This window comes from Muscardinus avellanarius, assembly GCF_963383645.1.
Source record: "Muscardinus avellanarius genome assembly, chromosome: 14".
NCBI classification, from domain to species: domain Eukaryota; kingdom Metazoa; phylum Chordata; class Mammalia; order Rodentia; family Gliridae; genus Muscardinus; species Muscardinus avellanarius.
In genome coordinates this window covers 49836840-49908928 of record NC_137800.1, presented here as the reverse complement: position 1 = coordinate 49908928, position 72089 = coordinate 49836840, and the positions used below count along the sequence as shown (strand labels likewise).

Genomic DNA, 72089 nt, shown 5'->3' with positions numbered 1-72089 from the left:
TTGTGTCATCCAATCCCTTGCAAACCACTATACAAAAAAAAAAAAACCACAGGTCCTACAATGCAAAATGTGGCCTTTCATTCATGTGCAGAAGGAAACAGGCTCCTTAGCACAGCCATTCCACTAACCTTTAGAGAAAAGAGGATGAGAGGCACTCTGAGAAAGTGAATGGGCTCACATCCACACTGGTTCCTGAAGCTTGCCTTAGTGCCAGCCAGCTTAGCTCTGGTGTGACTGGCCAGCCAATTACTGCTGCATTTCCCCAGCCCATCACTGATCAGGGCTGGCTTTTCCAAGTCATGGCCTTCCTGCACCTATTTCAAAGCTGCCTTCTGTGAGCCTTCAGATTGAAGCAACAGAATTTTTCCCCCAGGCGCTTAAAATTGCTTCCTCTAGTCAGTCAAATTTTCTAGTAGTAAGGCTTCTAAATTCTTGGAAGTCAAAAACATCAAAATTCTTACTTTGAGTATTTGAGTTATATATTTAATTTGAAAGATATTTATTGACTACTTTATGTCAAGAACTACTCTGCTTTCTAAACAACACAAAATAAATTCTTCTGTCTTATTTCTTTGCTGGGGTCCAGCCTTAGCTAGAGTTGGGGGTCCATGAGGGTGGAATGAGGAGTCAGTGAAGTATGGTGGAGAAACAGTACACAGACTCAATGGAGAGTGAAGCTGCTCTCTTTATTTTACATTTTTGCTCTCTCTACTTTCGGTTTGGGCAAGCATTTTATACTGTCTTTTTTTTTACTACATTCTACTCCTACAATTTTTTTCTGAATTAATATATCAGTGAGTATACAAAGAACTAATACATCAAGGAAAGGTGACAGATGGGCAGTTTTTTTTTTAAGGGAACATTTCCTCTTACAAGAACCATGGAAAAGATCAAAAGTTTATTATTAACTACTAATGTAATATCAAAATAATATTTTATACTAAGCATTATACTTGTGTGTGAGCGTGTGTGTGGGGGGGGGGTGGTACTGGGGTTCCTTGGAAGCCCTTCTACCTCCGGGCTACACTCCCAGCCCTATTTTTATATTTTTATTTGGAAACATGGTCTCTTAAGCCAGTGCAGCTGGCTTCGAACCAGCACGATCCTCCTGTCTCTGCCACCCAAGTGTGGGGATTACAAGCATGCACCACCATGCCTGGCATCATTATACTCTTTTGATTAATATATATCATTGTTTTTTAATCAATAGGCACTACTAAGGAGGGAAAAATTTCATACTTTCCCATGTCCCAAGGCTATGCCTGGGTACCCATCTATTCTGCTGTCCACATACCCAATTATATGACCAAGGGGGTAGGGTTACTGGGGGGTCAGCACCCACTCTACCATAGCTTCCTCTGATGTTGGTCTCCCAGAACTCATGACTGTGGGAACAACTTGTTTTGGCTCTGTTTTAGGTTTATTGTTAATATTTTCTTAGGAAAAAACCTGGGAAGAATCAGTTGCCTTTAAGGTTTGTTCTGATTGTTATTGTCAGAATCTTTATAGAATTCTTGTTAGGTCGGTCATTTGGAAATTTAAGTGCAACCTGAACATAAATGTTAAAGCTTCAGGCAGTAAATCTTGAATTATTTTAAACAAGTTGGGGCCATTAATAACATAATTCTTAAGTACTTTTTTGGTAACAAAGCCAATTTCAAAAAATCCCCAAGTCCCCAGAAGGAGATGCTGCGTGCCCATTCCAGGGAATGTCTGCCATGCAACATTCCTGCTAAAATGAGCCTTGCTCAATTTTAGACTAGGAAGAAGGCACAGCATTTCTGCAATATACATTCAGTCAATTTCACTGTTCTTTAGCAAATAAAACAGAATAGGGGGAAATAGAATCAAAATTTATTTTAAAGCAATTAGATAGCCTTTAAGATAGTTCAAAAATAGATTGCAAATTTTGGCTAAAATTGGCCTCTAAATTATTACATTTTTATTGAACCTATTTCCCATTGCCAATGAAGTAATTGAAAAGAGACTGCTGCACTTTGATGAGAAACTGTTTGTACTAATAATATGAATGGAGTTCATATTTATCACAATGTAGAAATAATTTGAGATCCAGTACTGAAAAAAGGTAATTTTTTTCTTTTCTTTCTTATTTATTTATTTATTTACTTACTTACTTACTTACTTACTTACTTACTTACTGGTACTAGGGGTTTGAAACCAGATGTATTCTACCTCTAAGCTACACTCCTAGCCTTTTTATTTTTTTATTTTGAAACAGGGTCTCCCTAGGTTAATGAGGCTGGCTTTGAACCTTTGAACCTCATGCCTCAGTCTCCCAGTAATGGGATTACAGATATATGTCACTATGCTCAGTATAAATCAATGTCTTGAGGTATCTTTAAAGAAGGTCGGACTTGGAATACATCTGGTTATTATTTGCTCATTGATGCTACTTGTCCTGAGGAATGTAGTTATCCAACTACCTAGATAAATAACTCATATAGTTATTTATAGATTCACTAGTTATGGAAAGTATAACTTAGTGCTAAAATGGATTACTTTATTTGATTTCCTACTTAGTCACAAGCACCAAGGATGTCTCGATTCTTTTAAGCTCTATTGTCTAAATGCCTTTCAATCAAAGATCCATTCAATGGCAGAGATTCACTTGTAAGAGTGTCTGAAGAGGAGGAGCTTGAAAACAGCAAGACTAGATGTCAAATTAAGGTGGCAGATGTCTCACAATTGTTCACTTTTCTAGTCACAAGTTTCCTAATAAGGTTTTTTAAAAGGCACTCAATAACAACAGCATTGTAAACTAAGAATATCAATTATTTACCACACTCTGAGAAAGAGTTCTATTCAGACTTCTACATGGGCATAAAGACTGGCCAAACAAAGACTGGTATCTTTTTACTAAAAATGCAAATAGTTCAAAGTAAAGAAGCCACAAATCTTTCACTCAGTGAATGACTGGATTATTTTACTATAACCAAGCCTAAATACAATGAAGACTAATCACTGGGCCAAGGAAATCTCAATTGAGCCTGTAATCCCAGTACTTGAGAGGCCGAAACTGGAGGATTGAAGATTTGAAACCAGCCTCAGCAACTTAGCAAGGACTTCAGCAACCTAGCAAGACCCTGTTTCCAAATAAAAAATGAAAAGAGCTGGGGTTTTAGCTCAGAAGTTGAATACCCCTGTGTGTGTGTGTGTGTGTGTGTGTGTGTGTGTGTGTGTGTGTGTGTGGAGAGAGAGAGGGAGAGAGAGAGAGAGAGAGAGAGAGAGAGAGAGAGAGAGAGAGAGAGAGAGAGAGAAGAGAGATTGATTTAAATGAGAGTGGGAAAATAGCCAGTTCTCTGACCAATGGAAGTAAGTTGAGAAGCAAAATACATGGCTCACCTGTGCCATGCTACTAGAAACCAAAGAGGATAACTGCAGTATCTGTGGACACCCTCTTTGCGGGGTCAGCAAGAACTGTCCTATGGAACTCCTCAGGCTTGCTCCAGTATTTGGGTGGGCAACTTTTTTAACCTAATGATGTCTAGCACTGTTTTGGTGGCAAATATTTTTATATACCCTCTTCTCCTACAAACAGTTTCTCAGATGGAGCTAAAAGAATAATGTCCTCCTCGAAGTTAATATGGTCCAGACTTTGTCAGTAAATAACAAGTGTCAGCCATCAGATCAGAAACCCTAGCAAGGGACTGGAAGCTATAATGGGAAGTAAGGAAAGAATGGCAGAAGATACATCACCTCTTACTTCTTACCAAGAGGTATGCCCTTAAGACGTACAAAGAGCAAAAGATAGTGATAAGAAGACCTTGAACATTTGCTGGTCTGGAGACATACAGAAATAATTAGACAATTTGTAGTTGGGAAACATAAAGTCACTGTAAACAGAGGGCACTCTGCCACTTACAAGAGATGTAAATCTGTGTCCCTTTAAAGAGCCTACAGTTGTTGAAAATGAGGGTTCAAGAACACAAGGGTTAACAGATTCTGAATAATAAATTGGAGAGTTGAAAATATATTTGTTAATCACAAAAGAAGAGGAACCCACCCTCACAAAAGTCTGTATGCTTGTAGTTCCCCACAATGAACTTTAAGAGAGGAGGCAATTTGCATGGTGGGTTAATGAATGTTTTTCCAAAATATGAAAGTTTCAATATCACAATTATTTTACTTAGAGTTCTCTCTGCAAAATTAAAAGTGGTGTAACCAGAATGACATGCATTGATTGATTATATGCAAGCAAAGCTGAAATCATAAAGCAGTTTTGTTTTTCCCCTTTACAGTTGGCTATTCTCTCTTCCATGCCTTTCTTAGACAATGGTAAGGCTTGGATGTGGACTCTGACTGGTAACTTATAAAGGCTTCACAACAGTGGTACTCACCTTGGTTGTTTTGGTGGCACGTTTCTTGAATGCTATAATATTTGGCAAACAGAACACTAACATTTTCTTATATATTCTACATGTTAGTCATCTATTAGTGAAGTACTGAAAAGACATCCTCACATTCTGAAGGCTCTTTCTTCAGAATCTTGCTTGTTTCCTTTTCTGTGCAAAGCTTTTCAATTTGATACCATCTTATTTATTTTTCTGATATAATAAAATTTAATAAAAATATACGACTTTATTAATTAAAGATATTAAATTCTATGCAGCCTGACCTCTTCTCTGGTGAATGCAGCCATCTCATTTATTCTCAATTTTATTTTCTGAGCTTTAGGGATTGTGTGTGTGTGTGTGTGTGTGTGTGTGTGCATCACACACACACACACACACACACACACACACACACACACACACACACACACACTGGTGATGAACTCCAGGGCATTCTACCTCCAAGCTGCACCCCCAGCCAGATTTTATTTTTTTTATTTTTAAGTAGAATCTCACTAAGTTGAAGATGGCCTCACTAAGTTTTTGAGGATTACCATGAACCTGCGATCTATGTGTCTCAGCCTCCCAAGTACTGGGATTACAAGTGTGAGTCACTATGTCCTGCTTTTAGGGATCTTACTGAGGACATCTTTATCAACAATTGTATATTAGAAAGTGGGTCGTGTTTTATATTTTATTTATTCAGAAACAGGGTCTCTTAAGCCAGCGAGGCTGGCTTCAAAACTGCATGATCCTCCTGTCTCCACCTCCCAAACATGGGGATTACAAGTGTGCACCACCACACCCGGCCTCAGTGTAGTTTTGATTTGCCTCTTCCTGATGACAAATGATGCTGAACATTTTTTCATGTATATATTGGCCATTTGCACCTCTTCTTTTGTGAAGTGTCTAGTCAATTCACTTGCCCATTTCTTGATTGGATTGTTTGTTTTGCTATTGTAGAGACTTTTCAGCTCTTTGTATATTCTGAATATTAGCCCTCCATCAGATATATAACTTGTTAAAGATTTTCTCCCATTCTGTAGGCTTTCTATTTAGTTTCTTGATGGTTTCCTTTGATGAGCACGAACTTTTTAGTTTGATGCCATCCCACTTGTTTTAATTTTTTGTGCTTTTGAGGTCTTGTTGAGGGAGTTACTACCTGTGCCTATTTTGAACTGTTGAACCTATGCCCTCCTCTAATAGTTTCCCAGTCTCTGGTCTGATTTTTAGGTCTCGGATCCATCTCAAGTTTATTTCTGTGCAGAGTGAGAGGTGAGAATTTAGTTCCATCTTTCTACAAATGAATACCCAGTTGTCCCAGCACCATTTAATGAAAAGGCTGTGTTTTCTCCAGTGTATGAGTTTGGCCTCTTTGTCAGTGATCAATTGACTATAAGTGTGTGGGTTTGTTTCTGTATCTTCTATTCTGTTCCATTTATTTATATGCCTGTTGTTGTGCCAGTACCATGCTGTTTTTTGTTTTGTTTTGTTTTGTTTTTGTTTTTGTTTTTTGGGGGGTTTTTTTGCTCTGTAGTATAATTTGAAGTCAGAAAATGTGATGCCTCCTGCATACTTTGGTTGTTTTGGGTCTTTCCTTTCTCCATATAAAATTTATGACTGATTTCCCTAGGTCTATGAAGAATGTCTTTGGTATCTTTTTTTCTTTTTTTTATTGATGCACTGTATTCATACATCATAATGGTATAAAGAAAATACTTTTGTAGAAATACATGCAAACATCGCCCAGTTAGCCCCTACCCGAGCCCCACCCCATTCCCTCCCCATCCCTCTTTCCCATGTTTGGCTTAGTGGTTGACATCTAGTATTATAGCAATTTATCTAATTTTAATGATGATAATCTCACATAACAGTTTCATTTGTCTGATACCAAGCTTTTTATGACTTAAAGATAACATTTCAATTTTTTTTTGCTTTCTTTCTTACCAGCAAATATTTTTTCTCTTTTCTTAGGTGAAACTATCATACATTTATTTATTTATTTTTCATAAAAAAATCTGTCCTGATATGTAATATGGACTCTAGATAACCAAAATGATCTCGAAAAACAACAAAGCTAGAAGATGTATATTTTCTGATTTCAAACCATATGAAGCTACAATAATTGAAACAGTGTAGTACTGTTATAAAGGCAGATATATAAACCATTGGAGTTAAATAAAAGCCTAGAGATACATTCTTTCATATACTGTCAAGTTATTTTTGAGGAGGTTTCCACGAACATTTGGTGGAGGAAATAATTATCTTTTAACTAAATATTGTTGAAAAATAATAATTACATGAAAAAGAATAAAATCGGATCCTTACCTAACACCATATATAAATATTAACTCAAAATAGATAAAAGACCTAAATATAAATCTTAAGACTATAAACTTTTAGAAGAAAATCTGGGTCATAAAACCTCAAAACATTGAAATTGGAAGTAATTTCTTAGATATAATTTCAATGGCACAGGTAACAAAAGGGTAAACAAACTCCCTAAAAAAATAAAAAAATATTGTATATCCAAAGACAATGTAACTAGAGTTAAAAGTTACTGATAGAATGGGATAAAATATTTTCAAATGCTATATCTGAAGGTATATTAATATTCCAACTAGAAATCCTAAAAATTAACAAAAATAAAAGCAAACAATACAATTTAGAGATAGGTAAAAGACTAACATAAATAATGAATCTCCACAGATAACTAATCTGAGTTTTCTGTTGGATGGAAAATCTTGTTTCTCTGGTCTGGTGTGTGTTACCTATTTCGTCTTTGTAGTTAATCTCTTTGAGTATTTTCTCTAGCGCTGGTTTTGAAGACATAAATTCCTTCAGTTTCTGTTTGTCGTGGAAGCTTCTTATTTCCCCATCTAATTTGATAGAAAGTTTTGCTGGGTAGGAAATTTTTGGCTGGAAGTTGTTTTCTTTCAGAGTTTGGAATATGTTACTCCAAGCCCTTCTGGCTCTCATGACTTGGTTTGGGAATTCTGTAGTGATTCTAATTGGTTTGCCTCTGAATGTCACTTGGCCCTTTGTTTTTGTTGCCTTTAAGATTCTCTGCTTGGCTTCCACATTGGTCATTTTGACAATTATGTGGCGTGGGGATCCTCTTCTCCGATCCTGTCTAAAGGGAGTTCTATAAGTTTCCTGGACCTGTGTATCGACCTCTTGCTCTATGTTTGAAAAATTTTTCTGCTATTACTTCCTTGAAGAGATTGTTGATCCCTTTGGTTTCACCTTCTTTTCCCTCCTCTATTCCAATTATTCTTAGGTTAGCTCTCTTAAAATGGGCCCATATTTCTTCAATGTCAGATTCCTGCTGTCGGATATTTTTTTCTAGATTAAAAACTATGCGTTCATTTTTGGATTGATCATCTTCTAAGAGAGATTTTATTCTCCTGCCAAGACATCCTGCTGCCTCGGCATCTATGTGTTGAGACCACACTCCACATAGTAAAAATCGGCAAAAAGCCCCGAGAAGGAGATGTCGTCTCTGGCCAAAGTACCCCCCACTTTTACTATTATTCTTTTAACTCTCTACACGAATTGCTCCGGTGATGTGAGAACAGGACTATGAAAGAAATTGAGTCTGAGGAAATAAATTCTCTAATAATTTGTCTAAACATCCTTGGCTCTGCTCAATAATAATAAAAACTGGCCAGAACTCAGATGCTGTGATAAGCACTCCAGCTGCAGCAATCACAAATGGCCTCCGACCCCCACTATCACTAACTTAGGTTAAGCTATTAACTCCGGTAAGGTAGCTCAGTTTAAGGTAACTCTGTTTACCCTTGAGATCCTGCCTAGAGACAGAGAAGATAAAAACCTTGTGTGTGACCTTAAAGCAATTTAGTTGATAAACAACTTAGTTGCCCAAATACAATAGACTCAAGGAAAAAGATTGGTGACTTTTACGCCCAGTGTAAATATTCCTGAAGATAGAGAGGCTGACCGCATGGTTAATGAATATGACAAAATAAAGGACAGACGTTTTAAGTATATATGTATGAAGGAAAGGAAATACCGTAAGAGTAAGAAAAGCATTTTTGCATGAAGAAGAGCTTATCATAAGAAAGTCCCAACTGGGAAAGAAAGGAATTAGAAAGTTAGAAGCAGGTTGCAGAGGGTTTGTGACAGAGAAATGGATTATTAAAGATGGTTAGACTTTTAATAGGCTTATTGTCTAAAGAAGAGTGTTCAGCAGTTAAGGAAATACATCTGACAATTAAATCCAAGAACTTCATGGTGTTGTTTGTGGTGTCTTATTTGCCAAGCTGTGTTGTGAGTTTTTGTAAGCTTTCAGACTTCAGAAGGCAAAGCGGATGAGATCTGAGAGACTCCCATCGCATCTCCCTGGACCGCCACATCTCCCCATGCTTGTCATATGGATATAGATGGAAACTTCAAAAAAGAAAGCAAAAGAAGATTCCATGAGAAGGCGTATTCTCCAAGCCCTGGGCCTTGGGCGTGCCTGTATTGCCTTTGGAATTTACCTTTGGACCTGCCCTGCTGCAATATCGGAAGAAAGATCCGGAGCTTATCTCCTAAATGCTGGACTAGTCATTTACTTTGTTTATATGTAATTCACTATTGTTTTGCTGTGATTGCCCCCCTTCCCTTTCTTTTTTTTCTCCTATTATTAATCTCACTGGTGAAGGGTATAAATTTTCTCTGGGTCCCTGTAATAAATTGTCATTGGCTCAAGAAGCCTTTGTCCGCCTCAGATTCTTTCCCAAACGTCGTACCTAAAAACTTAGGGAATTCATAGAGGGGAAAGAATCGCTGCAGATAAGTTTCTGCAGGACATCACCTGCCTTTTGCCCCATCTTTCTGAGGATTTGACCGGGAGCTGACAATAACGACCCAACTGAGATTAGTCGGCAACATTCTCCATGTGGTCTAATTGGTTGTTTGTACTTTGAATTGAGGCCTTTACTTCATCAATTGCATTCTTTATATCTTTTTGGCTCTCTATAAATTCTTTTCGAAACACCTCTATTATTTCTACAGTTATTTTCCTGATTTGATCTTCTAGGAATCTCAGAATTTTTGTTTTATCGGGTTCTGAAGGTGTGGGGTTGTGGGCATTCATTGCTCCATTGTTATTCCTCTTTCCCATGATTTCGTAAGTTTGTGCCTTCTCTGGGTTCTTCTCTGGGTCACTATGACTTCACTTAAGGTGCTCTGCATCTCGAATCTGTGTTATCTCAGTCACCACTACTCCTTTACTGGGTTGTATTGCAGAATCTCAGACCCTGGGCATCAATCAAGGCTGCTTTAGACTATGGGGGGTGCCAGGTTGGGCGTTCTCATATGGTGTGATATCTCTGCCACCGCGACTCCCCCACTGGGTCAAGTCCCTGGAAGTACAGTACCAGGATTTCTCCTATAGGGGCCGCAATTTGACTCACTGTTGTTGAGTACATAGATGGAGCTGTAGTGGACTCAGTGAATTCGCTGCTGCTGCCGCTGGTGGCAATATGGCGCCGCTGCCACGCCCTTGGCCGTGAGGCTGGCGTATTTCTTCTCTGGTATTAAGCTTCACTCTGAGTCCATGCAGGGTGTGCTGAGCCCAGCCCCAAAGCTTTAGATGCTCCCTGCACCAAGAAATTTGCCGAATTCCTCCTGGCTGATCTGCAGCGGCTCACCTCGGCTCACTGTCTGCCGCTCCTCTCTGGAGCCTGGTGGGCTGTTGAGTGCTTTGGTCTGGAGCCATCCAGTTAACTTGCCTCTGCCGCCGGCAGTAAGGGACTGCTGCTGCAACCTCGGGCGTGAAGCCGGTATATCTCCTCTGTGGCTCTGAGCTCTGTTCTTAGTCCCCCTCCTCTCTGGAGCCTGGTACTGCAAGAGAAGATGGCACCCACTTCGTTCTATGCTGCGGCTCCGGCCGCATCACTACGGTCTGGTTTCTTTCTGGTGTTTCTCGTTTTTCAGCCATCTTTTTCTCTGTCCCTTGTATTTACATTTTTTGTTTCTCTGCTGATGGTGTTTTCTGGCTATGAAAGGCGCTAATTTTGTGGTAATAGAGATTGGTTGTTAGTGGGTTTCATAAGCCCTGCTTTTCTCTGTCGCCATCTTCCCGGAAGCTCAAGCAATTTTTTTTTTGTATTTGGTATCTTGATGAGAATTGCATTAAATCAGTAGATCACTTTTGGCAGAATGTCCATTTTTATATTTATTCTGCCTAACCATGAGCAAGGGAGACCTTTCCATCTTCCAAGGTTTTCTTCAATTTATTTTTTCCATGTTTTATAGTTTTCATTGTAGAGGTATTTTACATCTTTGGTTAGGTTAATTCCTTGGTACATGTTTAGTTTTGAGGTTATTGTGAATGAAATTATGTTCTTTATTTCTTTCATTGTGGATTCATTTTTGGCATATAGAAAAGCAACTGATTTATTTAGATTGATTTTGTATCCTGTTACTTTGCTGCATTGCTTAATCAGCTCCAGTAGTCTTTTTTGGTTGAGTTCTTTAGGTCTCCTAGATATAGAATCATGTCATCTGCAAACAAAGATAATTTTACTCCCACTTTTCCTATCTGAATTCCTTTGATATCCTTCTCTTGTCTTCTTCTTGTGGTAAGAGTCTCGAGGACTATATTGAAAAGAAGTGTTGATTGTGGGGATCTCTATCTTGTTCCTGATTTAAAGAGAATTCTTTCAGTTTTTTTCCTATTCAATATGGCGTTGGCTTTGGGTTTATTGTATTTGTCTTAATGAAGTTGAGATACATTCCTTCTATTCAGATTTTCTGCTGTGAATGGGTATTAAATATTGTCAAATGGTTCTTCCACATCTATTGATATGATCATATGGTTTTTGTTCTCAATTCTATTTATGTGGTGAATACCATGTATTAATTTGCAAGAACCAGCCTTGCTTTTCAGAGATAAAATCAACTTGGTTGTGATGTAAAATTCTTTTGTTATGGTTTTGAATGCACATAGCTAGTATTTTGTTTAGAATTTTTACATGTACATTCATAAAAGATATTGATTTATAGTTTTAATTTCTTGAGGTATCTTTGTTTTGTTTTGGTATTGATGTGATATTGGTCTTGTTGAAGAAGTTTGAAAAATTCTGTCTCTTTCTATTTCCCAGAACAAGTTGTGAAGTATTGGGATTAGTTCTTCCCTGAGAGTTTTGTAGAATTCAGCTGGAAACCCATCTGAGCCTGGACTTTTCTTTGATGGCAGAATTTTTATTGCTGTTTCTATTTCTTTGCTTCTATTGGTTGGTTTAGGCTTGCTATAGTTCAATTTAAATGGGTTATATGTGCCTAGAAATCTATAAATTTCTTCCATATTATCCAGTCAAAAAATTGGAGTATAAATTTTCAAAATAGATTTTTATTTAATACATTTTTATTGGTGCATTGTAGTCAAACATCACAATGGAATATAAGACTTGTGAGGATATACAAGCACACATCATGCAATTAGCCTTTATCCAATCCCCATTCCATTCCCTCCCCTTCCCTCAATCCCATGCTTGACTTAGTGATTAACTTTGATATATTTGTTTACGTATGTACATCATGTGTTTTAAAGAGATTCCATCTTCCCCATACCATCCCCTCTGATTGGTCACCTTAACTGATCTTCCATAGGACCCTTTCTTCAACTAGATTTCCTCCTCTTACCCATTTCTTCCTAGTTTTTGCATATTAGGAAAAGCATCAGATTTTTTATTTTCTGTGATATTTCTCTGTGTATGCCGCATTGCAAGTTCCAACCCCACTCTTGAAGGCCCGGGCAACGGCCTGGCCACCCGGGAGACTCTGATGCCAGCTCTCTGGCTCCAGCACTTGCCTCATGGTGGGCTCTGATCCCGGCCTCAGAGGCCCCAGAACCGGCCTTGCCTTAAGGCAAGCTCCTAACCGGGCCCCACTGGCTCCAGTTACCGCCTCACCAATAGGCAGGCACCAATCCCGGCCTTGCTGACCCCAGCACAGGCCTCGCCACATGGCAGGCTCCGATCCTGGCCTCTAAGGCCTCAGCACTTGCCTTGCCTTAAGGCAAGCTCCTGTCCCAGCATCACTGGCTCCAGCTATGTCCTCACCACATGGCAGGCTCTGATCCTGGCCTCAGAGGCCCCAGCACCGACTGTGCCTCATGGCAGGCTCTGGTCCCAGCCTCGGAGGCCCTAGCACCAGCCTTGCCTCACAGCAGGCCCTGATCCTATCCTCATTGGCCACGGAACTGGCCTCAACCTTCGGCAGGCTCTAATCCCAGCCTCCAAGGACCCAGCACTGGCGTTGCCTACAGCAGGCTCTGATTCTGGTCTCGCTGGCACCGGCACTGGCCTCACCCCTCAGCAGGCTCCGATCCTGGCCTCTAAGGCCCCAGCACTGACCTTGCCTTAAGGCAAGCTCCTATCCCAGCCTCACTGACTCCAGCTATGGCCTCACCACATGACAGGCTCTAATCCTGGCCTCAGAGGCCCCAGCACCAACCGTGTCTCATGGCAGGCTCTGGTCCCAGCCTCGTTGGCCCAACACCAGCCTCACCCCTTGGCAGATTCTGGTCCCAGCCTTGGAGGCCCTAGCACCAGCCTTGCCTCACAGAAGGCCCTGATTCTAGCCTCATTGTCCCTGGAACTGGCCTCAACCGTTGGCAGGCTCCAATCCCTGCCTCCAAGGACCCAGCACTGGCCTTGCCTACAGCAGGCTCTGATCCTGATCTCGCTGGCACTGGTACTGGCCTCACCCCTTTGGCAGGCTCCAATCCTGGCCTCTAAGGCCCCAGAACTGGCCTTGCCTTAAGGCAAGCTCCTATCCCAGCCTCACTGAATCCAGCTATGGCCTCACCACATAGCAGGCTCTGATCCTGGCCTCAGAGGCCCCAGCACTGACCGTGCCTCATGGAAGGCCCTGATCCTGGCCTCACTGGCCCCGGCACCAGCCCTCCAAGGACCCAATCCCGCCCTCCAAGGACCCAGCACTGGCCGTGCCTCACAGCAAGCTCCAATCCTAGCCTCACTGTCCCTGGCACCAGCCACACCCCTCGGCAGCCTTCAATACCAGCCTCTGGAGGCCCCAGCACTGGCCATGCTTCATGGCAGGCCCTGATCCCTGCCTTGCTGACCCTGGCATTAGCCTTACCCCTCGGCATGCTCTGACCCTGGCCTTGGGGGCCCCAGCACCGGCCTTGCCTTGCAGCAGGCTCTGATCCCCTGGCTGGCCTCAGCACCAGCCTAGCCACCTAGCAGGCTCCTACCCTGGCCTCTGAGGCCCCGGCACTGGCCTTGCTCTGCATCAGGCTCTGATCTCTGTCACTATGAGCAGGTAGTCTACAGATGTTTCTTCTTCTTCTTCTTCTTCTTCTTCTTCTTCTTCTTCTTCTTCTTCTTCTTCGGTGGCACTGGTGTACAACCATTCTACTTCTGGGCTACACTCCCAGAGACTACATATATATATATATGTATATATATATATATATATATAAATATATATATATATTTTTTTTTAATCTGGAAACAGGGTCTCTTAAGCCAGCAAGGCTGCCCTTGAACCTGCATGATCCTCCTGTCCCTGCCTCCCAAGTGCGGGGATTACAAGCGTGTGCCACCATGCCCAGCATTCTTCCATTTTTTTTAATATGAGAAAGCAGTACATGTCTTTTTCAAAGGCTGGGACCCCAAATATCTAGTGGCAATAAATTTTGTCTTCCCTCCAAAGGCAGAGGTCCACATCTTCACTTCAAAGAGCAGGCTCTGCTGTTCCACGTGCACCCTGGCCTCCCGCTCTGCACAGAGGAGCGTGGTAGCCATGAAGGATAATGACTCCCAGAACACACAGCATGGAAGCCCATCCCAGCTATGCATGGCTCCCTCTGATAACCCCCAAACCCTTTTAACACTTAGCATGCTGTCCAGAATTCCTGCACATGTGTGGCAGAAGCAGTCAATCTACTTTGGGGGAGATTTCCTCAAAAGTTCAAGGTGGAGTGAACTGGATCTGTCTTCCCCTCCAAATTCTGGTTACCACCACTGCCGCTGCTGCCATTGCCATCTCAGTTCTCTCCTTGACACCTTTCCCACACAATCTGTTTTCCAGAATTCCTGAGCACGTGCAGCAGTATCCGTATACTTTTGAGGACATTTCTTTAAAATTATGAGGTAGATTGGATTGAATCTCTGCCTCTACCAAATATTGACCACCGCTGTCACTGCTTCTGCCATCTCGGTTCTCTTCTGAGCACCTTATTCACACAACATGTTGTCCCAAATTCCTGAGCATGTGCAGCAGTAGCATTCTACCTTTGGGGCGATTTCTTCAAATGATCAAGGTGGATTGAATCAGATCTCTGCCCCTTCTGAATACTGGCCGCCACCATTGCTGCTGCCTCCACTATCTCAATTCTCTCCCAAACACTTTTCCCACACTGCATGTTGTGCAGAAATCCTAAGCATGTGTGTGGCGGTAGCATTCTACCTTTGGGGCAATTTCTTCAGAAGATCAAGGTGGGTTGGATCAGATCTCTGCCTCACCCAAATACTTAGCCTCCACCTCTGACACTGCTGCTGCCTTCCTCCTGGTTCTCCACTAAGCTCCTTCCTTACATGATATGATGTCCAGAATTATTAAGCATGTACAGCAGAAGCAGTTCCCTTTCACCAGGGATTTTTTTTTTCAAAAGTTCCAGGTGAATTGGATAGGATTTGTCTGCATCTCCTGAATCCTGGCTGCCGCCACCGCCATCTTAGCCCCTCTCCAATATTTTTTTTTTAATAAGAGAAGGCAGTATGTGTGTTTTGAAGAGGTAGTGAGATCAAGCACTCGGCAACAATGCATTTTATCTCCCCTCCAAGAGCAGAGGCCCACAGCCTCACCTCATAGAGCAGGATCTGCTATTCCAAGTGCAGCATGAGCCCCAGCCAAGCACAGAGGAGTGCGGCAGCCAGGCGCACTGAGCTCCCTGCCTGGTACTGCTGGGCTCCCTTCAACATGCCTGGATCATTTTTTCTTACAAGGTATGTTGATAGGAGTCCCCAGCATGCATAGCTGAAGTGGTCTTTTCTCTAATCCCTCCTGAGATGTTCTTCCAAAAATCACTTTTCATGCATGGTGTACACGTCCTTGTCCTCTTGCTTCTAATTCCATTATTATCCACTCTCTCTCTCCTGAATTCTAGATAGAAAGTCGCTGTTGGAAATGTCTCCTTAAGTTGTCCCAATCTGATATTAAACCAAAATCTGGTGTCCAGGGCTTCTCCAAGGAATGCATGTCCTTTTGAGTGGTCGCCACTGTGACCACGGCCGCCGCCATCTTCCCAGGTTCTCCTCACTGAGTTTCAAAGGGCCTCACTAAGTAGCTGAGGCTGTTCTCGAACCACGATCCTCCTGTCTCAGCCTCCCAAATGCTGGGATTACAAGTGCATGCCACCACACCAGGATAGCTGCAGGGCTTTGATCAGAGTCCTGACTTAGGCTCTCAGGACACCTCTGGGGGGCTGGGATGTTGTGGCTGCTGCCGCTGAAATCCAGGCATGAGATGAGAGAGGCCAGGATGAGGATAGTGGCCATGGATGTCCCCAGCTGAGGGAATGCAGAAACTTGAAGGAACAGCCAACAGCACTGCCTGATATACTGAGTATGAGGCTTTAGAGCAGAAGAGGCAATGATGGCCTCTGGGTCATCCCTAGAGGACCAAGGGATGTGTGGAACTCATCACCTGCCACAGCTGGATGAGGATCTTAACACAAAACCAGGAGTTCTATTCTGGACAATTAAGCTTGAGAAGAATACAAGTCACCCCAGAGGAGACATCAAGGCAGACCCTGGCTGTGCCAGTCTGAGTTCACAGCCAGGTCTGGACTTGAAGAAGAATGAGGTTTGGGGCACAAACAGGAAGTATCTACATCCAGGAGGGGAGTGACCATACTGCTATTACCTGTATTTTGTGCATAAAGCCCTGTGAATCCAGAAAAAGGTCTCTGAGTCCTTCCTTGCCCAGGTATGAATCAAGATGCTCCATTAACAACGTATCAGCTGGGCACAGTGGCACAAACCTGCAATCTCAGGACTTAGGAGGCTGGGACAGAAGGATTTCAGGTTACAGGCCACCCTTAGCCATTTAAGGGAGAAACAGAAAGCCTTGGATGCCAGCATCAAGGGGTCATCTGAGAATTCAGTGAGAGAGAGTTTCCTGGAGAATGGTGGGAGTCTGAATTACTCTTCCTGTGCCTCCTAGGTATCTGGGGGACCCCATCTTCTCTCCTTCTGCCCACGAGGGGTTGCAGAAGTCATTCAGGAAACAGCTACTTCTTCTCTCCATTGGTGCACAGCAAACCCCGAACATTGGTCACCGCAGGCACTACAGAGCTGGCCTCTCTCTATCCACCCCAGACTGGTCAACATACAGCTCAACATTCTCTTCCGTGACCTTCAACCTGGGCAGCACCTCGGCATGGGCTGGTATAGTCCCCACTTTGAATCTTAAATAAATTTTTGTAAGCACATTAAAAATTGGGACAGGAGATTTCCGGGAAGATGGCGACCGATTAAAGCAGGGCTTAAGAGCCCCGCTAACAACCAATCTCCATTACCAAAAAATCAGTGCCTTTCATAGCCAGAAAACACTATCACCAGAAAAACAAAAAAATCACCAGGCTCCAGAGAGGAAGGGGACTCAGAACAAAGCTCAGAGCCACAGAGGAGATACACCAGCCTCACACCCAAGGACACGGCAGCAGCGCCTTACTGTCGGCGGCAGTGGCGAGTTCACCGGACAGCTACAGTGAGCCAAGGTGAGCTGCTGCGGAACAGCCAGGTGGGATTTTTCAGCGCAGGGAACATCTAAAGCTCTTAGTGGCTGAGCTCAGTACACACTGCAGGGACTCAGAGTGAAGCTCAATACCAGAGAAGAAATACGCCAGCCTCACGAGCAAGAGCATGGCAGCAGCGCCATATGCCACCGGCGGCAGCAGCAGCGAATTCACTGAGTCCACTACAGCTCCATCTGCGTACTCAACAACAGTGAGTCAAATTGCGGGCCCCAGAGGAGAAATCCCAGTACTGTACTCCCTGGGACTTGACCCAGTGGGGGAGTCGCGGTGGCAGAGATATCACACCATAGGAGAACGCGCAACCTGGCACCGCCCATAATCTAAAGCAGCCTCTATCGACTCCCTGGGTCTGAGACTCTGTGATATAACCCAGTAAAGGAGTAGTGGGGTCTGAGATACCACAGACTCGAGATCCAGAGAACCTTAAGTGAAGTCATAGTGACCCAGAGAAGAACCCAGAGAAGGCACAAACTTCCGAAATAATGAGAAAGAGGAATAACAATGGAGCAATGAATGCCCACAACCCCACACATCAGAACCTGATAAAACAAAAATTCCGAGATTCCTAGAAGATCAAATCAGAAAAATAACTGTAGAAATAATAGAGGTGTTTCAAAAAGAATTCAGAGAGAGCCAAAAAGATATAAAGAATGCAATTGATGAAGTAAAGAAAGGCCTCAATTCAAAGTACAAACAACCGATTAGACCACATGGAGAATAAAATCTCTCTTAGAAGATGATCAATCCAAAAAAGAACGCATAGTTTTTAATTTAGAAAAAAATATCCGACAGCAGGAATCTGACATTGAAGAAATATGGGCCCATTTTAAGAGAGCTAACCTAAGAATAATTAGAATAGAAGAGGAAAAAGAAGGTGAAACCAAAGGGATCAACAATCTCTTCAAGGAAGTAATAGCAGAAAAATTTCAAACATAGAGCAAGAAGTCGATACACAGGTCCAGGAAACTTATAGAACTCCCTTTAGACAGGATCGGAGAAGAGGATCCCCATGCCACATAATGGTCAAAATGATCAATGTGGAAGCCAAGCAGAGAATCTTAAAGGCAACAAAAACAAAGGGCCAAGTGACATTCAGAGGCAAACCAATTAGAATCACTACAGACTTCCCAAACCAAGTCAAGAGAGCCAGAAGGGCTTGGAGTAACCTATTCCAAACTCTGAAAGAAAACAACTTCCAGCCAAAAATTTCCTACCCAGCAAAACGTTCTATCAAATTAGATGGGGAAATAAGAAGCTTTCCTGACAAACAGAAACTGAAGGAATTTATGTCTTCAAAACCAGCACTAGAGAAAATACTCAAAGAGATTAACTACAAAGAAGAAATAGGTAACACACACCAGAACCAGAGAAACAAGATTTTTCATCCAACAGAAAACTCAGATTAGTTATCTGTGGAGATTCATTATTTATGTTAGTTTTATACCTATCTCTAAATTGTATTGTTTGCTTTTATTTTTGTTAATTTTTAGGATTTCTAGTTGGAATATTAATATACCTTCAGATATAGCATTTGAAAATATTTTATCCCATTCTATCAATAACTTTTAACTCTGTTTACATTGTCTTTGGATATACAATATTTTTTTATTTTTTAGGGAGTTTGTATACTCTTCTGTTGCCTGTGCCATTGAAATCATATCCAAGAAATTACTGCCAATTTCAATGTTGTGAGGTTTTATGACCCAGGTTTTCTTCTAAAAGTTTATAGTCTTAAGGTTTATATTTAGGTCTTTTATTTATTTTGAGTTAATATTTTTATATGGGATTAAGTAAGGGTCCAATTTTATTCTTTTCCATGTAATTATTATTTTTCAACAATATTTAGTTAAAATATTATTATTTCTTCCACTAAATGTTCATGGAAACCTTGTCAAAAATAACTTGACAGTATATGAAAGAATGTATCTCTAGGCTTTTATTTAACTCCAATGGTTTATATATCTGCCTTTAGAACAGTACTACACTGTTTCAATTATTGTAGCTTTATATGGTTTGAAATCAGAAAATATATATCTTCTAGCTTTGTTCTTTTTCAAGATCATTTTGGGTATCTAGATCCCATATTCCATATTAGGATAGATTTTTTTCTGAAAAATAAATATAAAAATATATGATAGTTTCACTTAAAAAAAAAGAAAAATATATTCTCTGGTAAGAAAGAAAGCAAAAAGAAATAATGAAATGTTATCTTTAAGTTATCAAAAGCTTGGTATCAGAAAAATGAAACTGTTATGTGAGATTATCATTTTTAATTTTGGATAAATTGCTTTAATACTAGATGTCAACCACTAAGCCAAGCACGGGAAGGAGGGATTTGGAGGGAATGGGGTGGGGATCGGGTAGGGGCTGACTGGGCGATGTGTGCATGTATGTCTACAAAAGTTTGTATCCCACTATGATGTATGAATACAGTGCACCAATTAAAAAAAGAATAAAAATATAGAAATAAAAAAAATAAATAATTACTCCAAAGATTAAAAAAAAAAAATTGGGACAGGGTCTTTTTAAATTGTTGGTCTTGATCTTTCTATCCTTCTGCCATAATAGCCTAAGTCACTGGGTTTACAAGTGTGTACCATCATACCCAGCTTACAGAAAACCAGTAGAGTATGATGAGTAGAGATATCGTGCACTTGCAGAAATATGCCCATGTGACTAAAAAAGAAATCAGCAAGCCAGGCATGATGTTACACAATAAAGGATAAAAAATAGGGGTGGGAGTGTAGCTCAGAGGTAGAATGCACCTGGGTTCCATTCCCAGTACCACAAAAAAAAAATCAATTAGCTAAGACACATGACACTGTCTTAAGACCTACAGCAAATAAATAGAAAGAACCTCTGATTGTTTTTAGTCTTATGCCTTCTGTATTAGAACTATGAATCACCAGGTAGAAGCAGATGAGTCCACAAATCTTGAGGCTACCTAAAGCACAGTGTGACTCAAAACATGGTCCACAAGGTCACAGTCTGCATCACCTGGGAACCTGCTAAATCTCAGGTCCTATTGCAGACCAAATGAACAAAATCTCTGGGGGTAAGATCCAAGGATGTGTGTTTATCACACTTTATAGGCAACTGATGTGCACACTGGAGAGGCACTACTGTGCCACTGCAGAGTTTAGAAACTAAGGGGCTGAAATAGGACAGACTGAGACTTTGAGCAACTGTGCTGCCTCCTCCCAGAGGACGATCTTCCTCAGTATTAGAATGGCTTCCAACAGCAGGATGAGGTACACTTGGGCTCTTAGAAATTTGGCAGGGGTCCTACATCTGGTCCCCAGGAAGAGCCACTCTGTACAAAGTGGGAAGGTAAGAGAGGAGGAGAGAGGACTGGCCTTTCCAGGAAAAAAGGGTGAGGATGGGTAAAGTAATAGTAGTAACAAAGGCTTAAAAAATCTCTTATCTGGAGTTTTTTCATGTTGGGAGGCACTTTTGAGAAGTTAAGTGGAGTGCAGAGGGGGCACCAGGTTAGTAGGAAGGATGTTCATCACCAATTTCTTGGGACTTACATAATTCTTTCTCAATTATGCAGCCCCATAAGGGCAAGGATTCAGGTTAGGAATGCCTAGAGTACTAAAAGAAAATGTACATGTAGCTGTGGTATTTCATGCTTTAATGTCTCTTGGGGAAGCTAAGAACAAGGTGAAGGAAGAAATTCCTAACATTTTGTACTTGAATGATGACAAAATCAGTACATATTAAATCTTGTCTCAGACTCTAGAAAAAATGGAGTGGCGTTGAAGTAAATCAGTCTATTTTTACATGATGCAGTAACAAGAGGAGCCACATTTTACCTTGTCAACATTAGCTCGTGTTTTAGCAAATGTTTCCACATAGTTAACATTCCACTGGTCAGCTCTGGTTTTTGCCTCTTCTACAGAAACCTGCCTGTTATCTTCTAAATCTGATTTCTTACCAACCAGCAGAAATATAACATTCTCATATTCTTTTGCTCTTAAAATCTGCTCTCTGAAATCAGCTGTGGCAGCAAAGGATTCCATTTCTGTAATAGAGAAGACACAGAGGAACCCCTCTCCACTTCGGAAGTAGTTGTCTCTAATTGTGGCATAGTCCTCCTTCCTGGCTGTATCTAAGATATCAATCTGCACTTCCTCTCCATCCAGTACTACTTTCTTCCTATAGCTGTCTGCTTTGGTAGGCTCATAGTCCTCCACAAACTCATCATACATGAACTGCAGAGTCAGAGCAGACTTTCCCACACCACCACTGCCCACCATGATGTCTTTGTGCAAGGCCAAGGAATTCTCACCTTTGGGCTTATTTGCAGCTATTTTCTGTTGCAGAGTTTGTTTTGTTTTTCAGAGGCTTAAGAAGAATCTGCAATGCACACCATCCACCACCCCAAGGGTCCAAAGCCCCAGCCCCTCAGGCTCTGGCCGCAGAGTGCTTGCACCAGTCATCTAAGGCTCTGCTCCCTGAGTGGTGGAAGGTGGAGTCAGATGGTTGGCAGCTGAGCCAGGGTGGCTGGAGGATGAGGAGGACTCTGGCACTCCACTCCAGGAAGACCCACCCTCCTCCCGGAGCTTTGCAGCATCCTCACCGATTGCTCCAAAATAGTTTCTAATAGTACATTTACCCATTTTCTCATTTTCCCATTTTCTGTGATGTCTCCTTTTTCATTTCTGATTTTAATGATTTAAGCATATTCTCTCTTATAGTTAGGTTGGCCAGCAGTTTGTCCATCTTAATAATCTTTTCAAAGAACCAGCTTTGTTGTTGACCTTTTGTATTGTTTTTATTCTCTATTTCATTTATTTCTACTCTGATTTTAATATTTCCCTGCCTTATGCTGGCTTCTGGATTAGACTGTTGCTGTTTTACTAGGTCCTTGAGCTGTGTCATTAAGATGTTTACTTGACAATACTCTGTTCGTCTTATGTGTATACTCAATGCTATAAATTTTCCTTTTAATAGCACCTTCAAAGTGTCTCATAGATTTTGGTGTGTTTTGTCTCTATTTTCAATTAATTCCAGCAATTTTATTATTTCTCCCCTTATTTCTGATCTTATTCACTCCTCATTATATAGTGTATCATTCACTATTCATGTACTTAAATAGTTCCTTTGATCTTCCTGATGTTGACTTCTACCTTTATTCTATTGTGAACTGAAAAGATGCAAGGAATTATATTACATCTTTTGAATTTGTTTGTGCTTGCTTTGTGGCCCACGATTTGCTCTAATATGAAGGAGGTTTAATGGGCAGCTGAGAAGAATGTGAACTCTACTGTTCCTGATTGAAATATTCTGTATATGTCTATTAGATCCATTTGGTTTATAGTTTTTTTTAGTTCTGAGGAATCTTTACTCATCTTTTGCCTTGAAGATTGATCTAGTGGCATGAGTGATGTGTTGAAGTCTCCCAATATTATTGTATTTGGGTCTATTTGATATATGATGTTGTGAAGGGTTTTACAAATGTGGGTGCCCCCACATTCAGGGCATAAACATTTTCTATTGTTGTATCTTCTTACATAATTGTTCCCTTTAATAAAAGGAAGTGCTCTGCTTTGTCTTTTCTGATGTTTTAGCTTAAAGTATCAATGTTGCTACCCCTTCTAATTTTTGGTCTCCATTAGCATAATATATCTTTTTCCATCCTTTCACTTTTAGCCTTTGAATATCTATGGCTGTCAGGTGAGATTCTAGCAAGCAGCATATATTTGGATTATGGTTTTTAATCCACATTCCCATTCCATGTCTTTTAATTGGTGAGTGGATAGGATAGAGGAAGGAAACTTATAAAAAGTATTAAACATGCATATAATAACAAAACGAGCAGCAAAAATTAACTATTGTAAGAATAAATAAAAGACAAAAAATTTATACTGTTAATTTACACATGCAGGACCCATATAATGTCTGTTCACTGTAGTAGAATCTGAAGTATGTTCCAATATCTCTCATTTGCTCTGTAACCTATTGTCATCTTTTGTACCCACTGTATGAGTGTTTGCTCCCTCTCTCACCTGTGATTGCTGTGTGTTCAGGTGTCACTGTAAATAAGTTACCTGTAGGTGCAGGGTTCTGCTTTTTCTGGTCCTGGGCTCTGCACTTTCCAGACCTGAGCTCTGCACTCTCAGACCCTGGGCTCTTTGCTCTTTGGCTCTGTGTTTTACATCTTCTGGCCCTGGGCTCTAAGCTCTCCCACTCTGAGCTCTGTTTTCTCCACCCTGGGCTCTGTGATCTCTGGCCCTATGATCTGCACTTTCAAACCATTGTCTCTGAGTTTTCAGGCCCTTAACTCTGTACTTTCAAGATGTGGTTACTGCACTTTCAAATCTCAGCTCTGTGCTTTGCAGCCATGGGTTCTCCACTTTCCAGGCCTGGGCTCTGTACTTTCAGGCTTTTCACTCTATGCCTTCTGGCCCAGTTCTCTGTACCTTTCATCCTGGGCCTGCAGCTCCCTACCCACACTTGTAGAGGGTGTCCAATTATAAGGGGTAATCTCAGCTTGACCCCCTATGACTGTATTGGTACTATGCCCTGGGATCTTTAGGCCTTTTCTGTGTCTGTAGGTTATAACCCAACCACCTCAGGGGTGGGCCACCAGATACTAGCTCACTGGGGCCCCTAGGGCTGCTCTGAGCAGTTGTCAGCTGAGAAACACAGTTATCTTACTCTAATGAGGCCCCAGGTCTCTGGATGACACAGTGTGCTGCTGTGAGTGACAGCTTCTGATTAGCACACATGATTTTGGATCTTTTCATCCATCCCTGAAGCTTGGTGACTGTTAAAATGTTGAAGTTCCCCTGCCACTTTTTGCACTTCAAGTACTTGGTTTATTTCACAGAGTTTCTTGGGGCTGCAGAACTGGCTGTAATGGTTTGTGCTAGGGGCCTGAGATGGCACCAGCCATCATGCCAGATCAGTTGCACACTCAAGGCTCTTTGCTGTGAATCTAGTGATCTGAGTATTGGATATATTCTGATGTGGTTCCCTTTTTGTGTTTTCCTTCATAAATAATTTTTCTTATTACTTCATATATATTGTTGCTTCAAAAGAAACAGAGGTAAACTTCTGAAATCATGAAAAGAAGGAACAACAAGGGAGCAATGAGCTCCCACAACTCCACAAATACAGAACCTGATAACACAGAATTGCAGAGATCTCCAGAATGTCAAATCAGGAATGTAACTGGAGAGATAATACAGGGATTTTGAAAATAATTTAGAGAGAGTCTGAAAGGAATAAAGGATGCAATCATTGAAGTAAAAACATCTATTCAAACTATAAACAATCAGTTAGACCACATGAAGAGTAGACTTTTACTCCTAAAAGACGATCACTCCAAAAATAAACACATAGTATGTAACATAGAAAAAACCAATTCAACATCAGGAATTGGACATTGAAGAAATATGGGCCCATCTTAAAAAGCTAACCTAAAAATAATGTGCATAATGGAGTAAAAAAGAAGGTTAAGCCAAAGGGCTCAACAATCTTTTCAAAGAAGTATTAGAAAATTTTCCAAACATAGAGCAAGAGATTAACACACAGGTACAGAAAAATTATAGAACCTCCTTTATACAAGATCAGAGAAAAGATTACCCACGCTACATAATTGTCAAAATGACCAATGTAGAAGCCAAAGAGAATCTTAAAGGCAACAAAAACAAAAGACAAAGTGACATTCAGAAAAAAACCAATTAGAATCACTCCAGACTCCTTAAACCAAGTATGAAAGCCAGAAAGGCCTGGAGTAACTTATTCCAAACTCTAAAAGAATACAACTTGTAGCCAAAAATTTCCTACCCAAAAAAACTATCCCTCAATTTAGAAGGGAAAATAAAAATCTTCCATGACAAACAGAAGCTGAAGGAGTTTATGACTTCAAAACCAGTGCTAGAGAAAATACTCAAAGAAATTAACTACAAAGAAGAAACAAGTAATACATACCAGAACCAGAGAAACAAGAATTTCCATCCAGCATACAACTAAGCAAAGAAGAATAAAGAGTATTTCAAACATAAGTAAAATCTCAACATGTTAGGAATTAAAAATCATCTCTAAATAATCATACTGAATGTAAATTGTCTCAACTCAATAAAAAGACATAAAGTGGAAAAATGGAATAAAAATCAGGACTCATCTAAATGTTGCTTACAAGAAATACACCTTACAAGTAAAGATAGCAACAAACTTAAGGTAAAGGGCTGGAGCAAGGTAATCCATTTCAAAGGAGCTTGAAGACAAGCAGGAATTCTAACTATGATATCAGATAAGTTAGACTTTAAGCCCAAGCATATCAGAAGAGACAAAGAAGGTCATTTTTAACTGGTAAAAGGAACAATCCAACATGAGGAAATAACAATAATCAACATTTATGCCCCAAACATAGATGCAGCTACTTTCATAAAACAAACTCTTTGTGACATTAAGTCACATGTAAATCCCAATACAATAATACCGTGAGACATCAATACACCTCTCACATCATTAGATCGAAATTCTAGACAAAAGATTAGTAAAGATGCCTCAGACCTAAAGAATACAATTAATCAAATGGACCTGTTAGACACATATAGAATATTTCACCCAACTACAGCAGAGTTCACATTTTTCTCAGCTGCTCATGAAACCTTCTCCAAAATAGATCACATCTTGGGCCACAAAGTGAGCACTAGCAAATTCAAAAACTGTGACATACTTCCCAGTGTCTTTTCAGACCATAAGAGAATGAAACTAAAAATCAACTATAAGAAGACTCAGAGAAAAAACATAAACATGTGGAAACTGAACACCACACTTCTAAATGAAGAATGCATCATAGAAGAAGTAAGGGGTAAAATCAAGAAATTTCTAGAAACAAATGAAAATAGAAATACAACATATCAAAATCTCTGAGACACTTGGAAGGCAGTATTAAGAGGAAAATTTATAGTACTGAGTGCTCACATAAGAAAAACAGAAAATCATCAAATAAAAAACTCAAAGACATAGCTCAAAGCCCTTGAAAAACAGAACCAATCTAACCCCAATGCCAGTAAAACACAGGAAATTGTTAAAATCAGAGCAGAAATAAAGAAAGTAGAGAATAAAAAATATGGAAAATCAACAAAACCAAAAGCTGGTTCCTCAAAAAAAATTAACAAGATAGATAAACCACTAGCCAACTTAACTAATAAAAAGAGAGAATAAACCCACATTATAAAGATAAAAGATGAAAAATGAGATATTACTATTGACAGTGCAGAAATCCAGAGGATTATCAGAAACTACTTTGAAAAACCACACTCCAGCAAAATGGAAAATCTGGAGGAAATTGACAACTTTCTAAATGAATACAACCTTCCTAAACTGAGTCAATAAGTAATAAAAAATCTAAACCAACCATTAGCAATCAAAGAGATTGAAACAGCAATGAAGAGCTTAACTTCAAAGTAAAGCCCAGGACAACATGGCTTCCCAAGTGAATTCTATAAATCTTTATAGAAGAGATAATCCCAATACTCCTCAATCTATTTCATGAAATAGAAACAGAACTCTCCCAAATATAGCCTATAAAGGCACCATCACACTAATACCAAAATGAAATAAAAAACAGTTCAAAGAAGGAAAACTACAGGCCTATACCTTTGATGAACTTGGATGCAAAATTGCTAAACAAAATACTAGCAACACACATTCAAAACCACATCAAGAAAATCATACACCATGACCAGGTAGGCTTTATCCCAGGGATGCAAGGCTGGTTCAACATATGAAAACCAATGCCGGGAGTGGTAGCACACGCTTGTAATCCCGATGCTTGGGAGGCGGAGACAGGAAGATCATGCATGCTTGAAGCCACCAGCACTGGCTTAAGAGAACTTGTTTCCAAGTAAAAATATAAAAGTAGGTCTGGGAGTGTAGCCCAGAGATAGAAGGGTTTCCAGGCACCCCAGTACCACCAAATATATATATATATATATATATATATATATATATATAGAGAGAGAGAGAGAGAGAGAGAGAGAGAGAGAAACAATTCATAATATATCACATAAACAGAAAAAAGACAAAAATCACATGATCATTTTAATAGATGCTGAAAAAGTATTTGATAAAATCCAACATCCATTTATGCTAAAAGCACCATTGAGAATCAAAAAAGCACCATTGAGAATCAAAATAGAGGAACATACCTCAACATCATAAAGTCAATTTACAATAAACTCACAGCCAACATCATATTAAATGGGGAAAAACTTTGAGAATTCCCCCCAAAACAGGAACAAGACAAGAATGACCATTGCCACCACTTCTTTTCAATATAGTACTTGAGACTCAAGCCAAAGCAATAAGGCAAGAAAAGGAAATCAAAGGAATACAAATAGGAAAAGAAGAATGCAAACTTTAACTATTTACAGATGACATGATACTATACTTAGAAGACCCAACAAACAAAACCAAAAGGCTTATAGAACTGATCAGCAAATTCAGCAAAATCAATCTTAAAAAAACAGAATTCTCAGAAGAATAGGAACAAATTTTTCATTCAATCCAGCAATACCACTTCTAAGTATCTACCCAAAAGAATGGAAGCCAAACTACCAAATTAATGCATGTGTACCTATGTTCATAGCTGCACAATTCACCATAGCCAAACTATGGAACCAGCCAAGATGTCCATCAAAAGATGAATGGATTACAAAACTATGGGATATGTACACAATGGAATTTTACTCAGCCATAAAAAATACACAATTGCAGCATTTACAGAGAAATGGATGGATCCTGAGGACATTGTGCTAAGCAAGATTAGTCAGTCATAAAAAGTAAGAAATCTGATGCTTTCCATAATATGTGAAAGCTAAGGTGAAAGGGGTCATAGGAGGAACTTCTGGTGAAAAAGAAGATCCTATAGAGAAGCAAATAAGGCAACCTAACTGTGGGGATGGGAGGAGGGGAGAAGGAAACTCTTTAAAACACATGATGTACTTATTCATATCATAGTCAACCACTAAGCCAAGCATGTGAGGGAGAAATGGGGAGGGAGTGGGGTGGAGAGTAGGTGAAGCTGGCTGGGTGATGGGTACATTTATGTCTACACAAATTTTTGGCTTCATTATGATGTATAAATACAATGCACCAATAAAAAATTAAAAAAATAAAAATAGTGCTACCATATGATCCAGCAGTTCCTGTTGGAAACATACCCAAACAAAATGAAATCATTACTCAGAGAGATATTATTCCATATTTGTTTTAGTATTATTCCCAATAAACAAAACATAGAAACAAAAAAAAAAACAGAAGCTTTTCTGTATACCAACCATAAATCAACTGAAAAAGAAATTCAGAAAACATGCTCAGGATTTCCCACAAGTATATAAAATAATTAGGAATAAACTTAACCAAGGAGGTAAAAGACCTCTACAAAGAAAATTTAAAAACATTGAAATAAGAAATTGAAGAAGGTCTTAGAAGATATCAAAATCTTCCATGCTCATAGATAGACAGTATAAATATCAAAACAGCCATATTTCCAAAAGTGATCTACAAATTCAACACAATACGCATTAAATTACCAAGATCATTCCTCACAAACATAGAAAAATCAGTCCTTAAAATTTATATGAAACAACAAAAAAACCAAAATAGCCAAAGTAGTTCTCAGCAACAAAAAAACATGCAGGAGGAATTAAAATACATGATTTTATACTAAAAAGCCATTGTAATAAAAACAGCATGGTACTGACACAAAAATAAATACATACACCAATGGAGCAGAATAGAAGACTCAGAAACAAATCCACACACTTACAGCCAATGGATTTTTGGCAGAGGGGACAAAAACATACAATGGAAAAAAGATCGTCTGTTCAACAAATGGTGCTATCAAAACTGCTTAGCCATATGCAGAAAAATGGAAATCCCACTTTCTCACCCTGAACAAGAGTCAATTTAAGATGGATCAAAGACTTGGAAATTACACCAGAGACTTTGAGGCTTTTTGAAGAGGGCATAGGTCCTCTGCAACACAGAGGCACAGATAAAAACTTTCTCAACAGGACTCCAAACCCACAAGAAACTAAAAGGCGAATCAATACGTGGGATAGCATTAAACTGAAGAACTTCTGTTCAGCAAAGAAAACAGTCAAGAACTTCAATCGAGAGCCAACAGAATGAGAGAAGATTTTTGCCACCTACCTCTTTGATAGAATAAAAACCACATCATCATAGCAATAGATGCTGAAAAAGCCTTTGAAAAAAATCCAACACCCATTCATGTTAAAAATACTAAAGAAAATTGGAATAAAAGGAACATACCTCAACATCATTAAGCCAATATACAACAAACCCAAGCCAACATTATACTGAATGGGAAAAAACAGCAAAAATTCCCCCTAAAATCGGGAACAAGACAAGGATGTCCACTATCACCACTCCTCTTCAATATAGTCCTTGAGACTCTTGCCACAGCAATAAGACAAGAGAAGGAAATCAAAGGAATTCAAATAGGAAGAGAGGAATTAAAATTATCCTTATTTGCAGGTGGCATGATCCTTTATCAAGAAGACCCTAAGAACTCAACCAAAAGACTTCTGGAGTTAATTAATAAATTCAGCAAATTTGCAGGATACAAAATCAACCTAAAGAAATCAGAGGCTTTTCTTTATACCAACAATGAATCCACAATGAAAGAAATAAAACAGTCAGTTCCATTCACTATAACCTCAAAACCAATAAAATACCTAGGAATAAACCTAACCAAAGATGTAAAAGACCTCTACAACAAAAACTATAAAACATTAAAGAAAGAAATTGAAGAAGACCTTAGAAGATGGAAAGATCTCTCATGCTCGTGGATAGGCAGAATAAATATTATCAAAATGGTCATTCGGCCAAAGATGATTTATAGATTCAATGCAATTCCCATCAAAAAACCAACTACATTCTTCACAGACCTAGAAAAAGCAATCATGAACTTTATATGGAGAAAGAAAAGACCCAAAATAGCCAAAGCAATTCTCAGCAACAAGAATCACGCAGGAGGCATCACAATCACAGACTTCAAACTATACTATAGATCAATAGTAGTAAAAACAGCATGGTACTGGCACAATAACAGGTACACTGACAAGTGGAACAGAATAGAAGATACAGAAACAAATCCACACACCTACAGTCAATTAATATTTGACAAAGGGCCAAAGTCATACACTGGAGAAAAGACAGCTTTTTCAACAAATGGTGCTGGGAGAACAGGCTATCCATTTGTATAAAGATGGAACTAAACCCCTATATCTCACCATGCACAGGAACCAACTCAAGATGGATCAAAGACTTAGAAATCAGACCAGAGACTGTGAAGTTATTAGAAGAGAACATAGGCTCATCACTACAACATATGGGCACAGGCAGTAACTTTCTCAACAAAACCTCCAAAGCTCAGGAAATTAAAGCAAGAATCAACAAGTGGTATAGCATCAAACTAAAAAGTTTCTTCTCATCAAAGGAAACCATCAAGAACCTAAAGAGGAAGCCTACAGAATGGGAGAAGATCTTTACCAGTCACCACTCTGATAGGGGGCTAATATCCAGAATATAAAAAGAGCTCAAAAGACTCTGCACTAGCAACACAAACAACCCAATCAAGAAATGGGCAACTGAAATGAATAGACACTTTACAAAAGAGGAGATACAAATGGCCAATAGATTCATGAAAAGATGTTCTTCATCATTAGCCATCAGGGAGATGCAAATCAAAACTACACTGAGATTCCATCTAACCCCAATCAGATTGGCAAGCATAAAGAAATCAAACAATAATAAATGCTGGCGGGGATGTGGGGAAAGAAGAACTCTTTTACATTGTTGGTGTGAGTGCAAACTAGTTCAGCCACTATGGAGATCTGTGTGGAGATTCCTTAGAAAACTGGGAATAGATCCACCATACGATCCAGCTTTACCACTCCTGGGTATTTTTCCAAAGGGGTTGAAAACAAAGAACTACAGCAACATATGCATACCTATGTTCATAGCAGCACAATTTGTAATAGCCAAAATTTGGAAACAACCTAGGCCCCCATCAACAGATGAATGGTTTGCAAAGTTATGGGAAATACACACAATGGAATTCTATTCAGCTATAAAGAAGAACAAAATCACGTCATTTGTAAGAAGATGGAAAGGGCTGGAAAGCATTATGTTAAGTGAGATCAGCCAAACACAGAAAGAGAAGGGACATATGTTTCCTTTAATATGCCCAAACTAAGGAACACAGAGGATACCAGTGGAACTCCAGATAATGAAGGGGAAATATCAGCAAAGTTTGAATGCAAAGATTGGAGAGGAGGAAGGCTGATCTTAATTAATGAGGGTCTACATCCGAATATGTGTAAAATTATGAATATGACATGATTACCCTGGACAACCATTGGTGGGAGGGGGGAAGGGGAAACAGGGGCGGGGGGAAGAGGGCACCAAATATAGTTTAAATGTATACCATTTGTGTTCAATATAAAATTTTGTTTTAAAAAAAAGAAAGAACCTTTCAAAATTCTGTTTCCCAAATTACCTTTAAGCCTCCAAAATTGCATTCCTATTTATGGAATTGTTCAAGTGAATTCTATTTGGGGTTATTTTGCAACACTTAAATTGTTTCAGGAAATTCTCTGATTGAAACTCTGTTTCCTCCATGATAATACAATACCTATCCCCTTAAAACAGTAATTGTCATGGAACTAAGTAGCTAGCATTGAGCCAGCACCAAGGGAGGGGGGGTTGTAGAAGTATTTTAGCCCTCTTAAAGTGTTCTTGCTAATGCAAAATAATCTGAGGTCTTTTGAGTCCTACAAAATAAAGAAATCATTGTGTTGCCTCTTTTATATGATAAAGCATCCAAAGTGGTCTTTGTAAAACAATTAGTAATGGTGGCCCTCAGCACCATATGTATCCTGATGACATTCAGATTTATCTTCTCCTCCCTTAAGTCATTACTGGAGATATGAAACATGAAGAGTCCTTGCCAAATGCACAGTCATTGGAGTTCTCAGGAAGTAAATAGTGTGTCTCCAAAAGAAAAAAAAAACAGAATCTACTTTAAAAAGATAAACTTGATGCTTTCCTCCATTTCTCCCATTCCCTCTTTGCTCTTTCAGTCATTCTTGCATTTGAGTATATGTACACCTTATCTGTGAATGAACCATAACAGAAGGAGAGACTTAATGTCTCCAAAAAAACAGTAACCTGCAGGCCCAAAGGGGAGGTTAATATCCAGGATGAATATAACTTAATAATCTAAAGTAAATAAAGAAAATAATCCCCTGTGTGAGGTGTGAATGATTTTCAGACCTAAAATAAATTTAAACAAATAAAGTTGTACTCGGTTCTTGTATTAGCTAACTGCTGAAGAAAGGTCAGTGGCTTGATATTTTGGGGACTTGAGTCTTGATATCTCCATGACCTTTCAGGCTTAAGTTTTATGTTGACTGTTACAACTCAAGTATCAGATCTTTATTCAAACAGGAAAACATCAGTACCAACATATTTGGAAACTTCCCCAGAAAACTCTCTTTAGCCAAAATATATCACAGAGAATATCCTAGCTACAAGAGAAGCTGTATATGTGAATATTTCACTGTCTTGGCCTTTGTAATGGAAGATGATAAAAGATGAAATGCTTGATAATGACTGTTTTGCCAAGTAATCAACATTCTGCCATATTTATGATGAAATTTTCCTCTTTGGGTCAGCCACACAGAGAACACCATATAATTATTTTTCAGAATACCCTTGAGAGTAAAAGAGGGAACTAAAAATTAAGCCAAGGAAACAAAAACTCACTGGGATCATCCTGGGGAGATTGGAATATATGTTCATCCCAGTGATAGATGAGATAGATGAGAAGCTAGTGCATTTTTCTTAAACAGCTTGACAAGAAAACTAAATATCTTCTCTAGTGAGTGCAGACTCTCAAACAGGATCAGAGTCTTCTGATACTTTTTCCTGTTTATGCCTCCACCTGCTCTCAGTTTGGGAAAATGTCAGACCAGTTTCCAAGGGGAGACTTTGCTAGATCACTTGGAAACAGTACTCAGAAGACTTTTTAGAATAAATGTTATGCCTGCATGTCTCCTACTTGCCATTTTGCCTCGGTCAATAAAGATTACATTATGCTGGGCATGGTGGTGCAAGTGCATGCTTGTAATCCCAGCATTTGGGAGGCATAAACAAGAGAATTGCAGTTCATGAACAGCCTTAGCTACTTAGTGAGGCACTTTGCAACTCAGTGAGGCCCTGTTTCAAAATAAAGAATAAAAAATATGGCTGGGGGTGTATCTCGAAGGTAGAATGCCTCTGGGTTCCATCCCCAGTACTCCCCCCCCAAAAAAAAATTACATTACTCCACTAAACAAAGATACTCCCAGAAATTAGATGCTTCCATCTTTTCAAAAATTATGGGGGTGGTGCCCCAAAACCCAATTGATTTCACAGTGGATTCCCCCTTCAACATAAACAAGAAATTTACCAGTAATATAAATGGAAATCTCTCCAAGCATTTCATTTTTCTATCCTTATTTACACCTTTATTAATTTATAAGTAAAATAAATAATCTTCAAGTGGACTTTGTCCCAGGAATCATGATTCCAAAATAGAATAATATTATATCTACTCTTATAAAAATTTAAAATAGTTTCTAATGCCAAAGTATGTCACAGAAATAATAATGAATATGTGACTTAACTACCTTGAATTCTAGTTATTTTTATGTCTTCATTTCCTAACTCAATGAATTTTTTTATTTTCTCTATGCCTTCTGGTTTTCCAAACTTTCTACTATAAACAAATTTCAATGCTATTTTTATCTTTATTTATATGTGTTTTTCCTAAATTTTGAAGAAACACACCCTTGTTGAAAGAAATTAAACATCACATAAATTAAAGAAAAAAAGTGAATATTTTTTGTAATCCTATTCTATCACTACCACCTTTGCCAACTCTCAGAGATAATCGCTGTTATCTTTTGATGTGTTTGTGTATGGATATACTCATATATTACATTAATATTAATAATGTGATATATATATTCATATATATATTACTCATATATATTCACTTACATATATATTCAGTTACTCATATATATTCACTTTTTTTTGTACTGGGAATTGAGCTCAGGGGCATTTTATCACCAAGCTACACTCCCAGCCCTATTTTTTATTCTTTATTTTGATTTTTTTTTGGGGGGGCAGTACTGGGTATGAAACCCAGGGGTATTCTACTTCCAAACAACACCTCCAGCCCTATTTTTAACTCTTTATTTTGAAACAGGGTCTCACTGAGTTGCAAAGGGACTCACTAAGTAGCTGAGGCTATCCAAAAACTGCAATCCCAAAGCCTGGGATTACAAGGTAAACCAACATGCCCAACCCAGAAACAGGGTCTTTCTATGTTGTGGATGGCGCTATTAAGTATTTGGAGCTGGCCACGAACTCAGAGCCTCCTGCTTCAGCCTCCCAAGTACTGGGATTACAAGCATGTGCCATAACTCCTGGTTATATTCATAATTTTAAAGTGAGAATATATACATCTTAGTTTTTCACTTAAGAATCTATTAGTTATCTGGGCATGTTGGCACATGCTTGTAATCCCAGCACTTGGGAGGCTGAGACCAGAGGATATCCATCTTGAACAGCCTCAGCTACTTAGTGAGGCTCTCCACAACTTAGAGAGATCCTGTTTCAAAATAAAGAATAAAAAATAGGGCAAGGGGCATAGCTTAGAGGTCAAATACCCCTGGGTTCCATCCCCAGACCAAAAAAAAAGAGTCTATTAGTATAGTTTACATAATTCTTTTTAGTAACTGTAGTGTGTGCCACTATCCCTAATGGTATTAGAAATCCTCAGAATATTGAAGCTATTATAGATTGTGGCAGTTCTTTGGGGTAAAATAGGAAAATTTTTACTTGGCAATACTGGCAAAAATATGAGAAAACTACAGTTTACAATGGAGCAAAGTATATAACTAGACTAAATAGACTACAGTATTCTCATATGAATAATATACAAATAAGCTGTAGTGCTCTTACCTGTAATATTATGAAATAAAATTTGTCCCCAAATATCTTCTATTTTCAGAGTGAGGGTAAAGATAACTAAGTATGAATGTCATACTTTATGTTTTAGGGAACATTTTTAAAACAAATTTGATGGTTTTGATAGATGACATTTCAAGTATATTTTACTTTTAAAGACAACAAAAAATGACCATTTTTGTAGCCTATATTCAATTGCATAAATTAAAATGTCAGCCTTCAAGATGTAATGTTAACATTCCTACATATTTGACACTTTAATGAATGTGCTGCCATGGTACTTTCTCATAATGGGTTATTTAAATGTCTTCTTGGGCTGAGGTATAGCTCAGTGGTAGAGCATGTGCTTTTAGCATTCATAAGACACTAGATTCAATCTCTAGCATGCACAAATAAAAATATAAATGCCTTATTTTTTGGTAACATTGGAAATTTAACTAGAATGGAATAATTTATGAAATCAGGTTAATCTTTTTCTCCAAATATTAACTACCCATACAGTTTTTATGTTTATTCTTAGGCTTTGCAACCTCATAGAATTTAGAGAACTTTTTACTTGACTATATTGTGATTATTTACCTATTTGTTCTAACCATTAATTTTTCAGGTAAATGGTTAAAATAAATAAAGTAAATGGTTTCAAGCACAAAGTCACATTTTCTGTAATTCTGCAGTTTTCTCTCCAAGCCCTAAACATAAACTGCATTAATCTGAAGCATATGTGTTTGAAGCTATTTTTTCCTTCCATTGGAAGATTATCTTTCTCTTAAGTTTACAATGCCATAGTCCATAGCTATGAATCACCTGACAAAATATTGACTTAAAATTACATAATAGCATACTAGAGTCTATGAAAAATCAAAACATAAATTCCTTCTGGAAGTTTATTTGACTTCAGTGTGTGTGTGTGTGTGTGTGTGTGTGTGTGTGTGTACGCACGCACAAGCACTCACACACACATGCATGCATGCACACACACACATGGTACTGAGAATTTAACCCAGGGGTGTTTTACCTCTGAGCTACACCTCCAGTTCTTCAACAGGAACTTGCTAAGTTACCATGCACTGATCTCAAACTTGCTGTCCTCCTACCTCAGCCTCCCAAATACTGGATTACAGATATGCACCACCATGCCAGGCTCAGTGTTCATGTTTTGAATTCCTTCATTGTGTCACCCATTCTATAGTAATTTATAATGTGATACAGATAGAAAGGCTTAAGAACCAAACTGTTCTAAAGCCTATACTTACCCTCTAAAGGCAGCAGTTCTCAACATGTGGCTCACAGAGCAGCCAGAATGCTTTTGCAGGATTTTTCACAGAGACTCTGCAAAAACACTTTCAATGAGTTCACAAGTCAAAACTATTTCCTAATAATCCTGGAACAGTATTTTCCTGTTTCAGTATGTTAATATTTGTGTGAAGGGTACAAAAATCAATGGAAAAAACTGCCACTGCCTTTCAAAATCAAGGCCATGAGTAGTACCAAACTGCTCTAGTGTCATTGTATTCTCTACCAAGATACATTTATAGAAAAAATGCCAGTTTTACTTAGAAATGTCCTAATGATGAAGTTTTTCAATTTCATTAAATCTCAGTCATTGAACACACTTTTTAATGTTCTGTGTACCAAAACTGCCAAATACATATACAACTCTTAGGCTGCCTATCTTCCTGACTCAACCACCCAAGTACAGAGATTACAAGCACTTGCCAACATGCTCGGCTGATAAATTTTATTTAAAGATTTTTATGGTAAGATCAATGTTGATACTAATGAATGTAACTTGTCATATTTTAGGATAAAGTAAAAAGTCTGCTACCTTATTAACAAACATTTTTCAAATGACCAAGGCATAATGCTGTAAAGAGCCATTCAAGGTGTAATAAACACAAATGAGTTGTATATAAAGTTCATTGGCATGGTTTTAGAGTCTATTTTCCAACTAATATTTAATAAATGACAACTTATCAAATTTTGATGTAATATCTAATGAAAACATTGTAAATCTGTAAATATTTGAAAATCTTTTCTTTTTTATTTGAGCTGTGAAGAGTGGCTTGTGCCTGTAGTGCCAGCCTCTCAGGAGGCTGAGGTAAGAGCATCCCAAAATTTAAGACCAGCCTGGACTACACAGTGAGACCCAGTATTTTTTTTAAAAAAACTGTTTTTTGAGCCAGGAACTATGGCTTATGCATAAAGACCCAGCTACTCAGAAGGATAAGGTGGAAGGATTGTTTAAACCCACAACTTTAAGACCAACCTGGGAAATATAGAAATAGTCCTGTTTTAATTTGTTTTTTATCTTTAGCCTGTATAAGCCCAAATATTCTTCATATATTTCAATAAAAAGAACATATGACAGGATACTAAATATATTTATGAGAATTCAGGTGTCTCCTACTAATTCAGACATGAACAAAGTTTGTAAAAATGAAACAACACAACCATATTCATCAATTTTTGTTCTAAAAGTATGTAATTTTTTCTTAAGTAAAATATTACTTGTGGATGTCTTTATTACTTTTAAATAAATTAGTGAGAAAGCATTTCTAATTGTAGGTTTTAATTTTAATATAAATATAATTTTAATATAATAAATATAAATATATTTAATATAATAAATATAAACAAAAGCTTCTTGAGAACTAATCATTTTTGCATGAACAACTGGTTTATTTATAATCTGTATATTTATAAACAGTACTAAATAGCTTTGTTAAATTTTATGTATTCAAACAATACTTGGTGCCCTACCCCACTTTCACTTTTCCTTCCCTTCCTCCCAATACTGAAGGTCCATGTTAACAATGTTATATTCACAGGTATACACATATTCAATTGTAGCTTTTCCATTAATAAACTTCAGCCTTCTTCCTCCCCTTTTCTTCTTCCTGGCTTCACTGAGGTTTCATCTCTATTATATGCAGTCCCTCTGATATCACTCATACTTGCTTTCCTGAGGATATTAGAGAAAACATGTCCCTTCTCTTTCTGTACTTGGCTAATCTCACCTAACATAATATTCTCCAGGTATTTCCATCTTCTTACAAATTACATGATTTTGATCTTTTTTATTGCTGTATAGAATTCCCTTTTTTGTAATTCCCATAATTTTGTTCATTCATCTGTTGTTGGAGACCTAGGTTGGTTCTATATTTTGGCTATTATGAATCATGCTGCTATGAACATGGGTATGCATATGTTACTGTAGTTCTCTGATTTCATCCCTTTAGGAAAGATACCCAGTAGTGATATAGCCAGATCATATGGTGGATACATTCCTAATTTTCTAAGGAATCTTCACACTGATCTTCATAGCAGCTGAACTAGTTTGCACTCCTACCAACAGTGTAAAAGAGTTCCTATTTCTCCACATCCTCATCAGCATTTGTTGTTATTTGACTTCTTTATGCTTGCCACTCTGAATGGGCTTAGGTAGAATCTCAGTGTAGTTTTGATTTGCATCTCCCCAAAAGCTAATGATGTTGATAATTTTTTCATGTATCTATTGGCCATTTGTATCTCTATTATGAAGTGTCTATTCAATTCAGTTGCCCATTTATGATAGGGTTATTTGTTTTGTTAGTGTAGAGTCTTTTGAGCTCTTGGTATATTCTGGATATTAGCCTCTATCAGAGGACTCGCTGGTAAAGATCCTCTCCCATTCTGTAGGCTTCTCCTTATATTCTTTATGATTTCCTTTGATGAGCAGAAACTTTTTACTTTTATGCCATCCCACTTGTTAGTTCTTGTTTTAATTTTCTGTACTTTGGAGATACTATTAAAGAAATTACTACCTGTGCCTACATGTTGAAATGTTGAACCTACACTCTCCTCTAATAGCTTCACAGTTTCTGGTCTGATTTCCAGGTCTTTGATTAATCTTCAGTTGATTTGTGTGCACGGTGAGAGGTAAAGATTTAGTTCCATCTTTCTACAAATAAATAGCCAGTTCTCCCAGAACAATTTGATAAAAAGGCTGTCTTTTCTTTAGGATATAAATTTGGCCCTTTTGTCAAAGATTAACTGACTATAAGTGTGTGAATTTGTTCTGTATCTTCTATTCTGTTCTATTGGTCTGTGTGCCAGTTGTTGTGCCAATACCATACTGTCTTAACTACTATTTCTCTGTAGTATAATTTGAAGTCAGGGATTGTGATGCCTCCTGCATGATTCTTATTGCTGAGAATTGCTTTGGATATTTTGGGTCTTTTCTTTCTCTGTAGAAAATTCATGACTGATTTTACTAGGTCTATAAAAAATGTCATTGGTATTTTGATAGAAATTGCATTGAATCTGTAGATCACTTTTGATATAATGGCCATTTTGATGATATTTATTCTGCCTATTCATGAGCAAGGGAGATCTTTCCATTTTCCAAGGTCTCATTCAATTTCTTTCTTTAATGTTTTATAGTTTTCATTTGAGGTCTTTTACATCTTTGATTAGATTTATTCTTAGGTATTATATTGGTTTCAAGGTTACTGTGACTGGAATTGTTTTCTTTATTTCTTTTATTGTGGATTCATTGTTGGCATATAGAAAAGCAGACTCTACTCTAGAAAAACAACCCAATCAGGAAATGGGCAGCTTGGCATGGTGGTGCATGCTTGTAATCCCCGCACTTGAAAGGCAGAGAAAAGAGGACCATGCAGGTTTGAAGCCAGCCATGCTGGCTTAAGAGATCCTGTTTCCAAATTAAAAAAAAAAATTTAGAGGAAATTCTTGCAGCTTTTCCCCATTCAATATAATGTTGGCTGTGGGTTGACAGTATATTACCTTAATGATGTTGACATACATTCATTCTATCCCAATTTTCTGCAGTGTTTTTAACATAAATGGGTGTTGGATTTGTCGAATGCTTTTTCAGCATCTATTTTTTTTTATTGGTGCACTGTATTCATACATCATACTAGGATACATACTTTTGTAGACATACATGCACACTTTTCCCAGTCGGCCCCCACCCAATCCCCACCCCATTCTCTCCCTATCCCTCCCTCCCATGCTTGGCTTAGTAGTTGGCATCTAGTATTATGGCAATTTATCCAAAATTAAAAATGATAATCTCACATAAGAGTTTCATTTGTCTGATACCAAGCTTTTTATGACTTAAAGATAACATTTCAATATTTCTTTTTGCTTTCTTTCTTACCAGAGAATATATTTTTTTCTATTTTTAGGTGAAACTATCATATATTTATATATTTATTTTTCAGAAAAAAATCTATCCTAATATGGAATATGGAGTCTAGATACCCAAAACGATCTTGAAAAAGAACAAAGCTAGAAGATATATATTTTCTGATTTCAAACCATATAAAGCTACAATAATTGAAACAGTGTAGTACTATTCTAAAGGCAGATATATAAACCATTGGAGTTAAATAAAAGCCTAGAGCTAAATTCTTCCCTATGTTGTCAAGTTATTTTTGACAAGGTTTCCACGAACATTTGGTGGTGGAAATGATAATATTTTAACTAAATATTGTTTAAAAATAATAATTACATGGAAAAGAATAAAATTGGACCCTTACCTAATCCCATATACAAATATTAACTCAAAATAGATAATAGACCTAAATACAAATCTTAAGACTATAAACTTTTAGGAGAAAATCTGGGTCATAAAACCTCACAACATTGAAATTGGCAGTGATTTATTGGTTATGATTTCAAAGACACAGGCAACAGAGGAGTATACAGACTCCCTAAAAAATAAAAAAATAAAAAAATTGTATATCCAAAGACAATGTAAACAGAGTTAACAGTTACTAATAGAATGGGATAAAATATTTCCAATTGCTATATCTGAAGGTATATTAATATTCCAACTAGAAATCCTAAAAATTAACAACAATAAAGGCCAACAATACAATTTAGAGATAGGTAAAAGACTAACATAAATAATGAATCTCCACAGATAACCAATCTTAATTGTCTGTTGAATGGAAACTCTTGTTTCTCTGGTTCTGGTGTGTGTTACCTATTTCTTCTTTGTAGTTAATCTCTTTGAGTATTTTCTCTAGTGCTGGTTTTGAAGACATAAATTCCTTCAGTTTCTGTTTGTCATGGAAGCTTCTTATTTTTCCATCTAATTTGATAGAAAGTTTTGCTGGGTAGGTAATTTTTGGCTGGAAGTTGTTTTCTTTCAGAGTTTGGAATATGTTACTCCAAGCCCTTCTGGCTCTCATGACTTGGTTTGGGAAGTCTGGAGTGATTCTAATTGGTTTGCCTCTGAATGTCACTTGGCCCTTTGTTTTTGTTGCCTTTAAGATTCTCTGCTTGGCTTCCACATTGGTCATTTTGACAATTATGTGACATGGGGATCCTCTTCTCCGATCCTGTCTAAAGGGAGTTCTATAAGTTTCCTGGACCTTTGTATCAACCTCTTGCTCTATGTTTGGAAAATTTTCTGCTATTACTTCTTTGAAGAGATTGTTGATCCCTTTGGTTTCACTTTCTTTTCCCTCCTCTATTCCAATTATTCTTAGGTTAGCTCTCTTAAAATGGGCCCATATTTCTTCAATATCAGATTCCTGCTGTCGGATATTTTTTTCTAGATTAGAAACTATGAGTTCATTTTTGGATTGCTCATCTTCTAAGAGCGAGATTCTGTTCTCCATGTGTTCTAATCGGTTGTTTGTGCTTTGAATTGAGGCCTTTACTTCATTAATTGCATCCTTTATCTCTTTTTGGCTCTCTCTGAGTTCTTTTCGAAGCACCTCTATTATTTCTACAGTTATTTTCCTGATTTGATCTTCTAGAAATCTCTGAATTTCTGTTTTATCAGGTTCTGATGTTGTGGGGTTGTGGGCATTCATTGCTCCAGTATTATTCCTCTTTCCCATGATTTCAGAAGTTTGTGCCTTCTCTGGGTTCTTCCCTTGGGTCACTATGACTTCCCTTAAGGTGTTCTGGATCTCGAGTCAGTAGTATCTCAGACCCCACTACTCCTTTACTGGGTTTTATCACAGAGTCTCCAACCCAGAGAGTCGATAGAGGCTGCTTTAGACTGTGGGGGGTGCCAGGTTGCACGTTCTCCTATGGTGTGATATCTCTGCCACCGCCCCTCCCCCACTGGGTCAAGTCCCAGGGAGTACAGTACTGGGATTTCTCCTCTGTGGCCCGCAATTTGACTCACTGTTCTTGAGTACGCAGATGTAGCTGTACTGGCCTCGCTGAATTTGCTGCTGTTGCCGCCGGTGGCAATATAGCGCCTCTGCTACGCCCTCGGCTATGGGGCTGGCGTTTTTCTTCTTGATTTTGATTTCTACTCTGGATCCCTGCAGCGTGTGCTGAGCTCGGCCACTGGGAGCTTTAGATGCTCTCTGCGCGGAGAAATCCCGCCTAGCTGTTCCGCAGCGGCTCACCTCGGCTTGCTGTAGCCGTCCCGTGAATTCGCCGGTGCCTTCGGCAGTATGGCGCTGCTGCCGCGTCTGCCGCGTCCTCGGGCGCGAGGCCGGTGTATCTCCTCTGTGGCTCTGTTCTCAGTCCGCTTTCTCTCTGGAGCCTGGTGATTTTTTGTTTCACTGGTGATGGTGTTTTCTGGCTATGAAAGGCGCTGATTTTGTGGTAATGGAGATTTGTTGTTAGCAGGGCTCTTAAGCCCCGCTTTTCTCGGTCGCCATCTTCCCGGAAGTCTTTTTCAGCATCTATTTAAATGATCATGTGTTTTTTGTTCTTGATTCTATTTATGTGGTGAATAACATGTATTGCTTTGCATATGTTGAACCAGCCTTGTTTTTCTGGGATGAAACCAACTTGCTCATGATGTATAGTTTTGAATGCATATAGCTAGTATTTTGTTTAGAATTTTTGCATCTATGTTCATTAAGGATATTGGTCTTTAGTTTTCCTTTCTTGAGGTATCTTTATTTGTTTGGGGGATGAATGTGATACTGGCCTCATAGAAGGAATTTGGGAGAGTTCCATCTCTTTCAATTTCCTGGAAAAAGTTATGAAGTATTGGTATTAGTTGTTCACTGAAGGTTTTGTAGAATTCAGCTGGAACCCCATCTGTGACTGGGCTTTTCTTTGGTGGAAGAATTTTTTATTCCAGTTTCTATATTTTTTATTTTGGTTGCTATTGGTTGGCTTAGGCTTGCTATATCCTCTTGGCTGAGTGTAGGTATGTTAATTGTGCTTAGAAATCTATCAATTTCTTCCATGTTTTCAAGTCTATTGGAGTATAAATTTTTAAAGTAGTTTCTGATAATTCTTTTAATTTCTTCACTATCTGTGGTGATATCTCCTTTTTCATTTCTAATTTTGATAATTTGAGTTGATTCTCTTTTTTTTGGTTAGGTTGGCCAGGGGTTTATCAATTCTATTAATCTTTTCAAAGTACCAACTTTTTGTTTTATTGATTCTTTGAATTTTTTTCTCTATTTCATTAATTTATGCTCTAATTTTAATGATTTCTTGCCTTCTGCTGGCCTTGGGAATAGACTGTTGCAGATGTTCTAGGCCCTTTAGTTGTGTCATTAGGTTCTTTACTTGGTGGTTCTCTGTTCTTCTTATGTGGGCACTCAATGCAATAAACTTTCCTCTTAATACTGACTTCATGGTGTCCCATAGATTTTGGTAGATTGTGTCTCTGTTTTCATTTGTTTCCATAATTTTTATTTCTTCCCTAATTTCTGCTCTTATTCATTCATCTTCAATAGTGTATTATTCAATCTCCATGTATTTGAATACTTTCTTTTGAGTTTCCTGTTGTTGATTTCTACTTTTATTCCATTATGGTCTGAAAAGATGCAAGGAATTATATCACATATTTTTAATTTTCTGGCATTTTCTTTGTGTCCCAGGATGTGGTCTATTTTGAAGAAGGTTCCATGGGCTGCTGAGAAGAATGTGTATTCTGTAGTTCCTGGTAGAAATATTCTGTAAATGTCTATTAGGTCTATTTGGTTTATGGTTTCCTTTAGTTCTGAAGAGTCTTTACTCATCTTTTGCCTTGAAGATCAATCCAGTGGTGTGAGAGGTGTATTAAAGTCTCCCAGAATTATTGCATTTGGGTCTATTTGGGATCTGATGTCCAGAAGGGTTTGTTTTACAAATGTGGTTGCACCATGTTTGGGACATAAATATTTACTATCATTATATCTTTTTGGTGTATTGTTCCTTTTAATAAAAGGAAGTGCCCTGATTTGTCTCTTTTGATGTGTTATAGTTTAAAGTCTGTTTTGTTGGATATCAGGTTTGCTACCCCTGTTCTTTTTTTGGTCACCAATAGCATGGTATATCTTTTTCCATCCTTTCACTTTCAGTCTGTGAATGTCTTTGGCTGTAAGGTGAGTTTCTTGCAGACAACATATATTTGGATTATGTTTCCTAATCCACATTGCCATCAAACTAAAAAGTTTCTTCTCATCAAAGGAAACTATCAATAACATAAAGAGGAAGCCTACAGAATGGAAAAGATCTTTACCAGCCACCATTCTGATAGGGGGCTAATATCCAGAATATACAAAGAGCTCAAAAGACTCTACACTAGCAAAACAAACAGCCCAATCAAGAAATGGGCAAAGGAACTGAATAGACACTTCACAAAAGAAGAGATACAAAGAGCTAATAGATGCATGAAAAGATGTTTTACATGACTAGTCATCTGGGAGATGCAAATCAAAACTACACTGAGATTCCATCTAACCCCAATCAGAGTGGCAAGCATAAAGAAATCAAATAACAACAAATGCTGGTGAGGATGTGGGGAAGAGGAACTCTTTTACACTGTTGGTGGGAATGCAAACTAGTTCAGCCACTATGGAGATCTGTGTGGAGATTCCTAAGAAAGGTGGGAATAGATCCACCATACGATCCAGCTCTACCTCTCCTGGGTATCTTTCCAAAGGGGTTGAATTCAGAGAACTATAGCAACATATGCATACCTATGTTCATAGCAGCATAGCAGCACAATTCATAATAGCCAAAATATGGAATTAACCCAGGTCTCCATCAGCAGATGAATGGATAGCAAAACTTTCCACACAATGGAATTCTATTCAGCTATAAAGAAGAACAAAATTATATCATTTGCAAGAAGATGGAAAGTCCTGGAGAACATTATGTTAAGTGAGATCAGCCAAGCACAGAAGGAGAAGATACATATGTATCCTCCAATATGCCCAAACTAAGGAACACAGAGGATACCAGTGGGACTCCAGATAATGGAGGGGAAATATCAGCAAAGTTTGAATGGAAAGATAGGAGAGGAGGAAGGCTGATCTTGATTAATGAGGGTCTACATCCGAATATGTGTAAAATTATGAATATGACATGGTTACCCTGGACAACCATTGGTGGGAGGGGGGAAGGGAAAATAGGGGCGGGGAAGAGGCACCAAATATAGTTTAAATGTATGCCATTTATGTTTAATAAAAAATTGTTAAAATAAGTATAAATAAATAAATAAATGTCATTCAATAAAAAATTTTAAAAAAATTTTAAAGCATTTAAAAAATAGTTCTGGGAGTGTAGCCCAGAGTTAGAAGGGTTTCCAGGAACCCCAGTACCACCAAAAGAAGAGAAAAGAAAAGAAAAGAAATGGACAACTTAATTGAGTACACACTTCACAGAAGAAGAGATACAAATCCCCAATAGACATATCAAAGATATTAGTCTGTAATTTTCTTGTCTTGAGGTATCTTTATTTGAACTTGATATTAATGTGATACTAGTCTTATAGAAGGAATGTGGGAGAATTCCATCTATTTCGATTTTCCAGAACAAGTTGTGAATTATTGAGATTTGTTCTTCTCTAAAAGTATTCTAGAATTCAACTGGAAACCAATCTGGGCCTGGGCTTTTCTTTGATAGCAGAATTTTTATTGCTGTTTTCTTTTTTTGCTTGCTATTTGTTGTTTTAGGCTTGCAGTGTCCTCTTGGTTCAATTTAGGTAGGTTATGTGTACTTAGAAATCTATCAATTTCTTTCATGTATTGCTGTCTATTGTATAAATTTTCAAAATAGTTTCTGATAATACTTTGAATTTCCCCTGTCTATGGTGATGTCTCCTTTTTCATTTCTGATTTTAATTATTTGAGTTGATCCTCTCTTTATTTTGCTTAGGTTGGCAATCTTATTAATCTTTTTCAAAGAACCAGCTTTTTGTTTGTTGATTCTTTGTATTATATTTTATTCTCTATTTTATTTATTTCTGTTATGATTTTATTTCCAGTCTTCTACTCACTTTGAGATTAAACTCTTGCTGTTTTTCCAGGTCTTTGAGATGTGTCATTATATTGTTTATTTGACAACTCTCTGTTCTTCTTATGTGGGCAACAATATTATAAACTTTCCTCTTAGCACTACCTTCAAAGTGTACCATAGATTTTGGCATGTTGTGTGTCTATTTTTATTTAATTCCAGAATTTTTTATTTTTTTATAAGGGAAGAAATTATCTTATGATCTTATCCACTCCTCATTCAATAGTGTATCATTCAATCTTCATGCATTTGTATAGTTTCTTCTGGTTTTCCTCTTGTTGATCTCTACTTTCATTCCACTCTGATCTGAAAAGGTGCAAGGAAGTATATCACATCTTTTGAATTTGATGGTTCTTCCTTTGTGGCACAGGATATGTTATGATTTATTTTTTAAGTATTCTCTCTAGTGTTGGCTTAGTATTCATAAATTTATTCTATTTACCATAAAACACTTTTATGTCTCCATCAATTTTGAATAATAACCTTTTTATATATAGCAGTTTTGGCTAGAAGTTGTTTTCTTCCAGGGTCTAGATTACATCATACCAGACTCTCCTGGCATTCATGACTTGCATTGTAAAGTCTGGACTGATTTTTATTGTTTTGCCCCTGGATACCACCTGTTCTTTTGTTCTCACTGCTTTTAAGTTTCTTTCTTTAGCCTCTATGTTGGTCATTTTGATTATTACATAACATAGAGTGGGGAGGTTTTTCTTTGATCTTGTCTTGATGATATTCTATATGTCACCTGTACATGAAGGTCCAAGTCTCTTTCTATGTTTAGAAAATTCTCTTAAATTATTTCTCTGATGAGATTACAGATACCTTTGGTCTATTTCTTTATCCTTTTATTTAGTGTGTGTGTGTGTGTGTGTGTGTGTGTGTGTGTTACTGAGGATGGAACCCAGGGTCATTCTACCCCAAAGCTACACTACCAGCTCTATTTTTTATTCTTTTTGTTTGAAACAGTATCTCCCTGAGTTGCAAAGAGCCTCACTTAGTAGTTGGGGCTGTCCTTGAAGCACAAACCTCCTGTCTAAGCCTCCCAAATGCTGGGATTACAAGTGTGTGCCACCATGCCAGGCTTGTCTAACTCTTCTTCAATGCCTTTTTTCTGTAAGTTAGGACACTTCATATGGTCCCATACTTGTTGGATGTTTAGGTTCTTTTTATTGTAATGTCTTCTGTATACTGTTGACTGTGTTTTGGTTCTATTTATTTTTTAATAAATTTTTATTGGTGCATTGTAGTCATACATCTCAATGGAAAAAAACTTGGTGAAGATATACATGCACATATCAAACATGAGCCCCTACCCAGTCTCTAACTACTTCCCTCTCCCTCCCACCTACTCATGCTTGGCTTCCTGATTGACTTTGGCATTTTTAAGTATATCATAAGTTTCTCTTGTCCTCCCTCTTATCCCCTCAGATATGTCACCTTCATTGCTCCTCTATAGGATTCCTCCTGTTACCCATTTCTCCCTAATATTTTGCACATTAAGAAAAGCATCTGATTTCTTGTTTTTTATGACATTTCACTGTAAATGCCATAATTTTATTCTTCCTTATGGCTGAGCAAAATTCCATTGTGTATATATCCCATAGTTTTGAAATCCACTCATTCATTGAAGGACATCTTGCCTGATTCCACAGTTTGGCAATGATGAACTATGCAACTATGAACAATGGTTGTTCATGCATTAGTTTGGTATTTTGGTTTTCATACTTTTTGGTAGATACCCAGAGGTGGTATTGCTGGATCATATGGTAGGTTTGGTTTCCTTGTTCTGAGGACCTTCTATACTGTTCTCCAAAGTGGTTGCACCAAATTGTAATCCCACAAACATGTATTAGAGCTTTAATTTTTCCACACTTATTCCCACTTATGGAAAACCTGAAAGTCAGAAGGTGAGTAACTTTGACAGGATGATCCACTCACAATCATTTTTTTTTTTTTTTTGGTGGTACTGGGGTTCCTGGAAGCCCTTCTACTTCCGGGCTACACTCTCAGACCTATTTTTTATACTTTTTTATTTGGAAACAGGGTCTCATAAGCCAGCGCGCGCGGCTGGCTTCGAACCTGCGTGATCCTCCTGTCTCTGCCTCCCAAGCGCGAGGATTACAAGCGTGCACCACCATGCCCGGCTCAATTTTTTTTTAAATAGAGGTCACTTGGGTCTAGAAATCTGCTGAGAGATTAGGTGAGGCAGCAGCAACTTCTATGGCTTCCTGGCCACACAGTTGAAGAAACCCACTGGCCCTTTGCTGTGAAGCAGGCCCCAGTTGCAGGCCTGATACACAACAAACTCCAGGCCTGGCCTCACTGGCTCCAGACCCGGCCTCACCCCCCAGCAGGCTCTGGGCCCAGCTTTGCTGGCTCCAGACCCAGCCTCGCTGCCTGGCAGGCTCTGGTTACTGTCACTGTGGGCATGACATTTACAGAGGTTCCTATTTTCCTTCATATATATATTTTTGTTGTTGTTGTTGTTGTTGTTTGTTTGTTTGTTTGTTTGTTTAAGTATGAGAAAACAGCAGCATGTGTCATTTGCAGAAGCTGAGAGCCCAATTTTCTAGCAGCAACAGATTTTATCTCCCCACTGAAAGTGGAGGCTCACAGCCTCACCATGGAGAGCAGGATCTGCTGCTCCAAGCATACCCTGACCCCCAGTACAGCACAGAGGGGATCAGCAGCCCCTCAGACTTGCCCCAGACATTTTTCTTACATAGTATGTTGTCCAGAATTCCTGCACATGTGCAGCAAGAGCAGTCTACTTTTGGGGAGAGATTTTCAAAATTTCAAGGTGGATTGGATTGAATCTGTCTTCCTCTCCCAAATACTGGCTGCCGCCACTACCACCATTTTAGCCCGTCTCCACAAAACGTTTTCTTACACATTATGTTGTTCAGAGTTCCTGAGCATGTGGGGCAGAAACAGTCTACTTTTGGAGAAATTTCTTCAAAAATTCAAGGTGGATTTTGTTGGATCTGTCTGCCTTTCCTGAATACTAGCCATGACTACCACCTTCTTGGTCTCACCTAGAGTTTGTTGCTGTTAAGTACTCCTGTGCATGGGTGGCAGGAGCAGTCTGCTTTTTTATCTTTTCTGGGATATCCCTCCAAAAAATAACTTTTCTTGCAGTGGCGGGCACTGCACTGCAGTCTTGCCTCTAATTCCACCATTTTCCACTCTCTCTCCTATATTTCAGATAGGATGTGATGACTGGAAATATTTCTGTGTGTTGTCTCATTCAGCTACTAAATCAAAATCAGTTGTCCAGGGTTTCTCAAGGGGATGCATATCCTATTCAGCTGCTACTTACCTTCACCACTGCAGTCATGGTCAGCACTGCAGCTGCAATACAGCCGCCACCATCTTCCTCCGTCTTCAATATTTTTTTAATAAAAGAAAACAGTACATTTCTTTTACAGGAGTTGTGGGCCCAAGTATTTAGTAGCAATGTGTTTTATCTCCCTGCCAAGAGTGGAGGCACACAGCATCACCATGGAGAGCGAATTCTGATGCTCTGAGTACACCCAGCACCAGCACTGCACAGAGGAGCACAGTGGCCAGGAGCACCCTTGGCTCACAGGATGCACAGTGCCAGCCGACCTGATTACGCAGGGCTCCATCTGATGTGCCCGAACATTTCTTACATAGTATATTATCCATACTATGTAAGGGAATGTGAGTCTACTTTTGGGGATGTTCCTGAGCATGTGGGGCAGGTGCAGTCTACTTTCAGGGAGATTCTCTCAAAAGTTCAGGGTAAATTAGAATGAATCTACCTGACTTTCCCCAATACAGGCCACTGCTGCTGCCACTATCTTGGCCCTCCTTCCGAGCATTTTTCTTACATATTATGTTGTCCAGAATTCCTGAGCATGTGAGGCAGGAGCAGTTTTTTTTTGTACCAGTATTGGGAATGGCCTAGGAAGACTTGAGAAAGCTATGATTACTGTATTTCAAAAATCTGTGAAAGCACTTGGTTTCTGCCTAAAAGCAGGCAACTATTCCAATGTAAATTGACTTAGATAAAAGTAATTAACAAGTCAATAGGAGAGGGGAGCTAGGGCTTCCTCTTTCTAAAAGACAGATCTACACAATCTAGCTAGGATGGTAGGAGGGGTTGACCTTCATGAAAGGAGACACCTTGCCACACCTTGCTGGGGGAAGAACCTTACAGGGACATTAAAATATAAAAATAGGTCTGGGAGTGTAGCCTGGAGGTATAAGGGTTTCCAGGAACACCAGTACCAACAAAATAAATTAAAAATAAAAATAAAAAAACCAACAATAATAAGAGTAAATCAAGCCGGGTGTGGTGACTCATGCTTGTAATCCCAGCATTCGTGAGGCTGAGACAGGAAGATCGCGATTCACAGACAGCCTCAACTACTTAGTGAGGCCCCTCACAACTCAGTGAAACCCTGTACCACCAAATAAATAAATAAATATAAATATAAATATATATATATATATATATTTTATATATATATTTTATATATATATATATATATATATATATATATATATATATATATATATATAAAATATATATATATATATATTGTAGGGGCTGTGGATGGAGCTTGAAGATAGAATGCCCCTGGGCTTCATCCTCAGTACTGCAAATAAATAAATAAATAAATAAGAGTAAATCAAAGAATCACCAACCCCACCCTCCAAAAAAACCTAGCAACAGTGAGAAAAAAACAACAATATTTGCTCCATAACCTATTTTCAGCTTTTGGACCCACTTTATGAACATTTGCACCCCTCTCTGACCTCTGACTGCTTTGTGCTAAAATGTCAGGGCAGTGGGTGTCACTATAAATGAGTTCCATATAATGACAGGGTTCTGCATTTTCTGGCCCTGGGCTCTGCACTTTCCAGCCCTGGGCTGTATGCTTTCTGGCCTTTTGCTCTATCCTTTCCAGCCCTGAAGCTATACCCCTCTACCTTCAGTGGCAGAGGGAGTCCAGTGTAATTTTGGAGCGATCCCATTACACTGTGTGGATACTGCACTCTGGGCACTATAGGCCTCTTCTGTGTCCTTTAGGTTATAACTCAACCACCTCAGGGGTGGACTGCCAGATCTTAGCCCGCCAGGTTTCCTTCAGCTTCTTTGGGTGGTAATCCACTGAGAAACATGATTAACTTACTGTTTTGTGTGCCCAGGTCTGTGGAGGGCACAGTGTGCTGCTGCAGGTGCTGGGTTCTGGTAAACACATGGGCTTTTGAATCTTTTTCTCTATCCCTGAAGCATGGTACTGGTTGCTTAAGATACGGAAGTTCTATTGCCACTTACTTCACCTCAAGTCCTTGGTTTTCTTGCTGAAATTTCTTGAGCTGCAGCACCAGCAGTTGCAGTTTGGCTGATAGCCCGAGATGGCACTGGCCACCACACCAGGTCAGTCATCTGCTTGGCCACTTTACTATTGATCCCACATTCTGAATATTAAATTTTATTCTGCCATGATTTCCTTCTTTTGTGTTTTTGTTCATATGTATCTTAACTGTTTTGTTTTTCTTGTCATGGAGTTGCCTTCTCAGTAGTTGATTTTTATTTGTTAGAGCTACTGAGATGTATTTTGCCCCACAGTTCTCATTTTCTCAGATGTACCAAGATCTAATAATTTGTAAGAGTATAAATTTTTCAAGAAGCTTTTAGCCACGTGTGGTGGCACATGCTTGTAATCCCAACATTTGGGAGGCTGAGACAGAAGGATTGTGGTTTGCAGACAGCCTCGGCTATTTAGTAGGCCCTTTGAAACTCAGTGAGAGCCTATTTTAAAATAAAAAATAAGGCTGAGGATGTAGCTTGAAGGTAGAAAGCCCCTGGGTTCCATGCCCAGTACCTCAAAAAAAAAAAAGAAAAAAAAAAGAAAAAAAGAATCTTTAAAATATTTAAATGGTGAAAAATATTGCTCTAGGAAAATATATATAAAAGAAAAATAAGTGATCACCATTTCACTGACTAATGCAAGGACCAAAAATATAAGATATTAAACAAACTGCTTCAAAGACTTTCAGGAATATGGCAGTAGAGGGCACAAATAAGTCCTGCTGACATTAAATCCCCATCACCATGAAAATAGTGTCTTAACAAGAGAAAAAAATAGTAAAAATTTGAACAGAGCACTGAGAATTAAAAGGTAGTGGAAACATGGCAAGAAACAGAATAGAGAGCAGGAAAGTACCCACCTGCCTTCAATGGCTGTGGCTGCAAGAACCATGGTGACCACTGTGGTATTATCTTGCCTACCTGTTCCAGGACTGTTAGTGCTGTGACCTCCAGAGTCCACAGCTAAAAAGCCAAGCCAAAGATCTGAAACAAAGTAAGCAGCTACAGCACATTAAAATTGGAAGTGGTTGGCTCCTTCTGCATAGACCCGGCAACAACCTGTATCAGTGGCAGCCAAGCTCACTGAGTCCTGCAGAGATTCAGAGCAGCACTCAACAACACAGTAGATGAACCAGACATCCACAGAAGAGACTGCCCAGCATGGCCACAGGGACTCACAGAAAAGATAAACTCACAGGGTCTGAGACTTTGCAGTTCACCCTGGTGAAAGTGGGGGTTGAGTCTGCTGTTGGACACAGCAGAGGCACAGATTAGCAAGCAGCCCCCAGGACCAATCAGGCAAAAAGGGCTACAATTCCCAAGGCTCAAAGCCCTAGTAGGGCCTCTAGAGATCTCCATAGACGACTCAATTGTGGTGACTGGATAGAAGTCAGACCAACCCACACTCTCTGTAGAGAATGAAGAATCCAATGAATTCACCAAATAAACAGGGTCTGGACCCAGCAGCACCTTCCACTTACTCAGGCAAGGAGAGAGACAGGCATAGGGTCTGTGGAAAGCATAGAGACATGCACACCTGCATAGACTGAGAGAGTCTCAGATACTGGTCCTTTTTGAGAGCTCAGAGTCCCAAGCTTGCAGTGGGAAAGGTGCCAATGGCACTTGGTGCCTGCACAAAGAGGGAGACCAGGCCAGGGTCCCAAGCATTAAAGGAGAACAAAAAAATAGGGGTATAAACAGACAACATTACTATAAGTAATGCAAATGAGAGCAAATGAGAGTGCTTGGAAAATGTTCCAGAACCTATTCTAAAATGTGAACTTATACCTCAGAGAAAAATCATGCAGAACTAGAAGGATGAGGACTGCAGAGGCCAAATCTGCTCAGTATTCATATTTTGTAAGGTTGTAATATTTTGTTGTTATTTTGTTTTGTTTTGTTGTTGTGTGTGTGCTTGTTTGTTTGCTCTCTTACCCATCCCTTTTACAAACTTCTTCCCTCAATATCTACTTTCTTCCTTCTGTGTTTTTCTTGTATGTCTTTACTTTTCTTTGTCTTGTATTAAATATACATCTAGGAAAACAAATAACCCAATCAAAAAATGGGCAAGTGGACTAAACAGACAACTCACAAACAAATAAATTTTTTTTTGTGGTGGTGGTATTGGGGATGGAACCCAGGAGCATTTATCTCCGGGCTACACTCCCAGACCTATTTTTTTATTTGGAAACAGGGTCTCTTAAGCCAGCTGTGGCTGGCTTTGAATCTTCGTGATCCTCCTGTCTCAGCCCCCCAAGCATGGGGATTGCAAGCGTGCATGACCACACCCGGCCAAACAAAGAAATTTAAATGGCCAAAAAAATGTATGACAAAATGTTCAGCATCATTAGCAGAAAGATGCAAATCTAATTTCAACTAGAAGGCAATCATTCAACAGACAAACAAATAATGCTGTAAAGGATCTGGAGAAGTGGGAACTCTAATACATTGTTGGTGGGATTGCAAATCAGTTAAATCACTTTGAAAAACAGTATAAAGGATTCTCAGAAGAATGGGAATAAAATTACCACAATACCACTTCTGCAGATCTACCCAGAAAAATGAAAACCAAACTACCAAACTACCAAACAAATGTATATGTATCTATGTTCATAGCCACACAATTCACAACTGCCAAACTATGGAGCCAAGATGTTCATTATCAACAAATGAGTGGATTACAAAACTATGGTATATATACACAATGGAATTTTACTCAGCCATAAAGAAGAAAAATATTGTGTCATTTACAGAGAAATGAATGAAACTGGAGAATATTATACTAATTGAGATTATTCAGTCACAAAAAGTAATAAATCAGATGTTCTTTAGGGAGAAAAAAGGGTCATAGAATTAACTCTAGATGAAGAAGGAGAAATAAAAGATGAGCAAATAAGGTGGCCTAACTGAGGAGGATGGAAGGGGGAAAAAGAGAAATAATGTACATGATGTACATTCAAAAACATAACAAAGTCAGTCACTAAGCCCAACATGAGAAGAAGGGAGGGAAAAGGAATGGGGTGGGAATTGGGCAAGGACTAAATGAGTGATGTGTGCATGTATGTCTCTATCATCTTGTACTCTATTAAGATGTATTATTACAGTATACCAAAAAATCATAAAAATAAAAGTAAATTGTTCTATTTTTATCATTATTTACACATAATTGTACATATCTATGGGAAGCCTATGATGTTTGATTCATGAAACTACCGTATAATGATAAAATTAGGGCACATTCATGCCCATTATGTTAAACTTTTATCATTTCTTTATCATGTCTTTATATGGTTTTATCTGGGTTAAGTCCTTTTAGTTGCAAAAAATCTCACAAACCATGATTGCCAGATTTTTCAGATCTAGCAACCATAATAAATAACAATGTCCCTATAGATTTGTAGTTCAAATTCCTGAGAGACAGCTGGGTGTGGTGATACATGCCTGTAATTCCAGTGCTTTGGAGACATTGAGAGGATTCCAAGTTCAAGGTCAGCCTCAGCAACTTAGTGAGACCCTGATTCAAAATTTAAAAATAGATTAGAGGTAGAAACCCCCTAGGTTCAATCTCCAGTACAAAGGAGAGAGAGAGAGAGAGAGAGAGAGAGAGAGAGAGAGAGAGAGAGAGGGAGAGAAAAGAAGAAGAAGAAGAAGAAGAAGAAGAAGAAGAAGAAGAAGAAGAAGAAGAAGAAGAAGAAGAAGAAGAAGAAGAAGAAGAAAAAGAAAAAGAAGAAGAAGAAGAAGAAGAAGAAGAAGAAGAAGAAGAAGAAGAAGGAGGAGGAGGAGGAGGAGGAGGAGGAAGATAGAAGAAGAAGAAGAAGAAGAAGAAGAAGAAGAAGAAGAAGAAGAAGAAGAAGAAGAAATAGAGAGAGAGAAAGAAAGAAAGAAAGAAAGAAAGAAAGAAAGAAAGAAAGAAAATAAATTAATTCCTGGCTATCAAACTTATCTTTTCATCTAGCAATTAGCATCTTTACAAATATTCTTCTATCCAAAATCCTGCCATAGGAGAACTTCTGGGAAAATGGCAACAGAAAAAAGCAGCATTTACAAGTCCTGCTAACACTGGATCTCTATTGCCACAAAATCAGCACTTTTCATAGCCAGAAAACACTATCAGCAGAGAAATAAAAAATGTAAACACAAAAGACAGAGAAAAAGAAGTCTAAGAGAACAAACAGAGACCAAAAAAGAAACCAGTCCACATTGCAGCAGCAGAGCCACACCAGCGCCATCATGCCTCACAGCAACAGGCTCCAGAGAGTAAAGGTAAACAAGGAGCTGAAGTGGGCAGCTGTGGATCATTCGGGTACAATTCAGCAGTTCTTTCAGCACAAAGAACGTCTAAAACTCCCAGTGGCCAAGCTCATCACGACATTCTTTGCGCTGAAAGAACTGCTGAATCACACTCGAATGATCCGCAGCTGCTCACTTCAGCTCCTCATTTACCTTTCCTCTCTGGAGCCTGCTGCTGTGAGGCATGATGGCGCCAATGCTGCCCCGCAGTGTGGGCTGATTTCTTTTCTGGTCTCTGGTTGTTCTTCTAGTCTTCTTTTTCTCTGTCCCTTGTGTTTACACTTTTTATTTCTCTGCTGATAGTGTTTTCTGTCTATGAAAACTGCTGATTTTGTGGCAATGGAGATCGAGTCTTAGTAAGACTCCTAAATGCTGCTTTTCTTGGTCGCCATCTTCCCAGAAGTCCATAAATGTTGACTATTGTTGTTTCCTCTTGCAGGATTGTTCCTTTTACCAATTAAAAAAAAGTGAAGAAAAAGTAAGCCAGGCATGGTGATGCATGCTTGTCATCCCAGCATTCCGGAGGCTGAGACAGGAGTATAGCTCAGGTTCAAAGCCAGCCTCAGCTACTTAGTGAGGCCCTTGGCAACTTAGTGAGACCCTGTTTCAAAATAAAGAATAAAATAATAGGGTTAGAGATTATGTTGCTTAGAGGTAGAATGCCCATGGGTTCCATTACCAGTACCACAAAAATAATTAAAATAATAATAATAATAATAATAATAATAATAATAATAATAACCTGCTATGTCTCTTCTCATAGGATTCAGCAAGAAGTCTAACTTGACTGATGTCATAGTTACTACTCCTGCTTGTCTTTGAGTTTCATTGGCATAGATTAATTTTTCCAGCCCTTTACATTAAGTTTGTTATTATCTTTACTTATAATGTTTCTTACAAGCAGTAGATAGATGAATTCTGGTTTTTACTCCATTTTGCCACTTATGTCTTTTTGTTTGGTAGCTGAGTCCATTTACATTAAGTGTGATTATTGAGAGCTGATTTTTAATTCCTAACATGTTGAGATTTAACTTCTATTTGAAATAGTGTCTTTTGTTCTTTGCTTAGTAGTCTGCTGGATGGAAATTCTTGTTTTTTTGGTTCTGGTGTATATTACTTATTTCTTATTTGCTGTTAATCTCTGAGTATTTTCTTTAGTGCAGTTTTGAAGACATAAATTCCTTCAGTTTATGTTTGTTGTGGAAGATTTTTATTTCTCCATATAATCTTAGTGATATTTTGCTTAGGTAAGAAATTTTTGTTTGCAAGTTTTTTTCTTTCAAAATTTGGAATATGCTACTCAAGGCCCTTCTGACTTCCATGACTTGGTTTGGAAAGTCTGGAGTTATCCTACTTAGTTTGCCTCTGAATGTCACTTCATCTTTTATTTTTGTTTCCTTTAAGATTTCCTCCTTGTGATCGCAGTTTATGGACAGCCTCAGCTACTTAGTGAGGCTCTTTGCAACTCAGTGAGACCCTATTTCCAAATAAAGAATTAAAAAATAGGGCAGGGGGTGTATCTCGGAGGATGAATGTCCCTGGGTTCCATCCCCAGACCCGCAAAAGAGAGAGAGAGAGAGAGAGAGAGAGAGAGAGAGAGAGAGAGAGAGAGAGAGAAATGAAAAAAAGAAGAAAGATGGGCGTGGTGGCACAAACCTGTAATCCCCACACTTAGGAGGCAGAGACAGGAGGATTGCGTAGGCTTGAAGCCAGCTGTGCTGGCTTAAGAGACCCCGTTTCCAAATGCAAACTATAAAAAAATAGGTCTGGGACTGTAGATCAGAGGTAGAAGGGCTTCCAGGAACTCCAGTACCACCAAAAATAAAAAATAAAAAATAAAATAAAAAAGAATGATTCCTTCTTTGGTTTCTACATTGGTCGGTTTGAATATTATATGGTGTGGAGAACCTTTTCTCTGATCTTGTCTAAAAGGGGGTGACAGCAGTAAAGAGATTACCATCAAAGAAAAGCCCAATACCAGATGGTTTTCAAAGGAATATTATCAAACCTTTATAAAAGAGTTAATCTATTTAGTGATCTATTAATCTATTTCCTCAATCTATTTCAAGAAATAGAAAAAAGGGACTCTCCCAAATACATTCTATAAAGCCAACATCACATTAATACCAAAATCAAATAAAGACAGCTTATAAAAGGAAAACTACAGGGCTATAACTTAGACAAACTTGGATACAAAACTGCTAAACAAAATACTAGTAACATGCATTCAAAACCACATCAAGAAAATCATACACTATAACCAGGTAGGGTTCATCCCAGGGATGCAAGACTGGTTCAACATATGAAAATCAATTCATGTAATTCCTATAAACAAAACAAAATACAAAAATCACATGATCATTTCAATAGATGCTGAAAAGCATTTGATAAAACCCAGCATCCATTTATGATAAAAAGCACTGCAGAGAATTGGAATAGAAGGAACATACCTCAATACCATAAAGACCATTTATAATAGGCCCACAGCAAACATTACTTATTTATTTATTTATTTATTTATTTTTGGTGGTATTTGGGATGGAACCCTTCTACCTCTGGGCTACACTCCCAGACCTATTTTATATTTTTATTTGGAAACAGGGTCTCTTAAGCCAGCAAGGCTGACTTTGAACCTGCGTGATCCTCCTGTCTCTGCCTCCCAAGTGCAGGGATTACAAGCATGTGCCACCAGGCCTGGCATAGCAAACATTATATTAAATGGGGAAAAACTTTGAGAATTTCCCCTTAAAACAGGAACAAGCCAAGGATATTCATTATCACCACTTCTCTTCAAACTTCTCTTCAATATAGTACTTGAGACAATTGCCAGAGCAATAAGGCAAGAAAAGGAAATCAGAGGAATACAAATAGAAAAAGAAAACCTCAAACGTTCATTATTTGCAGATGATACTATGCTTAGAAGACCCAACAAACTCAACCAAAAGACTTATTGAACTGATCAACAAATTAAGCAAAGTGTCTGAAACAAATGAATCTTAAGAAATCAGAAGTTTTTTTATACATCAACCATAAATCTACTGAAAAAAAAAACAGAAAACACTTTCACTCAGGATTTCCCACAAAAAAATAAAATAAAATACTTAGGAAGAAACCTAACCAAAGAAGTTTTGACCTTTTCAAAAAATTATAAGATATTGAAAAAATAAATTGAAGAAGACCTTAGAAGTTGGAAAGATCTTCTCTGTTCATGGATATGCAAAATGAATATTATCAAAATAGTCATATTTCCAAAATTGATCTACAGATTCAATGCAATAATCATTAAATTACCAAGATCATTACTCACCAACATAGAAAAATTAGTCCTTAAATTAATTTGGAACAACAATAAACAGAATAGCCAAAGTAGTTCTCAGCAACAAAAACCATGCAGGAGGAATCACAATTCCTGATTTTTAAAAAGCATGGTGTTGACATAAAAACAGATACATAGACCAATGGAGCAGAAACAAATCGACAGACTAACAGCCAATTGATTTTTTACAAAGGGGACAAAAATATACACTGGGAAAAAGATAGCCTGTTCAACAAATGGTGTTGGCAAAACTTGTTAACCATATGCAGAGAAATGGAAATAAATCCCACTTTCTCACCTTGCACAGGAATCAAAGACTTGGAAATTACACCAGAAACCTTAAGGCTCCTTGGAGAGGGCATAGGTCCAACACTTCAACACATAGGCACAGATAAAAACGTATTCAACAAGACCCCAAAGGCACAAGAAACTAAAATACAAATCAATATGTGGAATTGCATGAAACTAAAGAACTTCTGTAAGGCAAAGGAAACTGTCAAGAACCTCAATAGAGAGCCAAAAAATTGGGTGAAGATTTTTGCCAGCTACTCCTCAGATAGAGGACTAATATCTAGAATATATAGAGAACTCAAGAAACTCAGCACTAAGAAAACAAATAACCCAATCAAAAAAATCGGCAAGTGAATTTAGTAGACACTTCACAAAGGAAGAAATTAAAATGGCCAATAAATGCACAAAAAATGCTCAATATCATTAGCAATCAAAGATATGCAAATCAAAACTAACCTGAGATTTCACCTAACTTCAACGAGAATGGCAATCATTCAAAACACAACTAGCTAGGCATGATGGTGCACGCTTGTAATCCCCGTGCTTGGGAGGCAGAGACAGGAGGATTATGCAGGTTCGAAGCCAGCCTCACTGGCTTAAGAGATCCTGTTTCCAAATGCAAATATAAAATAGGTCTGGGGGTGTATCCCAGAGGTAGAAGGGTTTCCAGGAACCCGAGTACCACAAAAAAAACCCACAAACAACAACAAATGCTGGCAATGATGTGGAGAAGTGGAAACTCTAAAACATTGTTATGGAGGATCATCAGAAGAGTGGGAACAAACTTACCATATGATCCAGCAATACTACTTCTGGGTATCTACCCAAAAGAAAGGAAACAAAATTACCAAACTAATGCATATGTATCTATGTTCATAACCAAGATGTTTATCAACAGATAAATCGATTACAAAACTGTGGGATATGTACACAATGAAATTTTACCCAGCCATATAGAAAAATAAATTACATCATTTACATGGAAATGGATTGAACTGGAGGACATTATGCTAAGTGAGATTAGTCAGTCACAAAAAATAAGAAATCAGATGTTCTCTCTTATATGTGATAGCTGGAGAGAAATTAGTCATAGGAGGAACTAGAAGGAGATTCTTTATATGAACAAATAAGGTGACCTGAGGAGACTGGGGGAAAGAGGGAAATTCTCTAATGCTCATTATGTACTTTAACATACCAAAGTCAACCACTAAGCCAAGCATGAGAAGGAGGGAAGAGAAAAGAATGGAGCAGGAATTGGGTAAGGGGTAATTGAGTGATGTGTACATGTATGTCTCCAACATCTTGTATACCATTAAGATGTATGATTAGAGTTCACCATAAAATATTTTTTAAAAAACATAAAATTGCTTCAATTTGATAGTAAGGCTTACTAAGGCAAAACTAAAAATAAATAAAATTACTTGCACTAATTTGCAATCCTACCAACAATGTAGTAGAGATTCCACTTCACCACATCCTCACTAGCATTTGTTGTTGCTTGTGTTTTGAATGACTGACATTCTAGTTGGAGTTAGGTGAAATCTCAGAGTAGTTTTGAATTGCATCTCTATGAAAGCCAATGATATTCAGCATTTTTTCATGTATTTATTGGCCATTTGAATTTCTTCTTTCGTGAAGTGTCTATTTAATTCACTTGCCCATTTTTTATTGGTTTATTTGTTTTCTTAGTGCTAAGACTTTTTAGTTTTCTGTATATACTAGATATTAGTCTTCTACCAGAGGAGTAGCTGGCAAAAATCTTCTCCCAGGAAGGAGGGAGTCCAGGGCTCTTCAGATCACAAATCTCACCTCCACTCCAACTCTCTTTATACTTTTCTTGCAGAGATTGTAATAGAAATAAGGGGGTGGTGGGAATTCCAAAATCCTTAACCTTCAACCATCTGGGAAGGCAAAAATCCCATCCACTGCAACTCTCAGTTCAAAAGTAAAGATTTCTGGATGACAGTGATATCCCATGACTGACCACACCAATCACATTCCAGCAACCAAAGTGGAAGTAATCCAGTAACTGTGAACTGCAAGATCCACTGCAAAAAAGCCCAAGTATGCAATGAACCTGTTGTGATTGTGGCCAGTCACCAGTGCCATCATGGGCTGTGGCCCAAAACCGTGAGTCCCAGTGCAGCAGCCCCAAGAAATTAAAAAAAAAAAAAAAAAAAAAAAAAAAACCAAGAGTTTAAAAGCGGCTATAGCCGGGAGTGTTGGTGCATGCTTGTAATCCCCGCGCTTGGGAGGAGGAGACAGGAGGATCATGCAGGTTCAAAGTCAGCCTTGCTGGCTTAAGAGACCCTGTTTCCAAATAAAAATAATATAAAAAGGTCTGGGAGTGTAGCCCGGAGGTAGCAGGGTTTCCAGGAACCCCAGTACCACCAAAAACAAACAAACAAACAAAAAAAAGTGGCCATAGAGCTCCAACATCTTAAGTGGTGAGCTGCACCTGAGCACCTGAACAGCACCATTTGCTCACCAAAGGCAGCACCTGCAGCAGCACAGCAAGACCTCCAGAGACCCAGAATGGGACCAGGTAACAGTGTGTGCCCAGAAAATCCACAAGACTCAGTGCGCACCCAATGTGTGCCACGGTACATGGCAGTAACTGTGTGAGCCTAGTGCGCACCACAGGGTTCAGCGGGCTAGTCCAGTTAGAACTTCCAGAGACACAGGAAAGGTGCTTAAGGTGCAATACATGCACAGGGCCACAGGGGGTCATTCCAAGACTATATTGGATACCCTCAAACCCTGCAGGTAGGGAAGCACAGGCCTTAACCCTGCGTGGAGAGTGCAGAGGCAAAGACTACAGGCTGGAACTACACAGAACCCACAGAACTCATTGACAGTGACTCTCAGTGCCCTGACACCTAAATGCAAAGTGGTCAGAAGGGAGAGAGGGGTCGAAACACTCAGAGAGTGGGTTCAGAAGCTGACAATAGAGTACAAAGCAAATAAGAGACATTGGAATACACTCCAGAAGCTACCGAGTGATCATACTTTCAGAAAATATATGGCCCACTCCATATTCGTAAATTAGTAGGACTGGTTTCTTGTTTTGTTATTTTGTTTTTAGGGGGTTTTTTTCCTAATTTTTTTCCTTTACTTGGGTTTTTTGTTTGGTTGTTTTACTTTGTTGTCTCACACCGTTGCTAGTTCTTTTTATTTTATTTTATTTTTATTCTTTTTTGCTCTTTCTTACTCTTTTTTTCTCCTTTGTTTTTTTTCCTTTGATGTATAGCAGTTAGCTTTTGTATCTTGTTTTGTTGCTTTATTCATGTTTGTTTGCTCCTTCCCCCATTCCTTTCACAAACTTCTTCACCAAGGGTGATTAGCAAGACAACAGAGATCGTTTCAGGATCTTTTTCAGTGTAAAGATAAGATTTCCCAAGGAAGTGGAAGCATGCCATAAACCTTCAGGAGATCCCAGACTTTAATAATCATGGGAGGACACCATAAGCCTTCAAGAGATACCAGAATCCAATGATAAAATCACACATTTTGGGGTGTAACAAGAGGCTTGGGGTCTGTACTAGAAACAGGACTGACTGGCAAGAAGGAATCCCCCACATTAAAAGGGCTGGTCCTAGATGGGCAAATCTGTTTGGGTTAGGAGACTGGGTATAAGAATACTCTGTCCAGGAATCTTCAGTGAATTCATTTGAACCATCCCCAAATAGCATAGGGCTATAACTGTCTTCTGTGGTTTTTTGGTTGTTTTGTTTTTGGTTTTTTGGGGTTTTTTTTTTTTTTTGGTGGTACTGGGGTTCCTGGAAACCCTTCTACCTCCGGGCTACACTCCCAAACCTATTTTATATTTTTATTTGGAAACAGGGTCTCTTAAGCCAGCAAGGCTGGCTTCACACCAGCGCAATCCTCCTGTCTCCACCTCCCAAGCACGGGGATTACAAGCATGCGCCACTATGCCTGGCTGTATTTCTATCTTTTTAATAAATTCCTTTAAATCTTCAGCAAGAGTCTGGGCTATGGCATGTCTATCCTTAGCTCAGGACAAGAACCCACGGTTTTGAAGGGAATTGTTTCCAGGGGTCTAACAAAGGTCCCTGGGGACAATTCTCCAAAATGGTAACCCTCACCCCAAACCATAACATCTTTGGTGCCCACACAGAGCCAAAGGCAACTCTAGCAGATAGTGGTCTTAGTACCACTGCACCCCAAAAGGTATGTACCTTCCTGGAGTGATAAGGAGCTCCCCCAGAATGACTGTTGGTCATCCGGCATCTGGGAGGCAATTCTGGTTCATGGGGACCCCTCAGCCAAGGAACTAGCCCGCGGTCGCATCCCCTCCAGGAAGAAACCCCTTTAAATAGTGTAGGGGACAAGAAGGTACTTTAAACCTCCTCCCGGCTTACTCAAAGGCTCAGTAGTGGCCAGTACACAATCTGGGATCTGCACCCTTCGGGGGTAATATCCTCACTGCCTAATGCCCACATAAGGGGAGCAGGTCCAGTGCTTGTTCTTTATTGAGACATCAAAGAAACCCACTGTTGTCTTGTTAGGCCTAATGAGTGCCTGTCCATTCTGCCCCCATTAAAGATGGAACACTATTTTAAAAGCCCTGTACAAAATTAAATCTAAAAAGAAATGCCCATAGCCCACCTCCAGAAAATTCCCCAAACAGCATTAGCCAGCACCCATTTCTAAACAACAGTGAAAGTTTTTTTTTTTTTTTCCTTTTTCTCCAGATGCAACTGCAGCTGTGGCTAGGAACAGGTTATAGGGAGATACGCCTATTAGATAAGCCAGGCAAACCTTTACTAGCCTCTAGTGGCCACACCCTGCAAGCTGCATTCAGTAGACAGACTCAGCTCCCAACTGCTCACAGGGTGGCTGGGTGCACCCTATTAGTCTGTAAACCCTGGCAGTTTGCTTGCCCCAGCAGCCCCTAACTCCCAGCAGCTGAGCACTGAAGTCTAAACTTTGTGTTTAGAGGCCAGAGGCATTTAGCCAAGTGTCTTTGAGAGCTCTAAGCAGCAAAGAAAGCCAGACCATCCCAGGCACAGTTACAGTGGTTTGGGATTCTCAAGGTCCTAGTGCTGCCATATTAGCCTCCAATCAACTAGGATGTTGCTGGCCCTCTGTAAAAGAAATCTGTTTGTGGCTAGCTCTGATTTATCTTCAGTTTTAGGCTTCTATCCCTACCTAGCTAATACAACAGTGTTTTATTAGCTGGTAGCATTACCTCATCCAGAGGGAGAAAGGAGAGGATGGGATTGAGAGAAGAGACAGGGTTTGGGGCAGCTCAGACTCACACTCTTACAGCCCACCCTGACTGAGCCACGAGGAGCTACCCTCATGAACGCTCACACACACATGCTTGGCCAGATCCACCCCTGGCTGAGCTTTAGCTTTAGAGGATGCAGAGAACCTCATCCAAACAGAGAAAGATCATGCAGCTCATTGGACAGGGGAATAAGGAGCAAGGGGAAAGGGTGGCAAAGCCCCTTTCCATTTAATACTTTCCTGGTGCACAGCAAACTGGTAGGAAGTGAGGCCACCCTCATGAGGCCCACACACACAGGGTGCAGGGAAGAAGGGCAACCTTCTGGGCACAAAGTACCACTTTTTGTCTTAGATGTGATTCCAGAAATACCCTAAATGCTAAGGTAATTGGTTTTAGATTGGGAGACTCTGAGAAGGTAGGAGACCTTGCCCACACAGACCACTAAAACCCCACCCTTTCTCTCTCAGATGGGATCTCAGCAATCCAAAGTGGAAGCTGAATCTCCACTAAGTTACATCAGTGGAGGAAAAACTCAAAGACCAGGAAGCCTTAACAAAGCAGCCAAGATGGCAAAAAGGAATGTTTCCCCTGACAGTAGTGTGGGGAGTAGGAGTTTAAAGATTGATCTGTCCATACACAGTTTTGTTTATTTTATTTTTTTTTTACAAACTAAGTTTAAAGCTATATCACTAACTCACATAATAAGTGCTGGCATGTTAGTCAATTCTTTACCTGATAGAAGGGGAGGCCATCCTCAAAGTCTTAACTTAGTCCCCATCAGATATAAAGGAAAAACACCCAAACTGGTGTCAGAGTCAAATAAATGTAATCTGAAATCACTACCACAGGCTGCCAATTCAGTTTATAATAATGAGGATTTGAAAAGGGAGAGACAAAAGGACAAATACCATAAGGAAATTCTGTCTAAGCACTACAAAAGCCTAAGCTCAGGTCTGTTTTAAGTGTGGAGATCAAGGGCATCCTGTAGTAAATGCCCTCAACCATGAGGTCAAAAAGGGCCCTCTAAAGCCCTGTTCATGTTGCGAGGGGTACCATTAAGTGGTCTGGGTGCCCCCAGGTAGGGAGGGGCCTGAGATCCCCAAATCTAAGTTCCCACCTGGCTCCTACCCCCTGAGTTAAGACTAAAGAGCCTTAGGTAATCACAGTGAGATCGCAGATGAAGGCCAGATTTAAGGCACTACCCTTCTTTCCCAGCCTAAGGTCCAAAAGTTTAGTTAGGGTGAAGGGCATATCAGTACAGCCCCTAAAGTGTTTCATTACTCAATCTTTAGCCTTTTGCATCCAGGGTGGCCTTCAATTCTCCCATTTTTAGTTAATACTAGAAATTCCAGCTACTCTGTTAAAAAGGAGATATCGTGTCAGGAAAACCAACTGTTCTTTTTTGCTGGCTGCACTAAAGTCACTGCTCAAAGTTTTTTTTTTAATCTCAACCAGTCTTAGCAAAAATGATAACTTCTAAAAAACTGTCCAATTAGACCTGTATCCAATGAGACCCCAGCACCACAAAAACAATAAAATAAAAAAAAACATTAGTTTCTAAAATCATGTAGGAAACAAAAAGCACTTAAAAATAATTGTTGCAATAATAATAGCTTTAATGTTGCCCATATCACCCTACTGACATCTATATTTTCTGTATGGTTTTGATTTACTGTCAAGTGTCATTTTATTTTACCTCATAGAACTCCATTGTTACAAGGTCTAATGGTAACAAATTTCCTCAGATTTTCTTTTTCTGAGAAAGTCTTATCTTAATTCACCCAGACATATTTTATTTTTTGTTTGATGCAAGGTCTCATTGAGTTGTCCATGCTAGTCTAAAATTTGTGATCATCGAGCCTCAGGCTTCTATGCGCCACTGCACCTGGCACTATTTTAGCACTTTGAATATATCATTCCACTTCCTGCTGGCTGTCAAAGTTTCTGATGAGAAATCCATTAATCTTATTGAGGATCCCTTATATGTGATTAGTAGTTTTTCACTTGCTCCTTTCAAACTTCTCTCATTTTTGTGGTACTGCAGATTGCACCCAGAGGTATTCTTCCTCTGAACTACACCCCCGACCTATTTTTTATTCTTTAGTTTGAAACAGGGTCTCGCTAAGTCACAGAGTGCCTCACTAAGTAGCTGTGGCTGTCCACAAACTAGGATCCTCCTGTCTCAGCCTTCCAAGTACTAGAGTTACAAGTGTGCACCACCACACCTGGCTTTAAAATTCTCTCTTAATATGAGTTTCTGTAATCCTCTTTGAGTTCATCCTTCTTGGAGTTTGTTAACTTTATGGATCTTTACATTAATGTCTTTCATCAAGTTGGGTAACTTTTCAATTATTATTTATTTGAATGGTTTCTCTTTCTCATTTTTTTCTCTCTCCTGAAATTCTCATAATTTATATGTAGGTCTCCTTGACATTTTTTCACATGTATGTAAGGCTCTGTTAATTTATCTTAAATAATTTTATTTTCTATTTTTTATGTTCAATAATGTGCATTGTTTTATGCTCAGGTTTACTAATTTTTTCTGTTGGTTTAAATCTGTCTTTGAATCCATTTAATGAGTTTTGATCATAAAACTTAATAACTGTATTATAGATTACCACAGAAATCCAAGACATCAGATAAACATCACTAGTGTCTAAATGAAAATGAATTAAACTCTCTGATCAAAAGATATAAATTAACATGGTCCATAAAAACATATTCAACTATCTACAAGAGGCTCATTATAGACCTAAAGACATAGGTTTAAAGTGAAGGATTGGAAAAAGATATTCAATGCAAAAAGTAACCAAAGAGAGTAAAAACAGCTATATACACTCTCCAGAAAAACAGGCTTTAAATTTTAAAAAAAGGTTACAAGGGACAAAAAGAGTATTATTTATTAATAAAATAATCAATACAGAAATAAAATATAATATTTATAAACATTTGCAGACCTAATATGTAAAGCAAAATCAAAGCACATGAGGCAAAAATTGACAGAATGGAGGAAAAAAACAGAAACAGAACCAACTACAATAATAGTTGAAAACTTCAATAGCACACTATTTATAGTGAATATTAAAAATAGAAAATAAATATTGAAATAAAGTATTTAACACCATAAAGCCAGTACAATCTAACAGACATCTACAGAACATCATACCCAACAAAAACAGCATAGACAATATTTTCAAGTTCACATGGAATATTTTCCAGGATAGACTATCTGTTGGGCCACAAAAATTATCTTGATAGATTGTTTAAAGATATCATACAGACTTCCGGGAAGATGGCGACAGAGAAAAGCGGGGCTTAAGAGCCCCGCTAACAACCAATCTCCATTACCACAAAATCAGCTCCTTTCATAGCCAGAAAACACCATCACCAGAGAAACAAAAAAATCACCAGGCTCCAGAGAGAAAGCGGACTGAGAACAGAGCTCAGAGCCACAGAGGAGATACACCGGCCTCACACCCGAGGATGTGGCAGCAGCGCCATACTGCCGGCGGCAGCGGCGAGTTCACCAGACGGCTACAGCAAGCTGAGGTGAGCCGCTGCGGAACAGCCGGGCGGGATTTTTCAGCGCAGGGAGCATCTAAAGCTCCCAGTGGCTGAACTAAGCACATGCTGCAAGGACTCAGAGTGGAACTCAAAACCAAGAAGAAATAGCCAGCCTCACGGCCAAGGGCGTGGCAGTGGCGCCATATTGCCACCGGCGGCAGCAGCAGCTAATTCACCGAGGCCAGTACAGCTACATCTGCGAACTCAAGAACAGTGAGTCAAATTGCAGGCCACAGAGGAGAAATCCCAGTACTGCACTCCCTGGGACCTGACCCAGTGGGGGATTGGCGGTGGCAGAGATATCACACCATAGGAGAACGTGCAACCTGGCACCCCCCACAGTCTAAAGCAGCCTCTATCGACTCCCTGGGTCAGAGACTTTGTGGTACAACTAAGTAAAGGAGTAGTGGGGTCAGAGATACCACAGACTCGAGATCCAGAACACCTTAAGTGAAGTCATAGTGATCCAAGGGAAGAACCCAGAGAAGGCACAAACTTCCAAAATCATGGGAAGGAGGAATAACACTGGAGCAATGAATGCCCACAACCCCACAACATCAGAACCCGATAAAACAGAAAATCAGAGATTTCTAGAAGATCAAATCAGGAAAATAACTGTAGAAATAATAGAGGTGCTTCGAAAAGAACTCAGAGAGAGCCAAAAAGAGATAAAGGATGCAATTAATGAAGTAAAGGCCTCAATTCAAAGCACAAACAACCGATTAGACCACATGGAGAACAGAATCTCGCTCTTAGAAGATGAGCAATCCAAAAATGAATGCATAGTTTCTAATCTAGAAAAAGATATCCAACAGCAGGAATCTGACATTGAAGAAATATGGGCCCATTTTAAGAGAGCTAACCTAAGAATAATTGGAATAGAGGAGGGAAAAGAAAGTGATACCAAAGGGATCAACAATCTCTTCAAGGAAGTAATAGCAGAAAATTTTCCAAATATAGAGCAAGAGGTTGATACACAGATCCAGGAAACTTATAGAACTCCCTTTAGACAGGATCCGAGAAGAGGATCCCCACGCCATATAATTGTCAAAATGACCAATGTGGAAGCCAAGCAGAGAATCTTAAAGGCAACAAAAACAAAGGGCCAAGTGACATTCAGAGGCAAACCAATTAGAATCACTCCAGGCTTCCCAAACCAAGTCATGAGAGCCAGAAGGGCTTGGAGTAACATATTCCAAACTCTGAAAGAAAACAACTTCCAGCCAAAAATTTCCTATCCAGCAAAACTTTCTATCAAATTAGATGGAGAAATAAGAAGCTTCCATGACAAACATAAACTGAAGGAATTTATGTCTTCAAAACCAGCGCTAGAGAAAATACTCAAAGAGATTAACTACAAAGAAGAAATAGGTAACACTCACCAGAACCAGAGAAACAAGAGTTTCCATCCAACAGACAACTAAGATTGGTTATCTGTGGAGATTCATTATTTATGTTAGTCTTTTACCTATCTCTAAAATGTATTGTTTGCCTTTATTGTTGTTAATTTTTAGGATTTCTAGTTGGAATATTAATATACCTTCAGATATAGCATTTGGAAATATTTTATCCAATTCTATTAGTAACTTTTAACTCTGTTTACATTGTCTTTGGATATACAATATTTTCTTTTATTTTTTAGGGAGTTTGTATATTCTTCTGTTGCCTGTGCCATTGAAATCATATCCAAGAAATCACTGCCAATTTCATTGTTGTGAGGTTTTATGACCCAGATTTTCTCCTAAAAGTTTATAGTCTTAAGATTTATATTTAGGTCTTTTATCTAGTTTGAGTTAATACTTGTATGTGGGATTAGGTAAGGGTCCAATTTTATTCTTTTCCATGTAATTATTATTTTTCAACAATATTTAGTTAAAAGATCATTATTTCCACCACCAAATCTTCGTGGAAACCTTGTCAAAAATAACTTGACAATATAGGGAAGAATTTAGCTCTAGGCTTGTATTTAACTCCAATGGTTTATATATCTGCCTTTAGAACAGTACTACACTGTTTGAATTATTGTAGCTTTATATGGTTTGAAATCAGAAAATATATATCTTCTAGCTTTGTTCTTTTTCAAGATTGTTTTGGGTATCTAGAATCCATATTCCATATCAGGATAGATTTTTTTCTGAAAAATAAATATATAAATATATGATAATTTCACCTAAAAAATAGAAAAAAATATTCTCTGGTAAGAAAGAAAGCAAAAAGAAATATTGAAATGTTATCTTTAAGTCATCAAAAGCTTGGTATCAGACAAATGAAACTGTTATGTGAGATTATCATTTTTACTTTTGGATAAATTGCTATAATACTAGATGTCAACCACTAAGCCAAGCATGGGAAGGAGGGATGGGGAGAGAATGGGGTGGGGATCGGGTGGGGGCTGACTGGGTGATGTGTGCATGTATGTCTACAAAAGTTTGTATCCCACTATGATGTGTGAATACAGTGCACCAATATTAATAAAAAAATAATTAAAAAAAGATATCATACAAAGTACTCTTCATGATCTCAACAGAATGAAGCTAAAAATCAAAACCAGAAGGACAGTTGCAAAATTCAGTTTTGAAAATTAAACAATATACCATTTAAACGACCAATAAATCAAAAAATTATCATAAAAATTCGAGTATAGATGGGTACAATGGCACATACAGGTAATTTCAGGATGTGGGAGCCTGAGACAAAAGGAGTGCAGGTTTAATGCCATTGAGCAGGAACTTAGGAACAGGAACTTAGCAAGGCCCCATTTCAAAATAAAAAATAAAATAATGCTGGGGGTATCTCAGAGGTTAAATGCCCTGGGTTCAGTGCCCAATCAAAAACCTAACTTTAAAACTTAGAGAAATTTAAAAAAAATCTAATCCAAAGTTAGCAGAAGCTAAAGCTGAGAGTGTATCTCATAGGTAGAGTATCTCTGGGTTTAACCTCCAGTACAACAAAAAAGCAATACATTAATATATATGTTAATATATTAAATATGTTTATTTTTATATATTAATAATGGTTATCTAGAAAATAATTTCATACTCAATTTTATTATAAACATTTCTGTTTTTCTCATATTTTTACAATGTAGAAGATAATTTTTCCTAAAGTCTGAAAATGTGGAAATATTTTTTATCTGATATAAAACTAAAATTATGAATTCATCCCCAAATGACTGCAGCCTGTGACTGAGTCCATGTGAAATTCATTACCCTAATGTGACAGCTAATTTTTCATCAAGCCCACTTGTGAATAAATCCTCACGAGTTCTTCCATTGTGTTCCACACAATTTAGCACTTGATTATATGCTATTTGTTATGCTGTTTGTGGTTCTTTACTATTAACACATCTGTGTTAGTATTGCTGAATTCAGAAAATGTTCACAAAGCACCAATTCTCCTGCAGGTGCTGTATTATACTACTCTGTTTACTTGTTGTTTTAGTATCACAGCAACTTCAACATACTTGTATTCTTAGCCAATTTTTTAAATGTTACAGGGTTAAATGACTTGCTCAAAGTCAGAATGGCAGAACAGAAATTTAATCACACGTTTCTATTTCCAGTACTGCATGGTTGGTCCACTAAATC

The 72089-nt window shown here is 38.6% G+C and overlaps 1 protein-coding gene across 1 annotated transcript; it reads right to left on the bottom strand.

Annotated features, from left to right (window-relative positions):
• Positions 1 to 20930: 20930 nt before the first annotated feature.
• Positions 20931 to 65011, bottom strand: LOC308273155 (ras-related protein Ral-A-like; the record flags this gene model as incomplete). Its single annotated transcript, XM_080710253.1, has 5 exons — positions 20931 to 21467; positions 49763 to 49825; positions 51606 to 51720; positions 52648 to 52771; positions 64975 to 65011. 5 exons carry the CDS (start codon positions 65009 to 65011, stop codon positions 20931 to 20933), a joined length of 876 nt encoding a protein of 291 aa, XP_080566379.1.
• Positions 65012 to 72089: the final 7078 nt, after the last annotated feature.